Source organism: Sparus aurata, chromosome 11 (assembly GCF_900880675.1).
Source record: "Sparus aurata chromosome 11, fSpaAur1.1, whole genome shotgun sequence".
Taxonomy (NCBI): domain Eukaryota; kingdom Metazoa; phylum Chordata; class Actinopteri; order Spariformes; family Sparidae; genus Sparus; species Sparus aurata.
In genome coordinates this window covers 33,746,216-33,818,133 of record NC_044197.1, presented here as the reverse complement: position 1 = coordinate 33,818,133, position 71,918 = coordinate 33,746,216, and the positions used below count along the sequence as shown (strand labels likewise).

Here is a 71,918-nt window from a genome sequence, read left to right as displayed (position 1 = left end):
TCCATCCTAGGGGAAACACTGATATTCAATCACAAATAAAGCCTTGGTTGCTCTTTGCCGAGAATTTCACTTTAACCCTTAGGAGTCTGGGGTATAATTGGCTGTTTTTGAATACTTTTGATTTTGCCATAATATTTCCCCTTTAAAACTATTTACCTTGCCTTGTTTGGTGTCATTACTTCAGCACAACCTCGCATGTGTGATTGAACAGTCTATTTTTTCATTTTGACACACTGTATTTACATGATGGACCTAAAATAACAAAAAAATTAAAATCCAAGTAGGAAAAAGTTGTATTTTTTCACCGTAAAAAAAACAAAAATATGTTTAACAAACCGATTTCATTACTTAGAATGCAAATACAAATTGTTGTTTGCTAAAATTTTGCATACGTTTTTGAAATTTACAAAGTTATATGTAACTATTTACATTTAAATGCAGGAAATGCCTGAGGCTCAGGTCTCCCTCAGCTCTCCTTCCTGCTCCACATTCAGAAGTTTCCCCATTGTTTTGACTCACAAAACAATAAAATGACTCCACTACACACTACACCAAAAACTACATAGCACATCAACTATACACTCTAAACATGCCAAATGTCACAAATCTCTCAACTCTCAAAACTCGCCATCTCTATCACCCTCACTGCCGCTGTCCCTCTGCCATCCTCACTGCCATCCCACTCAAAACTACCCACTTCCCCCTGTTCCTCAGCAACCAAATCACGTGTTTTGCCATATAATTTTTTGATTGGTTGGTGTGGTGCCTTTTTCCACCAATAGGAACATGTTTTTTAGCTTGCAAACACTTCCTGCTTGCGGACACTTGTGAGAAAAGCCTGTTTTTACCGTTTCTTCCTGCACCAAATGCACAGCAAACGCGACAATAATGTTTGCGAAAAAGCATGGCAGACATTATTTATCTTACCTCCAGTTTTAATTGGCCTATCAACACAATTTAAAAACTGGTATATAGTTTGAAAGGCTGCTCCAACACAAAAAGATGGAACCGAGGCTCACTGAGACTCAGTCTCGCTGGAACATCATCTTAAATCAGTCACGTGATTTGATCACGCTGGCGTGATTGTCAAGTCCTATGGTTAATAACTTGAGTATTCTTTGGAATATAAAAGTTGTTTTAATAACTTTTTGTCTGGAGGGTTCACAGATGCTGTGTGCAAAGTTTCGTGCAAATCAGTTCATCAGAACGCGGCGAACACGTGGATATAAGGGTTTTGAATGTGCAACAAAGTATATGGGAGTTGTAAGCCAAAACGCACTTTCCTTGATTATAGTGCCACCCTAGTGGTGGAAATTCAGGATGACAATAGAGTTTCGGGGTATGTTCTGGCAGTGAAAAATGCGATCATTTTGGCCTAAGAATAAAAACAATCATTTGAAAAACAATAGGGACCTTGCAGGTTCCCTGCTCGGGCCCTAATTAAAGCAGCAAGCAGCGATGAATGGGCCCCCGCTGTCCATGCGCATCGGGGCATGCTGCCGTCAGGGCATGCTGCTGTCGGGGTTTGTTCACGCAACACCTTTCGTTGAGAAAGTCGTTCCTTTATAATTTTGTGGCCTGCTCCTGCTGGTATTAAATACTGTAGGCTGAAGTCAGAAAAACTCCCTTCAATCTACATAAAGAATTAATAATGACAGGACTTCACTGTTGACTGTTGAACAGAGGTTTGTATCCATTAGCAAGGCAGCACTGCCCTCTGGTGGAGAAAGCCTGTCCACTCAAAAGTGAAGGAATTTTAGCTGTTCTTTCGTCATTTAGCCATAAATGTGCCACCTACCGATTTACACAGAATTTTGCAAAAAGGGCCGTGGAACACAATTAGCAATAATATTCCGGTAATCGGATTGTATTTGATAAAGACATGCAAGAGTGTCTGTTTTGAACAGAATGTGCAGGAATTTATTCTTTCATATTTTGGCCGTGTTTTGGACCATCACAAATTTTTTGACAACTTTTTGTCAGGAGGGTCCACAGACGCTAGCAATTTGGCGAATGGAAAGTTACAGCACAAGTGGGCGTGGCCTAGATCATACAATTCAGGTGAATTCAGTGAACGTAGATATAAGGTTAAATGTTTGACATCATGTGGGAGTTATGGGCCAAAAACGCTTTTGCATTGAAAATAGCGGCATCTGCTGGTCATTTCTGATGTGTGAGTTGCAGGGGCCATTCTATAGCACCCCTATGAATTTCATTTCCATAAGTGTTATGGTGTGGGCACAGTGCCAAATATGAAATTAGACTGGCACCAGAGCGCCACCTAGCGGTGGATCGGTAAGTCCTTCGTCAGATATCCTCAGGAGGGAACTGACCATAATTGTACCAAGTTTCGTGAAAATCCGACGAACCAATGTGAGGATTTAAAATACTTCAATTTAAAGAGCACCACCTAGGGCTTATTGCCATTTCGCACAGACTCTCAGGGGCCATTTGTGTTGATGGTGTAGTGATTACAAAGTCAGTAAGATCATTCCCCAACCAGAAGGCCTGGATGAATGGAGAGATGAGGGCTTTATCTAGAGTCAAAAAAAAGGAGTTATGGTCAGGTGACAAGGAAGCCAGAGCAAGAATGTGGTCGTGTTGATGTTCCTGGCTGGAATATTTATCAGGGTATAATGCTGCAGTAACAATAACAACCAGCTGGCGGTCATAGATCCATAGATAGTCTAACGTGCTAAATGTTTGACCTAAAGCTTCAACAGCTCCAAGAGACAAGCACCGTTTCACGTTATTGTCAACATTTTCCACCTGCATGACCTGCATGACACTGACTCCTCACAAAAAAACTTGAAGTGAATCCTACAACATCATTGTTTGGTCTCATCGGCCGGTCTTGGACAGGACTTTGACTTTTGGCCAAAAATCATATTCAAATAAATATTCGAATATTTACTCATAATATTTTGACCTTTAAATGCCTTCAGTAAGACCTATATTGGTATCAAACTTAAGCTGTAAGACATTTGTTCAGAGCCAGAAGGGCGTAAGTGTAGTTGGTGCCCTTAAACAGCATTCAAAATGGCCGACACAACTGCAGACATGAAACTGTCTGAGGCAGAAAAGATTTTGATGAATATTATGAAACAAACTGATGAATCCTATATTGAAGAAGTTGAAGATGAGTCAGAGTTGTTTTTGAATGTATTTCCTCAGAAGAGCGATGACAGTAAGACATTATCATGCCTTGAGAGCCTTACCTTGTTAGCCTAGCATGGCAAACGTTAATTACATTGTTTTGTTCTGATCTGGCTAACTGTGCCTGCTAACTAGCCTTGTGTTCTGACATAGAATATTCTTTTGAAGTTTCTCATAAACTACTTAACCCTAGCTTTGAATTAATAGATTCAGGGCACTCATGTAGGATATTATATAAATAAATATTAATGTGTTAATCATTAAGGGACACAGCCACATGAGGTGAGGAAGAGAGATCAACCTGAGGGACACATAGAGACAGCACATGATGGAGGAAGTGAGTTCTGACTTGCACAGAAAATAAGTTTGAACATTCACCTTATCTAATCCTTACCCTGAATTATTAGTATCACTGCATTCATGTAGGATATTAATACATTTTAATGATATCATTTAGGGACACACCATGAGATGAGGGAGAGAGATGAGGAGATGGAAGATAGAGAGGGACACATGGAGACAGCAGAAGGTGGAGGAAGAGAGACAGGCAGGGAGACAGATCATGCGATTGATGAGGGACACATGGAAACAGAAAAGGATCGAGGGACTGAGACAGCAGACGTTATGCTAGAATTTGTTCAGGAGGAAGGGGCTAACAGTGGCCAGGAAGAGGAGACAGAAGAAGATCGAGGGAGTGAGACAGTAGACATTGAGCCTGTTCAGGAGGGAGGGGTTGAAAGTGGCATGGAAGAGGATGCCAAAACACCACAAGAGGAAGAAAAAGACAGAGAGATGTTGATAATTGGAAAAGAAACCGACGTAAAAGGTTAAGAAATTCTGGCCAAAGCTACATTAATTCACATAGCATTCATGTTCCACGAAGGAAGGTGAGGGAGAGGAACTGTGCCTCTTGTCGTTACAAATGCAATCAGAACTTCCCAGAGCCAGTGAGGGAAAGTATATTTCAACATTATTGGGAGATGGGAGATGCAGCAAGGCAGAAAGACTTCATTGTCAATCTCGTAATCAAAAGAGGGAAAAGAAACAGTGAACAAATCTCAAGAAGAACTCATTCGTTTGAGTATTATCTAACCTTTGAGGGAAGACAGATAAGGGTATGCAAAGACTTCTTTTTGAAGACCCTTGATATGTCTGAGAAATTTGCGAGGTCTGCAGGTGGCCATCCATCTAGTGAATTGGGAATTTCCCCTCCAAGCAAGAAAGGGCGGCATGCACCGCAAAACAAAGTGCCTGAGATTAGCAAAGACCAAATACGAGAACATATCAAGTCTTTCCCAAAACTTGAATCCCACTACTCCAGGAAAGATGCAAACAAGCTCTACTTGGAAGGATCTCTGAATGTGCCAAGAATGTATGCGAACAGGAGTGGAAGATTAAACCAGAAAAACAAAGTCTTTATAGAATGGTGTTTGACACCGAGTTCAATCTAGCTTTCCACACTCCAAAGAAAGATGCGTGCAAATACTGTGAATGGTACCAAGGTTTGGAAGACAGTGAGAAGGAAAGTCGTAAGGATGACTTTGATGCCCACCAGCTAAGAAAAAAACAGGCCAGAGAACATAAAGATAATGACAAAAAGTAAGCAAAGGAACAGGAGTCATACAAGGCTGTCACTTTTGACTTGGAGCAAGTGTTAACCACCCCCGGGAGCAACACTAGTAGCCTGTTATACTCACGCAAGTTGAGTACCTACAACCTCCCTGTATATGAAATGGACAGTAAAGATGTTGAGTGTTACATGTGGCATGAGGGGGAAGGCGGCCGAGGATCATCAGAGATCAGCACTTGTGTTTACTCCTACCTTTCACAACTTAATCCTGAAGTCAAACATGCAGTCCTGTATTCAGATACATGTGGTGGACAGAATAGAAATTCTGCCTTTAGCACAATGTGCTGTGGAAACTGTGAGGAGAAAGGTTCCAATCTACTCCCCTGATGGCTACTACACGCTTGTGAGAGTGGCAAGAAAGACCAACCCATACACCGTACATGAACTTGGTCACAAGGATTTCCTGGACTTCAAGTCTTTCTCCAATCACGTACTCAAATACAAAACCAAAGATGAGGAGGGACAAGCAGTGCATTGGCAGAAGATTAAATGGTTTCGCTACACAAAAGAAGAACCCAGAACAATCTTCTTCAAGTATGATTTCACTGACCCAACCTTTGTGAACTGAAGGTGGCAAAGCAGGCAACCAGGGGCACCAGAAGCACCCATTCCGTGACCAAACCAAGCTCAATGTATGAAAGTCCTCCTGGGATCAGTGCATTAAAGAAGAACGATCTCCTCACCCTGTGCAGCAATGGGAGTATTCCTCACACATACACAGAGTTCTACAATGCTCTGACAGTGGACAGCGAGTAGAACTAAACAGACTAGTGATCAGAAAAGCAAATAAGACGCGACATGATTCTTTGGATGTAGTCAATGAATAGACTCACAGAGTAATTGAAATGGTTGAACAAAAAAGAAAAGTGAAATGAGTAAAAAGAACATCAGAGAACTGTCTATTATTGTATACAATATTTGAAAAAATTAAATGAATGAATGTAATGAAATAAATTGAATAACTCATGAATTGCCAATTAGAAGTGTGTTTAGCAAGTTCAGTGACTTTTATTACAGTCTGTACTGTTCAGCAGATGCCCAGAATGGAAAAGTTAAATGACTTTAAAGAAAAAGAAAAATTAATTAATGAGTTAAATGAAAATGAATTACTTATTCAAATGTTATTCAAGTGTTAATTATTCAATCAATTCCCCTTTTGACCAATTATTTTCTGCATTGTTCAGCAGATACGCCCAATATGTCCATAGAAGACTTGGAAATGTTTGGTGCCAAAAAGGCGTATCTGACGTTTTTGCCATATTTTTTTTATTTTAAAATGTTTTAGAACATGTTCATTGTGTTAATATGCCATAAGTTTATCAATTAAATACTCATTCATGTTTGTATGCCTGTGGTTGCAATGTTGTGGTTTAAATGTTAATAATACAGTTGATTGAAGTGTGGTCAAAATGTTATTTTGTCTCTCCTGTAAAGTTTGTCAAAAGCCACTTACGCCCCTCTGGCTCCAAGCCCTGTCCACCAGAGAGCAGTGTATCAGTCAATGTCAATAGGCAGGCAATGATGTTTTCAGAAGAAAAACACTGTTTGTTTTTTTTTATTATTGAATTTCAGACCCCTCCTCCTCTTCCAGCTTACCGGGATATAGTGTTGACAGGTGGGCTCTCAAGTTGGTGGTCGTCGCGTGGTATGTGAGTTTGGTCATACATATTTTACATATCACTCTGTCCTTCGTAGTGATTTTTCCCAGTTCCTTTGGGAGCTCAAAATAGCGCCACACATTGCTTTTCGGATGGTCTGGAGTGTAGATTTCGAACTCCTCAGGTGTAGTTGTTGTAGGCGTTAGCGCGGCCATTGTTCTGGTATACTAAATAGGCGCTAACCAGGACGCTAACGTCACCTAACGTTACGCGAGCTCATCTGCCTTGCTTATGAGCTCGCGATTCACAACTTCACCAGGCGTGAAAAAGCCTCGGAATCTGAATTGAAAACAACGTTTACAAGCAAACACATTTACAAAAAATAATGCCTGTATAACAGGTTCGATTATTAAGGGCTGCCAAATATTCGTTCGTATATCTTTATTTTTGTAAATATTCGAATAACGAAGTTCGGAGTCAAAGCCCTAGTCTTGGAGGCTGTAACGATCGCACACAACAGACTGCAGTCAGTTATCGACGTCAGGAGTAACCTAGGGGAGCTTAAAGCCTCCATTTGCATCCTGCAGACCAGAGACGAACAATTGTACTTACAGCTGCTGGGTTCTTTCCACTGCTACTTCCTTGTTGATCACGAGTGTTTCTACTTTTTCTTTTTCTTCTATTGGCTTTTATTGGCGGTTGGCAACCAGCTTTTAGGTGCATTTACCGCCACCTACTGGACTGGAGTGTGGAACGTGAGATGGTCAGAACTAGAAAATAATGAAGAAAGAGATAAAACAAACAAACAAACAAAACAAAACAAAAAAATAGTAATTAACTATTATTCACTATAGCCTATATCCTATACCTGTGTCCTTTAGGTACTTCTTTAAAACACTCAACCCCTTTTTTGATGTACTCCCTAATAAATTCCTTAAAGTCAATTCCAGCTTTTCTTTTGTAAGCATTTGGATAACTTCCTGTCGTTCATCCCTGTACTTACTACACTCCAGCAATACATGTTGGACTGTTTCCAGATCCGATGTTCTGTTTTTGATGCCTATTTTAAATTTTGGAATTAAAACTGCTGTTCCTGTACGTCCTGTTTGTGGGTCTTTTGATCCATTTGTGAAGATGAATAATTCATCAGGGTATTGTTGATTTATATAGTTTTGTACTATTGTCCATCACGAGGGTTCCTTCTTCTTCTTCTTCTTTTTCTTCTTCTTTTCTTCTTAAGTTCGCTTAAAGTGTATACTGCCACCTATTGGACTGGAGTGTGGAGGCAGGAAAAAAAGGGGAAAAAAGAACACTAAGGCTGTGTCCAAAATCACTCACTACTACCTATAAAGTGCACCACATGTCTAGTGGGGAATTTTATCCCCTACATAGTGCACTCAGCGATCGTGAAAAGTAGTTTTCAACCGATGGTCACTAACCAAGCAATATTTATCATCATGCATTGCGCTGCGGATGAACACATGGAGGTTTCAATTCACGTTTCAACTGCGCGACAGTTGTGACATCATTAACGGCACCGGAGTAGTGTCCGAAAGTCCCTTTTTCTTTCTGCTGTTGAGCTCACTATATAGTGCATTATGTTGGACTCACTATAGAGTGACCAGGGAGTAGGGAATGAGTGGGTGATTTTGGACACAGTATAAATCGTTGCAGAGTGTCCGTTTCTTCTTCTTCTTCTATGATGTTAAACATACCGTCACCTAAATGGTTATGCACTACTACATACCAAAAAGTTTGCTTCACTAAATGTTTTGCGCTGATGCAGTAGACAGGTAGTGGTGTTGATCTGGCCCCTGCACTGTGCACTTCTCGCACCGTGTGCGATAGGGCTGCACAAAAAATCGTTAAAAAATCGCAATCTCGATTCACACATACACGTGATCTCATATCTACTACACACAGCGATTCTGAAGCATTTTATATCTCGAGCCGAATCACAAACAAATGCTCCTATTTCCTCCCGGATCTTTTGAAGCGCCCCCAAACGTAGCACTGCCGCTGCCTCCGCCCTCAACCTGTAGTAAAGCATCTTTACAACACGTGATTCAGTGAAGGAAGCCCGCCTGCAGTTGAGTGTTTGGAAGGAGTGGGTGAGAAGCCGTTTTTAGACAGGGCAGCAAGCAGCCAATCTGCCCGTCCATTTGGCGGCTAGGTCCGCGGTTTTAGACAGAGGGCAGCAAATTGGGGGTCTGTTGTGGTCCGCCGATTTGCTGCCTCGGAGGGTATACTTATTTCCACCTCACCTGCTAGATGAGCAACTGGACAGCCGCTGAGATCAGGAGATGCTAGCGTCTCCTGGATCTCTAGCTGTATGGTTGTGTTAGCTTGTTGTTGTAGCCACAATCTAGGAACGGTCGCTACTTTCAAATTAAAAGCCCCCCGCTAAGAACCCAGCTCTAAACTCCAATGGGGTGTAATGTAAAGCTCTTATTTTGAAGACAAATTCGTTGTCAACTGCTCACAGCCCAACGTCGGGCTTCACGTCACATGTTTACCTCTACCTCTGAGGCGGCTTTTGGAAAAGGAAGAAAATTATGCCTCCATTTTAGAAAGCCGATCACAGCAGCTATCACATATCACCTAGCTTAAGATACGGCCCCAATAAACACTGTACAACATGAGGTATAAAAGGATGCCCTCTCATCTTCGGAGACTAATTTTTTTTATTTTTTTTTGTGTAAAAATAATTTCTCATCCAATGATAGAACTTGAAATGAAAAAAAAAAACATTGCTTTGGCAGAGGCATAGTAGTATCTGCCATACTATCATGTTTTTTGTTTTGTTTTGTTCCAAGTTCATCAGTGCAATAAACATTTTGTGAAAAAAATCGTGCCAGAGAATCGTGATCTCAATTCTAAGCAAAAAAATCATGATTCACATTTTTTCCAGAATCGTGCAGCCCTAGTGTGCGATATTTTTTTTAGTAGGATAAGTCTGGGAATCTCATAAATATTCATCCATCATCTGAAGGTGTTACGTGATTGGCCAATGACGTCGTTGACTAGCTTGACGACGTTGCTTAACGAAGTTGATGATTGGCCAGTGATTACGTTGACTTAATTTGAATATGCACATGAGCTCCCCTCTTATTGAATATGTCCCAATTTGCATAGGCAGAAACACTGTTCATATGTATGACACATGCATCCGCCCAATTTTCATCCAATCATCCTCATGCCAATGGGTGATGGCAATGCTGCTTTTTGCATGTGCATCTCTTTAAGCTGCAGTCTTTCTTGCAACTACAGCGGACTACATCTAGTATTTCTGGTGGTGCCGCAGGATGATGGTCATTATTGGCATAAATCTCCCACCCAAAACATGCCACCCCCAGTCTTTTGGGTCCATGTCATGTTTATGCGTAGGTTAACTTACTGAATGGACATGAATGCGTTAGCCCCTCTCTTTTATACTTGTGACTTCATGGCTTCTTGGCCATAAGTCGATTAGGCCTAGTGTTGAGCTCATTTGCATATTTAGAGGGGCAAGCCCGAGGGGCCTAGGAACGCGTTTCCTAGGACCAGCGGTGCTATAGTAGGGTCATTTCGGACCGTGACCGCGGTGAGTGAAGGTCCGTTTCTTCGTTTCTCAATGGATTTGTCATCTAAAAAACTAATTTAGCCGGGGTGTATTTTTCAAAATGGCGGGGGAAATTCTTTAGAGGCCAAAATCCAAAATGGCTGTCATGGAAATGATCTTTTTAATGGTTTGCTCTACAATGATGCACAATACATGGTTTCAGACCTTATTTTTGTCAAGGAATAATTTCTGGTTAACATAATAATTTGACCTTTTTTTGACCTTCAAATTCAAGATGGCTGCCAATTTTGGTGATTTTTAGGGATTTTGGGGAATATATATAAATATAACAGGACAAATGCAGGTAGTGACTGGCGGGCCCATCCTCCCAGGAGGTGGTGGCGTAAACATCACCAAATTTATCAAGTCCTGAGCAGGAAAGCAACTCGCGTAGCCGCTGATGGTACTGTTTCTAACACATTAGGAGTGAATGAGATATATATAAAATTAAATTAGGCTTACGTTTTGAGCATTGCAGAGTAAGTAACGTTAGGTTATTAGGGTTAGAGTTAATAAAACATTTTACTGTTTGTTAAGAATTGATCTTTAAATTCAGCTCAAGCAACAAACCTTTCTACCTTTGCATACCTACTTTTATGTTAAGCTATAGTGCAAAATTATTTTTGGTTCATTATGAATGTGATGGGATGAACTAGACACTATATTGTTCGTAGGCTATCCTATTTAATGGGAAACAGCAAATCAACAACTGTTGTTTACACATAAACATCTTCTTTATTGACCTCAAATATTATTTATGTGTACTTACACTGTATATTATTCAATTCACCATGAGCAGAGCCTCCATTAGAACCTAATATGAAGACTCTGTGACGATTTTGAAAAAAATCCCCAAAAAGGGAAAAATCCCCCCCAAAATCCCTAAAAATCACCAAAATTGGCAGCCATCTTGAATTTGAAGGTCAAAAAAAGGTCAAATTATTATGTTAACCAGAAATGTGTATTCCTTGACAAAAATAAGGTCTGAAACCATGTATTGTGCACCATTGTAGGTCAAACCATTATCCACGACATTTCCACGACAGCCATTCTGGATTTTGGCCTCTAAAAAATGTTCCCCGCCATTTTGAAAAAAACACCTCGGCTAAAATTGTTTTTTAGCCCTCCTAGATGACAAATCCATTGAGAAACAGACCTTCGCTCACCGCGGTCACGTTTCGGTCCAAAATGACCCTACTACTAGGAACCCTATTGTAAAGATGTTTAGGGCCCAAACACGTAGACCTGCAAGGTCCCTATTGTAATTGGAAGGAAATACATTTTCTTCTCCAAGTTTGACTGCAGTTTTGGATGCCTGAAAATACCCAAAAACTCACCAAATTTGGAATATACGTCACATCCGGTGAAAATTACGATCCTGCATTGTCACTGGGCGTGGTCATGACCTGCAGGCTCTGTAGCGCCCCCTAATGTTCTTCCCTGCCTTCCACATGCGCGTAGACAAACGTAATTCGGTACGCAGATTCCTTATGACCAGATGCACAAAAAAGTCTGGGGGGCCCATATTGTCACTCCAACAGGAAGTCAGCCATTTTGATGTGTGGCGGCATTTTTGTCCAATTCATGCCTACTTTGAAAACTATCTTGTCCTAGAGCTTAGTATGATCCTCTGACCTTGAAGATGAAAAGTTATGGAAATCTTTATCCTACGTCATACCTGCTGGCTGTGGCGGTGCCCGCTATAAAAATCCTTCGTCATGAAGCATCGAGTCCTAATAACTTCTTCATACAATTTCCTATCTCGGCCAAATCTCTCAGGAATCTAGAGGGAGTCGCCATGAATAGATCTGTGCATCAATACTGTGTCATATCCATAGCGCCACCCACTGGACACAGGAAATCAAACAAACATCATCTGATTGACATGACGTTCATTGCTTGTTTCTCCCCGTCATGACATGCTTGTAACAGGTGAGCGCGCAGTCCGACAACGCCGCAGCCCGACACGCACGGACTGCGAGGGCCCGTTCATCACTGCTTGCAGTTTTAATTAGGGGGCCAAGCCCGAGGGGCCGAGGGGTCTCCTAGGACCAGCGGTGCTAGGAACCCTATTGTAATCGTTAAGATTTTTATTTCTATTTTTCTCCAGCTAAAAGTGGTGCTGCAGATGCATTTTGGTGCAAATTGGAATATAGGTGGCGCTATAATGGATGCAATCGCATTTTTGCCTGTAACTTCCACATTTTAAATAAAACATTCGCAAACCTTATATCCATATGTTCCCTAAATAGAGCTGGGTTTTCTGACATAGGACACGCCCACTTCTGCTGCACATTTCGTTCGCTGAATCGACACATATGCAAAACCTACTTTTTCAAACTCCGATTCTGACCAACTTTTCCACGATGAACACAGTGGCTTCCCCTGCCATTTTAAACAACTGAGTGATTTCTTTGGTTAAAAGTCCCATATTATACTGTTTTTCATCAATTTCACACAGCTGTCAGAGGTCCAACAACTCTGTATTCGATATGTATTACTCCAAACACATCCGTGGTCCTGCATTCCAGCTGTCTAAAAGTAGCTCTGCTGAGCTGTATTCAGAGCACTCTGTTTCTGTGCCTGCACCTTTTATGCTAATGAGCTCCGTCTGTCAACGCGTACTTGGGGAGCTTTGCCTACTACGTCACTCTCAGGGAGAGGAAGGCCCTTATGCTAACGGTAGCATGCGCTAATGTTTACGGTGGATGTAACACTATGGCTCGCGGAGATTTTTTCGTTCAACCAAACCAGTTTGACCCAGAATCGGACCCAGAAGGAGAGGCTTCTGAAGAAGTACAGACTCTGCGGCTGCAGCAGGACGTTTCAGAATGGTTAGTGTGGCTAAATAATGTTACTTTGTTTGTATGTGTTGTTACAGTTAATATCGTGTAGCTAATGGCTAACAGCTAGCGAAAGCTGTGTTTGTCTCAAACACAGTCTCCAAACTCTTGGACACTGTTCGCATAGTTTCTGTCTCCAGTCTGCACATGTTTCCAGACTTTCTACTGTGACAACCAAGCTCCATCGTAATATCATTAACATCACACTCGCTTCAAACGCCATTGTATAGCGGACCGAAGTGGAGCTAACTAGTTAGCCAGTTTCCAGCTGACTTCACCATACTCGTCGGCAACTGTAAATACTTTCAAATCGCAGCGACAATTAAAGGTAGCTCTGGTGCAGTTGCTGCGTCCGGTATGGTTGAGACTGATCCTTTTACGAGGATCAGTGTCGAGGCAAAGACAGCGTTGTACTGACACTCGTTACTGAAGCAGTCCGATGTAAAGTGGTTAGCACACACACACAAGCTAACACGAACCGCAGCCGGTGTTGTGCCAGAAAACGACTGCTTGCCAAAAAACGACTGACCCCAACGGGAACGCCCATCGGGGGTGTTACTGGTCTCTCCACAGCAAATGACTGCTCCCGACGGGAACGCCCACTCCTGAGTTACAGGGGCAGTCATTTTTCGGCAAGGCCTTGCCAAAAAGTGACTGCCCCGTGTAACTCAGGAGTGCAAAGGGTGACACTGACTAAATTCAGTGTACATACACCTGTTACCCTCTATTATCACTCCAGAAAATTCTGTGAATATTGCCCTTTGCACTCCTGAGTTACAGGGGGCAGTCTCTTTTTGGCAAGGCCTTGCCAAAAAATGACTGCCCCTGTAACTCAGGAGTGCAAAGGGTGACACTGACCAAATTCACTGTACATACACCTGTTACCCTCTACTATAACTCCAGAAAATTCTGTGAATATTGCCCTTTGCGCTCCTGAGTTACAGGGGCAGTCACTTTTTGGCAAGGCTTTGCCAAAAAGTGACTGCCCCCTGTAACCTTGTCAGGCAGCCTCATGCTTCCTTATCTTACAACAGCAGCAGCAGCATAAACAACAACGACAATAAAAGTATACCACCAAAACTCATCTCATGATTGTTAATTTAAAGACAAGTTGTAGCGTATGACAGAATGACAGCCTACTTCTCAATACAACATATCCTCGCAGTTATGCTGTGGACTGCAGTAACACCCCCGATGGGCGTCCCCGTTGGGGTCAGTCGTTTTTTGGCAAGCAGTCGTTTTCTGGCACAACACCGGCACGTTGTCATTAAAAAGGAAACACAACCACGGTCTCTTCTGTTGTTCTGTAGCTGGGACAGAATATAGGCACCTATGTTGATTATTACAACCAACAACAGAGCAATTGCGTGTCTAGCTCTGAGCGACGACGTTGTGAAACACTGCTGTCTCTCCGCTGGACACACCGAACTTCACTGCGGGGATGAAGGCGCCCCTCTCTGATATCTCCTATCACCGCGCAGAGGAGGCTGGCCTATGATAATGACTCCTTTCGTTACATAACGAAAGGAGCAGAATCTGAACAGCTTGTAGGAGCGCCTTGTTACCAGTTAGTGGGCTGCAGAGACCATGCAGGAATCACTGGTTTTCCTCATTCTGGGAGTTGGCAGGCTCAGGGAGGACCAGCTTATATATGTTGAGAGCTGAGAAAACGTGTTTTTTATGATATGGGATCTTTAAATAACACAAAACACAGCTGTGGTTAACAGTCAGTATGTCAAGCCATCATGCTGTTTGGCATGCTTGCTAATGTTATGTTGGACATTGTACTGCGTATTCCAACGCTAATATATTGCATTCAGCTTTTCAGCCTTTTCAGACATTCTTTAATACCGACAGGAGGAACAGCCCACCAAATCATAGGAAAAACAGCCCACCAAATCACAGGAAAAACTGAAACGGAAGGTTTTGTGCGGGTAAGCCCGACGGCGGCGTGCATCGAAGGCAGCATGCCCCGATGCGTGCGGACTGCATTTTTATTTAATTATTTTTATTTTTCTCCACCTAAAAGTGGTGCTGCAGGCTAAACCATGCAAGGGAGGCCGGTCCAATTTGGAGGGTTGGTCCAGACGCGAATATCTCAGACACAAAAAACTACATATATCCGCCTGCAGGGGGCACTATAACCTAGGCCAACGCGTTTTTGCCTGTAGCTCCTAAACCGTATGTCATACATTCAAAAACCTTGTATCCCCAGATTCCCTGAATGGAGCTGAATCACATTGCGATGGCCACGCCCACTTCCGGTTAGAAAGTCTTTTTGCAAAATCGCAAAAACTGGAAAACCTACTTTTTCGAACTACTCCTTGGGATTTTGTCCGATCTGCGTGAAACTTGGCACGTACACTCTTCAGCTGGACCTGATCTAAAGTTATCAAAAGAATTTTGCTCGGTCAAAAAATGCGCAAGCTATTAACGAACACATTTCTGTAGCTAGCTATAAAAATGTTAACTGTTTGATATCTCGGTCAAACTAAATGCTATTAACACTAAATTTGAGATCATTGGTTGCCATGACACTGGGAAGGGATGAGCCGAATTTGGCGAATTTTGGCCGCTAAGGGGCGCTAAAAATATGGGAATTTTATATCTCTTGAACGGCTACACCAATTTTTACGAAATTTGGTCATATGATGTAGGGCCAATCCTGAGGCCATATCTTGAAGGTGGTCATGACTGGTCAATGTGGGGGGGGGGGCTTGGCCCCCGTTCATAACTGCTTGCAGTTCTAGTTAAATTTGATTTTTCCAAGAAACTTGAAAATGTTACTTTTCATGTAGACTTTCACTGTGTGAGGTTTGATTGTGATAGGACTAAAGGAAAAAATAAGCCCATTAGGGTGTATTTTGGGCATATTCAATTGGTATATTGCTCATTTTACATACTCAAATTCATTTAAAAAAAAAAAAAAAACTTCTAATACAAAATGTTTTACTTTTCGTGTACACTTTCATTGTGTAAAGTTTTATTGTGGTAGGAGTAGGGCTGAGCGATATGGCCTTAAAAAAAAAAATCTGATTTTTTTTTTTACAAAAAATCCGATTCACGATTTAAAATGATTTTTTCCCCCCTCCACTTAAAACCAATTTGCAGATGACAGAGAAGTTGTTGAAAACAAGTTTTGATTTAATTTTATTTAGATTTTCCCTTCTGGGGTTAAAGGGAAAAATTGAAAAAAAAAAAATGGCAAGCCCTGCCTGCCATTGTAAACAGTGACAATGTAACTTTCAGTAAGCTTGATCTGTTTCAGACTGACTCAACACCCCCTCAAACTAACTTAGATAAATAAGTAACACATAAAATTATAAGACCTTTTTTAGGTTGATAAAGTGCAAACAAAACATTTACCTGAACATGTTTTGCATAGTAAAAAGGTGCCTGAGGTATACAAAAGTATTTGGTCACTATTTTGATTCCCTGAATCATGTAAATATCAAATGAAATTAAACATAAAATTAAATGGCATTAAATATTAGCCTTCCATTGTAAACAACTGTGAAAATGTAACTTTTCACAGTAAGCTTTTCTAACTGAAAATGATACAAACATAGCATGAAATAAAATGTATGTGACCCTTTTTCATAAAACATTTACAAAAGTTTAAGTACTTGTAGCTGGGACCGAGAGGTATTTCTTTGCTAAAGTACTTAGCCTTGGAAAGTTAGGCTGGTGGCGCTTCCACCAGTCAAGTGGATCGGTGTCTGGGTCAACCTCAGGGGTCAATATGTAAGTTGTCAGCTCAGTCTGTATTTTAACTGCCTCTGACTGGTTGGGAGATGACACAGGTGCATTCTTCTTGAAGAAGGCAGCTAAAGTAATTTTTTTCTTCGGTGGAGGCTGTTGTTTTTCGCACACCTGCATAGCTGGACCAGGCTGCTGTGGTGTATTCTTGTCAGCAGGAGCAGGTAGAGACATGAGTTCATCGACTGCCCTTTTTTTGACTTGTTCCACCTTGTCTGGGTCCATGTATGTTATACGGAACCTTGGGTCCACCAGTGAGGACATGTCCAAAAGTTCATCCTGCACAGCGTTGCTGTATTTGTCATCAAGGTACTGCATTATGTTTCTTTTTATTGTTGCAGTGAGCTCTGTGTCTTTTTCCTCTGGCTGTAGGAGACTGGTTCTGAACAAATGGAGCACCGGTTTAATACATGAAACGCTCACGTATGACTCCCCAGAGAGTGCGTCGGTAAAGTCTTGAAGGGGTTTTACAGCTTGATTAATGGATTCTAAGACCTGAGGATCTTGCCAAGTGGGCACAAGATGGCGACTTTTTTTGTCCGCACCCAGGACATGGACTATTGCCCTCTCCTGTTCGAGAAACCTCTCGATCATCTTCTGGCGGGAGCCCCATCTCGTCGGGGACTCTGTAACAAGTTGATGTGTGGGTAGCCCCAGCTCAACCTGAATGTCAGCCATCTCTTTTCTTTTCTTCCAGCTGTTACTAAAGGCAGACACAGCCTTTTTGCAAACCCCAACAGCACGATCGACCCGTGGGTCCTTCACACCATTCTCTGTGATAGATAAAAAATACACAAGAAAAAAAAAATTTGTGTAACATGACCTACAATCACCAACATGTCTTTCTTCACATATCTGCATTTTATTAATGTACACAAAGAGTATGCACACAAGAGTTATTATAGTTTTGTATTTTTCCATTAGGTTTCATTATTAGGCTATTTATTTTTTATTTCAATTCAGTTTAGTTTGTTAGTTTCCAGAGTCTCTTTCCTTGTTTCAGTTTAGTTTTTTTATTGTTTAAAAATGTGTTTTATTATGCACGCACACAGACAGACACAGACACACACACACACACAGAGTATGGAGCATGTACTGTATAAGATTATGATTAATCATGTAGATTTTGTGGAAATATTGGTTTAGTTCGTTCGTTCGTTTTCTTTTCCGCTTTTCCATCAGGGTTGCGGGATGTTGCCGCTTTTTATCCCCCCGTGGGGGGTTGCGGGGCTTACTGGGGCCAAATCCAGTTTGGCTTATGGGCGAAGGCCAGGGTACAGGTTTCATCTCATTAATCCACAACAGTCAGTTTAGATGCACAGAACAGAACAGAACGGGACCAAACCGCCGGCAAAATCCCGGTCCAGCTTGCGCCGCTGCAGGTATAAATCCGCTTGTTTCTTCAGGTATGTCGTGGGCTTGAGCTCTGCAGTGATTGGCTCTGGTGCGCACGTGGACACGGTGTGCAATGATTGGCCCTGGTGCGCACGTGACTGTGGTGGCTCCGGTGGACAATGTTTGCGGAATTTGTAAAGCATTTATGAAATAATTTATTCACGGTATCATTGCAGTCCAAGCAAATGCTTAGTTGCGCACCATTGAACCACGCAGCAGCCATGTTGAAACTCTCAGGTCAGTCTGATCCTGATCCGCAGAGATATTTGAGGCACAGACACACACACACACAGACAGACAGAGATTCCTTGCTTTTATAGAGAGATGTGTTTTTCTCCTTGTTTAATTGTGTGAAAAATAAAACAAATGCACACCTCTCAAATGGTTTATGAAAAATGGCTTTGAATCAGATTGGCCTGTGTCTGCAATCCCGCAGCATTTAGTTGTCCCACATGTGGCCGGTGTGGATTCTCCTCCGCGTCCAAGGCATCATGCTCCAGTCCGTGGCGTTTTGCAATATTATGCAGAATGCAACAGACCACTGTGATCTCGGCCACCTTTTCTGGACTGTAGAGAAGGGCTCCTCCAGTGCGGTCCAAACAAAGGAACCTACTCTTTAGCATGCCAAAGGTGCGCTCCACGATGTTTCTTGTTCGAATATGGGCGACATTGTAGCGGTGTTCGCCTAGAGTGGTTGGGTTGAGTACAGGCGTCATGAGGAAGAGGTGTAAGGGGTATGCACTGTCACCTTAAAAATAGAATATAAACTGCTATCACATATTAGTCATTAAAGAGTGCGTGTGTTTGCGATTTCTATAAATGTGCTCTCTGTCTGATGGGGGGACAAGTTGCACATGCATGCAGTCTATCGCTGCAATCATTTTGGGGAAGCCAGCAACCGCACAAAAGCCCCATTTTGTGGCATCTAATGTGTCTGGAGTGCTTGGGAATTTTATGTACCTTCCCATTCTGCGTGACATGGCATTTAATACGTGAGACAGCACACCGGAAAAACTGCTCTGGGAGATGCTAGCACTGGTAGCCACAGTGCGCTGGAATGATCCAGATGCAAGGAAATGCAAAGGTGACAGAAGTTTTGCCATACAGGAGATTGCATGACTCCTCCTTGTGACTGGCTCCAAATCAGCCCTTAGCTCCTCCAGAATATGTGTCTATTATTTTTTCTTCAGTCATTCCAAAAATGTTGACGCGAGCAGAAAAGACTTGCTCTCTCCGTCGCCTTTCGTTGTGTCTATGCCTCCTCCTTGCTACAACGACCGCAGCCATGTGTGTGTAAAGCTGTGCCAGTTAATACATGACTTTCAAACGTGCTAAATAAAGACGCAAAATCAGTGAACGCAATTAGTTCCAGGTTTGGTAAATCACATTGCGTGCGCTAAATTAATCCATTTGAATCTACTCCTCCCATTATTTTGCGTGTTCTGGCAGAGACGCCCCTTTTTACATATTCATTAAGACAAACACGCTAAATGGATTGCGCGTGCTATTTTGCCCGTTTGAGGGACGCAATCCTTGTGGCCATCTGCCCCCACTATCTTCTACAGGTGCTAATAATTATGGACCTCACTAACCTATTCAAGTCATTGGGCCATGTTTTAACAGGACCTATTACCAGAGGACTATCGACACCATACGACTCCTATGAGCCTTTAGGAGGAACAAATTTCAGGGCAAACCTATGCGTACAGCTGGCTAGGGAGGAAGAGGTTCAGAGGTGGTTAAAAGACTTTGAGAAATCCTCAGGCTTGACCTGGAGGAAGTCCAAAACCTACCCTGATGCAGGGCGAGGCTCAAACAAGTATATGGTTTGTAGTACTTGTATCACTTTTGCTTTTGTGTTATACTCATAAAATGACACTATTTGTCTAATTTTACTTTTACATCATCTGCAGGTGGACTTAAAATGTCAGCACAACACCTGGGGGGGAAGTGCTGGCAAGGTGACAAAAAACAACTCCTGTGCTGCCACCATGTATTTAGTCCTGATAAGGCAGTGCTTCACTAAAGGAAGAAAGTCAAGGTAAATACTTGTCTTTGCTCCAATGGTTGTTGGACTGTGGTTGCTGAATATGGTGTGTGCTGGAGTGGACTAATTAATATACATCCATTTCATGGTAGGTCAGAAGATCCACATATCATGGAGGGATTCTTTTTCAAAATAAGTCTTCGAAATGAGCACAACCATCGGGTGTCATGAACTATGTATATACTGCGGCAGATAGCTCTGTCTGCCCCGATCTCCAGTTCTGCTACAGGTGGGGGGTGAGCAGGGGGTAATAGGCATAAAAATAACTAAAGAGCCCCATTCAAAACTCCCATTGAGACTTCTGCCTCCTATAACTCAGCCCCCGAACCACGTATAATCACAGGACTGGTCTGGCACTGACACGTATGCATTGTTGCCCTAAACACAGAAACATGCTGGTGAGTGGTTCCTGGGCCAGGTTAAAGGAGATGAAATTCTCCCCATTTAAAAGCCCCATAGTTTTTGGTGAACAGTGGGGGGATTTTTGGGATACAAAGTTGGTTTTGGCGTAAAAGTTATTGTCTTGTTTATGTTATGTTTATCAATTCCCAACTGTGCCCTACAGGCTTTATTACAAGCTTTTTAAAAAAGTGTATGGAGCAGCAGCAGGGGAGGAGATGCTAGCAGATCTGGAGAAACAGCTGCACTTGTACAATGGGAAGCATGGAGAGGTCAGTGCTAAGATGGCTAGGACTGATGATAACCAGCTGGTCATAGCCATATGCACCACACTAATGAAGAGGGGCCACAGCCAGATCCAGCAGAGTGGAGAGATGGTGTTTACTTCTCGGGCAACTGCCCAATGAGAAAAAAGTGGTCCAAAATACGTCAAAAAGACGTGTTCTCTGTACATCCAGAAGATGTCCTCAGATTAGCCAGAATGAAAGCTTTTATTACGTCTTTTCTGGACGTTGGATATACACTTTATTTTGGATGTTATATAGACGTCATTAAAAGACGTTGTCAAGACAAAATTATTGAACATCCAAAAGACGTCCTCAGAAGAGCCAGAATGAAAGTTTTTATTACGTCTTTTCTAGACGTTGGATAGACGTCTTGTTTTGGATGTTATATGGACGTCATTAAAAGACGTTGTTAAGACATAATTATTGAACATCCAAAAGACGTCATTCAAGGAGGAAAAATGAACATTATGAATACACCAGTCCATCGCAGGATCCTTACTGATGGCAGACGCCGCCACACAAGGTGCCAACTGCACATCAGGAGCAATTTTGGGGTTCAGTATCTTGCCCAAGGATACTTCCACATGTAGCTCAGTTCTGCCCCAGAGGAGCTGGGATTCGAGTCAATGACCTTCTGCTCACTAGTCAACCAGCTGTACCCCCTGAGCTACAGCCATCTCGACAACAGTACGTTCCCATGACAGATGATTTTAGACACGACAAGCAGTTATAGCTGAAACAAACAAAGGACAACAGGATGGCATCACTCTTACGAACACATTCTCTCACACACACACACACTACTTGTACCCCCCCCCCCAATGATCACTCATGGTTATCAATTAAGCCACTTTAGGAAACTAAGCATTTTGTGGCTCCAGAGCTAGAAAAAAAAAACAATTTGGCAGCTGGTTTGTAATCAAATGTGTGATCTGTTTTCTTTAGGTTTCACTCTGACTTTCTCTGTGACTGCCAGGAAGACAGGGAGACACCCAATTATCCTTGAGTCGATTGTTACTGGAAAATTAGGCTTTTTGACCAAGTATATACTCATATTTAGACATTTATACTCTAGTTGTTTAAATAAAAGAATCAAAGAAATTACTTATACTGTTGGGAAAGAGCAAATGTCTTCATGGTTATGCCCCTCCTTTATTTGATTAATATGCATTTTTTGGTTGTCCTTTTTTTTCAGCATGTTGTCGAGGTCAAACTGTATAAGGACACGGCATGTTCACCTGAGAGGGACATCATAAATTCTCACCCGGGCCAACCTTGACCCATTAACACATAAGGCAAGTTAAGCCTGTATGTTTATAATGTCACAAGATTAAAAGAGGAGGAAGGGTTAAAGGAGACCATCAGCTCACACACTCACTGATTGTCCCATTGGTTTACTCATGAAGACACCCCCTGTGCAAAGCACATTCTGAAAGAGAGGGTCTTCTACCGACAAAAGGCCTTCAACGTTACAGAGATGGTTAGCTTTGTGACCACCCGACTGGAGGAATATTACATCCGCCGTCTGACTGATGTTGCCAACAACAGATGGAAATGGATAAAACACATCCAACAAGAAGATGTTGACTGTGAGGCGATTGTTCAGGTATCACTGCATGAAAAGTGGGATTTTCGTCCCCGTAAACGCCCGGAAATCTCCCTAATTTTCAGCAGTTAACGACAATTTACAGGCTGTGAACGTGGCGTTCGTCTGTGCCGAAAATTGTCGGAAACGAACCATGACGTATGTGGAGTTCCCGGAGGTGCGAACGGCTCCAATTTCCATATGAATAGCAGCAAAACCAGGGGTGGAAAGTAACGAGTTACATTTACTCTCGTTACTGTAATTGAGTAGTTTTTTTGTGTACTTGTACTTTTTTGAGTAATTTTTTAAATCAGTAATTTTACTTTTACTCAAGTACATATTGTTGGAAGTAATTTACTTCACTACATTTTAAATAGCTTCTGTTACAAAGTAAAACAAATAAAAATAAAAATAGATGAACTTGCACTGCATCTGGGTGCCAACTGTCCATCTGATTGGCTCTGGACAACTGCAGCGCCAGAGGGTCAGAAACGTAGAGACGTTGGTGGTGGCGCCACAGAGGAGCTAGCTACACAATGATGGAGACGGATGGAGACGAGTGTGTGGATGGAGAAGGGTCGGATTTGGGAGACAGAGACCAGCAAGGAGAACGCGAGGCCAATCCATGGCCATACTTGAAGGACTTGTTTGAGTTCAAGTCCGCAAATGAGAACAACTTCATCATGTTATGTAAACTTTGTATGCCGAAACAAAAGCAGCTATCCACCTACAAAAACTCTGCTTCCAACCTGCGCAAGCATATACAGGTAAGATAACCTCACATGAAGCTAAATAACGTTACATGCTATTAATCATGGATCCATGCACTTAAAGGAGTCATCACCCGGAAATCACAATTTCTCTCGTTAAATCATGCATATTGGTGTTGGACCTCTGTTGAAACTTGCCTGAAAAGCTGGAGTTTGAAAGTGGCTTATTTTTTTCGCTTTGGCTCTTTTTCTGAAGAAGAATAGCGCACAGCAGTGCGCGTTCCTAAAGCACGAGGTTTTGACTCTGCTCCTGTGGTGACGTTACCACAGGAGGCTACTTGCATATGCATCGGCTCACAGACGTCCTCAGCCAGAGTGAGCACGCCGAATCTGCTTATTTCTCTGTCATTTTCACGCCATACATCGTCACCACCAGCATTAAAACTCAGGTCTTACATGTAAAACACGAGTGTGAAAAGTAAGACGGAAAAAAAAAGAATTTACCATTCAGAGACGTCCTGCTGTAAACGTGTCTCTTCCACCGTCTCTGCCTCTTCACTCTCCTGTTCGGTTTGGGACTCCGGCTCGTACATAAATGCCTGAATTCCGTAAGGTTCGTCATTTAGTGTGTGCGCCATGACAGGGGGCTGTTTATGTTTTGGAGTCTGTGTGCATGCCCCCCATTCCGGCTCTGTCCTTCCTGCGGCCAATCAATGCGCGCCTCATTACATATTAATACAATGCACATCCAGACCGGTCAAAACCTCGCGCATAATCTCGCGTGAGAAAGTCGCGGTATGAAAAAGTGTCAGATCAAGCTCTGTTTGATTTTTTTTTATTTTTTTTTTTTCTAATAAGTTTTAAGAATTGCTCCAAAGCGATCCAAGAGGGACTGGATATGTAAAAAACCAGGTGATGACTCCTTTAATAACTTTAACGTTACTCAATCATGGTATGCTAACGTCAGTGTTAGCAGCCAGCTTTATAGTGCTAGTTAACGTTAGCTAACTTGGTAGTAAGCTAGCAAGCTTCATTTTAAACAATCACATTTGACACATTACTTAATTTCACACAAAATTATGCTAATATTGCTATGATATGCATTGAAAATTGCTTATGAGTGTAGATCTGAATTTTAATTTATAATAGTTTTTATATAAATTCCACAAAAGATGGAATCTTTTGTGGAATATTTCGGCAATAAGCGGTCGCAGTTTGCTGCTTTCTTTGTCTCTCTTGTCTCTAACTTTGTTAGCGGTCTCCACCCTGCTGGAAAAACCAGACCAGCACTCGCGATCCTTCTGCCAAAATTCACGACCACATGGACTGACAAAGCCAACATCATGGAAGCAGGTATGATTTTCATCACTTATTATTATTATTATTATTATTATTATTATTATTATTAAAGGTATCATTTGGATTATTGGTGGGGGATGTATAAACTACATATAGTCAGTGTATCACCTGCTGTAGAAGCTGGTCACCTCACACACAGTTTGAAGAAAAGGAGTCTCCACTTCTTCAGCATAGAAGCAAAGCAGTGTACTGCTGTGCACAGGGTCAGCAGCAAAACATTTCTGCCACCTTTAAGAAGGCTTAGTCCAATATCATACATGCAACAAAATAATTAGCTTGTCTACATGAGTGTAGACAATGTTTTGGTTTTTGTAATGGCAACATTATGATGAATTAAGTTGCCACCTAAATGAAAGCCTAAATGTCTGATATATTCTATGTGTTTTGTGTGTATTTGTCACTTATCACAGGTTTGGCCTATGTGAAGCATCACATTGAGCACATGACAGCGGATGAGATGGAGCATGTCGGCTACTCATCAGATGAGGACGATTTCTTCTCATCACTGAAGTCTAAAAAGTCAAAAGGCACAAGTGAGCTAGATGGGTTCCTTGCCTGTGTCTCAGACAAAATGGACCTACTGAACTCTTTTCCTCTAATCAAAAAGCTCTCCCTCAAACTCAACACTGGCCTGCCTGCTTCTGCTGCTTGTGAGCGCCTCTTCAGCTGTGCTGGACTGCTGTTCACTGCAAACCGAGTTAGAATGAACTCTACTACCTTTGAAAATCAGCTCCTGCTCAAACTTCATAGAAAGTTCTTAAGTATTTAAAATGAGCAACTGAAGCAAAGCAGGAGGAGAAAGAAACGGAGTAAAAAGTGCTTTAAAAAAATCTGTCAAATCTAAGCTTGGGCATGAATAAAGTAATATTTTGTCCAATTTGGATTTATTTGTGCAGTTTTTGTCATGTCATTTTCTTCCGCTTATCTGTGAGGGTTGTGTATGTTTTTGTACTTTTTATGCATGGGGAGAGATTGCCCCCCCCCCCAATAAGTAACTAGGTAACTTTTACTCTGAGTACATTTTAAATTAGCTACTTTTTACTTGAGTAAAATTTCATCAAGGTAACAGTACTTTTACTTAAGTAGATTTTTTTGGTACTCTTTCCACCCCTGAGCAAAACCACACCTGTCCAGAGAATGTGTGTTCTGGCTTGAATATCCTCACTCGGTAGAAAATGTAATACCTCGTCAGATGACGTTTATTACTTATTGATACTTTTTAATGGCCTTAATTTTTGTTAATTTCATTTACTACCTTTTACAACCCCGCGGACCCCCCGTGGAATAGTGATGATAACAGTACCGTACCTATTGTCGATGAAGGTGTTCACGGTAGATGCATTCGGTTTGCACAAAAAAAGGGTTTGCCATATAGTGATGGTGATGTCGACACGATGTCTAGATGGGCTAAGGTTCGGACTAAATGGGTCGAGGCCTTGACAAGACGGGTAGAGTGTTGCTGTCGCCCGAGGTCATACTGCTTGTGCTGTTGCTAGCACTGCTGGTCGTGCTGATGATGCCAGTGGTGTGACTGCTGTTGTCAGGCTCGGCAAAAAGAGAGGACTCAGATGCAGATAGGCAGCGGTAATGACAGGTTTTATTTTCTGCTTTGTATCTCTTCAGACAGAATGACAAATCAGTTGGCTATGAAAATCTAAGTGTCCAGAGGACACAGCAAAACCAAAGAACACAAGAACAAAAACACTCCCGTAGGAGGACAAAGGAAGACTACACTATTCTTAAAATTAGACTTTCTATGAAAACTTTAATAAACAAAAATCACTCTCAGAGGAAAAGCACACAGGCTATGAAAATTAACTGCTCTCTCTTAGCTGACAAAATTACAATAGAAAACGCTCCAATTGGAGGAAAAACAAAACGCTACAAAAATTATTTAACTAGACCAAACAAAAGACTGACCAAGAAACTATTAACAAAAAATCACTCTTCTTCAGAGGCATACAAAAACAGGAAACAAAAAGTGGCAATACTTAACTGTGAACAAGACAAGGCTGAGAATCAGGGCTGGATGTATCGACAGGAACGAACTAAATACTCTGGCAACGCGTACAGGGGAAGACAAAGACTATATACACATGAGGGGAGGGAGCACAGGTGGAAACAATCAGGGATCAGGGGAGACGCCAGACCGGTGACACAAGAGGAAGGGCAAGTGACCTGAAACGAGAGGAGAGTTACCTTTCAAAATAAAACATGAAATTCACAAGACAAAAAACCCAAGACAGGACATCCCTCACCGCAGAGTGACAGCTGTTTTTGCTGCTGCTGCTGCTGATGATATTCACAATTTTGGTGATGGTGATACTGCAGCTACAGCTGGAACTGATGTTAATACTAACCATGTGGTGATAGTTGATGATGACACCGATGATGTTATCGAGATAGTTAGTGAAGATGATGATTTTGATGCTGCTGTTGTTTTATTTTTGTTTTTTTTTCAATATTCTTATTATTGCCTAATGCACATTGGATAGAATACATGTCTCTCACAAAGCAATCATAGTTTTATATGTTTTTTGTGATATACAAAAAAGAAAGAATGTAAAATGCAAAACACCAAAAAAAACCCAAAACAAAACAAACAAATATAGCCGCAAGCGGCAATCCGCGGGTTCTAACCTCTTTTGCCCCAAACCGGCCACCCTGATCCTCATCCACCGCAGTCGATAACATCGACCGCCGTGTTTCTCAAAGCTCTGTGCAGCACATAGCCATGATAAGCCCCAGATTTCTCCAAATTGGGCTTTCAGCTACATGCTAATGGCATTTATAGTGCTCTCTATAGGTTGAGCTCAACATGCTTTGGTAGGTAGATCACCAGTCCTGTTGTGAAACTACCCACCACGTTTTGTGATGATAGGACAAAGGGTGTCGGAGTTATGGCCAATAATTTCTAAGCCCCGCCCATTGCAAAGATACATTGGTCCGTTACGGCCATGTTTTTTGACCAATCTGGCTCATTTATAATAGAAATTAGTCTTTTCATCCCCCAAAGCTGTATAGCAAATTTGGTGTTGATAGAGTCAATCTTTCAAAAGTTCTATTCATTTTACTGTTTTTAACGTCATGCAAATTAGCAAAAAATCTGTAATAGCGACTTTTTTGGTGCAAGAGGCTTTTTTGTAGAGGACTATCAGGAGGACGTGTATTTAATTTCAAGTCAATAGCTCTAATGGATTTGCGGGGAAAGCCTTTCGAAGTTTACACCCTAGGTTATAGCGCCCCCATCTGATGTATTGAGATCAAATTTTTGGAGCAGCACTTGGACATCATTTATACTCAATGTACCAAGTTTCGTGTCTCTGGGTCCTTCCAGCTCACCATGAATTGAAAAGATGCAAACAATGATGGTTAATGACGAATAGGCCATGCCTACTTTCACACATCAACATGGCACTCAAGATATTAGTTAATACTTGTCCCTAGGGCATGCATACCAAATTTGGTGAAATTCCGTCCAATGGTCTTTGAGATAAGCATGTGTAGCATTTATAGCGCCCCCTATAGGTTGAGAATTGTGTGGGAGTTATGGCCAATCATGTCTAAGCCCCGCCCATTGCGAAGATACATTGGTCCGTGGCGGCCATGTTTTTTGACCAATCTGGCTCATTTATTATAGAAATTTGTCTTTTCGTCTCCCAAAGCCGTATACCCAATTTGGTGTTGATAGAGTCAATCTTTCAAAAGTTCTATTCATTTTACTGTTTTTCACATCATGCTAATTGGCAAAAAATCTAAGAAGGCGGAGCTTCATGGTCCAATTGGCTTTTTTGTAGAGCACGTGGAGCTGGACTTGTGTGTCAAATTTCAAGTCAATCAGACTTACGGTGTGAGGGGCGTGGCCTTCCCAAAAACGCATTTTAAATCCTTAATTACAGCGCCACCATCTGCCTGACTGGGCTCATATTTTAATAAAAGTTGATGCACATCATTTCCAATCATTGGGCCAAGTTTCAAGTTTCTGGCCCATTCCAGCTCATGGGAATTTGAGCTCAAGCGGCAGACAACAAAAAATAATAAACCGGCAGAATTCCAGAAGGGTTCTAACCCCGAAGGGGTAGAACCCTTCTGGAATTGTGCAGATTGTGCAAGCGGCAATCCGCGGGTTCTGACCTCTTTAGCCCCAAACCGGCCACTCTGACCCTCATCCCCCGCAGTGGATGACTTCGGCCGCCGTGTTCCTCAAAGCTCTGTGCAACGCATAGCTATGATAAGCCCCAGATTTCTCCAAATCGGGTTTTCAGCTACATGCTAATGGCATTTAAAGCGCCCCCTATGGGTTGAGCTCAACATGCTTTGTTAGGCAGATTCCCAGTCCTGTTTTGAACCTACTTACCAAGTTTTGTGATTATAGGACAACGGGTGTGGGAGTTATGACCAATCATATCTAAGCCTCGCCGATTGCAAAGATACATTGGTCTGTGGCAGTTAGTTTTTTGACCAATCTGGCTCATTTATAATTTAATAAATTTGTCTCTTCATCCCCCAAAGCTGTATACCAAATTTAGTGTTGATAGAGTCAGTCTTTCAAAGGTTCTATTCATTTAACTGTTTTTAATGTTATGCAAATTAGCAAAGAATCTGTAATAGAGAATTTTGTGGTGCAAGAAGCTTTTTTGTAGAGGACTATCAGGAGGATGTGTATGAAAAATTTCAGGTCAACAGCTCTAATGGCTTTGCGGGGAAGGCCTTTTGAAGTTTTCACCATAGGTTATAGCGCCCCCGTCTGACGGATCGGGATCAAATTTTTGGAGCAGCACTTGGACATCATTTATACTCAATGTACCAAGTTTCGTGTCTCTGGGTCCTTCCAGCTCGCCATAAATTAATAAAATTTCGTGAAATTCCGTCCAATGGTCTTTGAGATACGCATGTGTAGCATGTTGAGCTCAACATGCTTTGGTAGGCAGATTCCCAGTACAGTTGTGAACCTACCCACCAAGTTTTGTGATGATAGGACAAAGGGTGTGGGAGTTATGGCCAGTCATTCATAAACCCCGCCCATTGCAAAAATATATTGGTCCATGGCGGCCATGTTTTTTCACCAATCTGGCTCATTTATAGTAGAAATGTGTCTGCCCGTCCCCCGAAGCCTAATACCAAATTTGGTGTTGATAGAGTCAATCTTTCAAACGTTCTATTCATTTTACTGTTTTTCACATTATGCTAATTAGCAAAAAATCTAAGTAGGCAGAGCTTCATGGTCCAATTGGCTTTTTTGTAAAGCACATGGAGCTGGACTTGTGTGTCAAATTTCAAGTCAGTCAGACTTACGGTGTGAGGGACGTGGCCTTCCCAAAAACGCATTTTAAATCTCCTTAATTACAGCTCCACCATCTGGCTGACTGTGCTCATATTTTAACAAAAGTTGATACACATAATTTCCAATCATTGGGCCAAGTTTCAAGTTTCTGGCCCATTCCAGCTCACGGGAATTTGAGCTCAAGCTGCAGACAACAAATAATAACCAAGCCCCGCCCATTGCAGAGATACATTGGTCTGTGGCGGCCATGTTTTTTGACCAATCTGGCTCATTTATAATAGCAATTTGTCTTTTCATCCCCCAAAGCTGTACAGCAAATTTGGTGTTGATAGAGTCAATCTTTCAAAAGTTCTATTCATTTTACTGTTTTTAACATCATGCAAATTAGCAAAAAATCTGTAATAGCGACTTTTGTGCTGCAAGAGGTTTTTTGTAGTGGACTATCAGGGGGACATGTATGACAAATTTCAAGTCAATAGCTCTAATGGCTTTGCAGGGAAAGCATTTTGAAGTTTACACCCTAGGTTATAGTGCCCCCATCTGATGGATTGGGATCACATTTTTGGAGCAGCATTTGGACGTCATTTATACTCAACGTACGAAGTTTCGTGTCTCTGGGTCCTTCCAGCTCGCCATAAATTAATCAAATGTAAACGATGATGGTTAATGACGAGAAGGCCACGCCTACTTTTACATATGCTAATTTGCAAAAAATCTAATATATCAGAGCTTCATGTTCCAATTGCGTCTTGTCATGACACACATGCGTGCCACATTTCATTCATGTACATGCATGTAGGACGCCCAAATTGCCTGAAATAAAACTTGCTTCATGTTTCCAGTGGGTGGCGCTATGGATATGACACAGTATTGATGCACAGATCTATTCAGGGCCACTCCCTCTAGATTCCCTCTAGATTTGACCAAGCTAGGAAATAGTATAAAGGAGATATCAGCACTTGATGCTTCATGACGAAGGATTGTTATGGCAGGTTCCACAACTGCCAGCAGGTATGACATGGGATAAAGATTTTAATAACTTTTCATCTTCAAGGTCAGAGGATGCTACTGAGTGACTTTGAAGTCGCTGGTGTTACATCTGTAGGAGGAGATAATTTACGTACAAAGATTGGCATAATTCAAAATGGCGGCCAAAGCAAAATGGCAGACTAAGTATTGATGCTGAAATTCGTTCAGGGAGACAGCCTCTACAGTTACAAGCAGTTTGGTGTGGATAGGAAATTGTATGTTGAAGTTATGAAGCCTCGATGCTTGACGGCATGAGGACAAAATGGTTTCCACCGCACCGCCCACTAAACCTTGTCGCAGCTGAATGATTTTAATAACTTTTGTTCTTCAAGGCATGAAGAAAATTAATGAGTTAATTTGAAGACTGTGGTGTTTAAGCTCTAGGACAAGATAATTTTCAAATTAGGCATGAATTTGTCAAAAATGCGGCCAATTTTCAAAATAACTGACTTCCTGTTGGACTGAGAATATGCATCCAAATGGGTTTTCCGTGCGTCTGGTCATTATGAATATGCATACCAATTTTCGTCCTTCTATGTTACAAGTAGGAGGCGGGGCATCACAATAGGGGGCGCTACAGAGCCCACGTGCCACGGCCACGCCCCATGACTACACAGATCTTATTAGGGCGACTCCCTCTGCATTCCTGAGAGATTTGGCTGAGATAGGACATTGTATGAAGAAATTATGAGGACACAATGCTTCACGGCAAAGGATTCGAATTGCCCGCTCCACTGTGGCCAGCAGGTATGACGTAGGATAAAGATTTTAATAACTTTTCATCTTCAAGGTCAGAGGATGCTACTGAGTGACTTTGAAGTCGGTGGAGGAGATAATTTAAGTACGAAGATTGGCAATATTTTAACATTTTAACATACAAAAGTAAAACGGCAGACTAAGTATTGATGCTGAGATTTGTTCGGGGAGACAGCCTCTACAGTTACAAGCAGTTTGGTGTGGATAGGAAATTGTATGTTGAAGTTATAAAGCCTCGATGCTTGACGGCGTGAGGAAAAAATGGTTTCCACCGCACCGCCCACTAAAGTTTGGCACAGTTGAATGATTTCAATAACTTTTGTTCTTCAAGGCATGAAGAAAATTACTGAGTTAATTTGAAGACTGTTGTGTTTAAGCTCTAGGACAAGATAATTTTCAAAGTAGGCATGAATTGGACAAAAACGCCGCCACACATCTAATTGGCTGCCTTCCTGTTGGACTGACACTAGTGGTCCAAATGGGTTGTTTGTGCGTCTGGTCATGAGGAATCTGCGTATTGAATTTCGTTCTTCTACGCACTTGTGGGAGGCGGGGCTGAACATTAGGGGGCGCTACAGAGCCCGCAGGTCACGACCTCACCCAACGACATTAAATTATCAAATTTTTCGCCAGATGTGATGTATATTCCAAATTTGATGAGTTTTTGGATATGTTCAGGCATCCAAAACTGCAGTCAAAGCGCAGAAGAATAATAAAAAGAAGAATCTTTCCAATTTCAATAGGGACCTCACAGGTCGATGACCTGCTCGGGCCCTAATGAATGGGATCACAGGAGGACAGCAGTTGTTGCAGATGCAGATGTTTATTAACAATCATTAAAACTGTAACCAAATGAACCTGCACCGTCCAACTAACTCTCTATCATTTAGCTAAGTTGGGAACTGGAACCCCCTCAAAGACCAATGTTGTCCCCAGACCACTGGTTGAGAATCGCTGCTTTACAAAAAACTACATCTCTGCTTTCAATAACTCAATGTTGAAGTCACTTGACTTTACAGGAAGGACATGTACCAGTACAATATAGGAGCACAACAAACTCTGTCTCCCCATGTCTGTCTTGTCTCCCCATGTCCCCATATCTGTCTTCCTGTTTCTGTCCGTGTGTAGTATGGAAAGACGTTAACACCAGAGAGGAAAAACATTGACACTGTATGTACTGTCCATCATATTTGAACTACAAATGCTCTGCATGGATTAATCTACCTTTACAACAATACTGCTTTCAGCAAGACAAACTCAATGAATGAAATAAAACCACAACACACACATACAGACGCACACACACACACGCACACACAGTGCCACTTCCTACAAAATGTAGCTTTTGTGATCAACACACGCTCACATTCTCACAACATGATGACATTGACCAAGACAAATAGAAAATAACATGGTGAAAGTCTGGTTAACTTACGTCAACGTGTTTCTTTAAGTTGGACGTGGAGTTGTTGAAAGCAGAGAGGTAGTTTTTCTTCGGCAAACACAATAAACATTTGAAAATATATGTCTGTTTGTCTGTGTCCACGTTTTTTACTCTGTCAAACTCAAACATGGAGTCCAGATAAGGCCAAGGATTTTCTGAAAGTTCCTGCTCCGGATCATTATCAGACTCAGACTGAGACTCTGCGGATTGTCTTTCTTCTCCTGATGCAGCCATTGTCGCGGTTTTGTGTTGACAAACGCAGTCGAGAGCGTGGCAACTTTGGTGGTATCCTTATGGGGAGGGATGACGTATTTCCGCTTTTACGTAGATCCCAGTGGAGAGCGTGCACTGTGATAGGTACTTCTTTGACAAACACAGCTTGTGTCCAATAGTATTTTAGATTAAAAAAAAAAAAAAAAGAGCAGACCTGAAAGTAACGGGTACTTTTCAGCCTTCCTAGAAATTAACTCGAGTAAAAGTAAAAATATTTGTCTTGGAAATGTATTCAAGTAAGAGTAATAAGTACCAAAGAAATCTAATACTCAAGTAAAGTACAAATCCTCTGGATATGTACTTAAGTACAGTACTCAAGTAAATTTACTCCGTTACTGTCCACCACTGGACCTGGGACAGCGGCATGTTTACCACTGTGTTACATCACCTTTCCTTTTAACAACACTCAATAAACGTTTGGGAACTGAGGACACTAATTGTTTAAGTGTTGTATGTGAAATGTTTCTCATTCTTGCTTGGTATATGACTTCAGCTGCTCAACAGTGGGGCATCTGCTGTCATATTTTGCCCTTCATAATGCGCCACACATTTATAATGGGAGACAGGTCTGGACTGCAGGCAGGCCAGTCTAGTACCCGCACTCTTTTACTACAAAGCCACGCTGTTGTAACATGTGTAGAATGTGGCTCTGCATTATCTTGCATAAATAAGCAGGGACGTCTCTGAAAAAGACGTTGCTTGGATGGCAGCATATGTTGCTCCAAAACCTGTACTTTCAGCATTTATGGTGCCTTCACAGATGTGCAAGTTACCTGTGCCATTGGCACGAACACCAGAGCAGGCCCTGGCATAGGCAGTATAGGCAAATGCTAGGGGCACCGTCATCCACGGGGGGCGCCGAAAGGGGGGGAGAAAATAATAATAATAATAAAAAATAAAAATTTAAAGAATATATATTTTTTTTATCAGTGCCATTACTACTATTATTCGAAATATTATATAAGCCCACAGCAATATAACGTAATGGCAAGGACTATTAAATAACGGAGAAGCCTTTTTTCTGGGTTCTGGCTCGTTGCACTGTACCTGTCCTCTGTGAGGGGGGCGGGTCGAGAGGCGCGCTGCCTGAATCTGGCCGGACCGAGACTCCAAGACCCAGGGAGAGATTGACTGATGCTGTAGCGGAATTACAAGGTCCAAAAGACTGAAACCATCCGGCACTCAGTGAAGGAAAAGACGGAAAGAAGAGGAAGAAAAACGTGAAGGAGATAGAGGTACTGTAACGTCAATGTGATGAAGTGAATGAAATTAATAGTTTGATGATCGTAGTTACCGTAGTTGGAGCAGAGTGTTTGCTAGCTTACTTCGGCAGCATCGTTTAATAATCAATTAATAGCTGAGTCGACGTGTGTTAATATTACTCCACTTAAATTCATAAGGGACGTTTGGAAAGTTAACATTAGGCCTGTTCAGGTGTTATTACAGGTGTCTTTCCTGCTTGTATGTTAAAATGTCGCAGTTTATGTTTGTTAAAGTTTACATCAGCTTTGAAGTGCAGTTAAAGTATACTGTTAATACTCCACACCTGCACTTGTACTCTGGTTAGATTGAATTGATTTTCAATGACAAAGTTGAATGAATCTCATCACATTTTCATTATTACTCTATATTAGTCTTATGTATAGCACACATCAAGCATCTGTTTTTTTATTAAAACATAACGTCCAGTGGTCACATATACTTCTCTTCTCTCTTCAGATGCACTTTTAACATATTTCACCACCACCAGCCCAGTGACACAACATTAGGTGCTCCTGTTCCTCTACCTCAGCACAGCAGAGTGACACAGCATCAGGACTAAAGGCTGCAGCAACAGACCTGCTGACTGGACATCTCTTCTGACTAGTTCACAGAGGACCAGTTAAAAAAAAAAGCAGTTACACATTTCCCAAAAACAAAGATGGAGAGTGTCAACATGACTTTTGTAACAGAGTCTTAGTCAATGGTGAAAAAATCCAAAGAAGCTGGCTGATGTACTCAAACAGAAATGATAGCTTGCACTGCTTCTGCTGCTAAATGTTTTCTCCAAAAGAATACAGACTTAATAAGGAAGGACTAAAGGACTTGACAAATGGAAGTCACTTGCTGAAGGTTCATGAGGATAGCCAGGAGCACAATACCCACATGGCAACAAGGAAGGAGGAGGAGGTCATCATTGTTGGGAAAGTTCACTTCCTACATGAACTAGTTCAAAGTTCAGTTCACTCATTTTAAAATGAATAAGTCCATAGTTCATAATTCAAAATTTTGAACTAAGTTCACAATTCCAAAAATGAACTAGTTCATAGTTCTTTTTTTTTTAATATGTTGCTGCGAGCTATTATTTTTCTAAATGATTGCCACAGCCCATATAGAACCACAGACAGCTATTTATCAGTATTAACACTGCGGCTAGGAGATGAAGACAGCGGAGCCCCTACTGTACGCCATTAATGTGATTTGGGTGGTAAAGGATCTGCTTTGGCTGCCGTGTCTTTTGATTTTTTATTTACTCGCACATACCTTGAAAGGCTGGCCTGGTGCTTTAGTTCAATGTGCCGTTTCAGGCTTGCTGTTGACGTTGTTGATGTACGGAGTTGCTTCTTGAAACCCGGTGGGCAAAGTTTACACAAAATGGTCAGATTTTTCCCACCTGGATCATCACTGACCTTCTCATTAAATTGTTTTAAGTAATCATACAAAGATGCTGTATTAATGGTTGCGGCAGAGTCTGAGGTAGTGCTGCTGCCTTCATTTGTTTTTGCCCCCATGCTTCACATGTTGATGATGTATGCTGCGGTGCGACTCTGGTGGTTGGTATTGCCAGTGTTATGTCTGTTCAGGCCGAATTAATCTGTGTTCGTTTGGTAATGCCTCACTTCATGTTTGGTATGCAGCTGTTTCTGTCTGAAATAGTTAAGTTTAATTTTGATCGAAAGTAAAAAGAGTTGCACAAACCTCTCGTCCAGCGTCCTTTTTATACACAAAAGCCAGACTGGGTGTTTTTTCACTACATATTAAGGCTGTTCACGGTGTGTTTTAGCTGGTTTTCGCCCGGAAGGCTCGATGGAAATCTGCCACTGTCTTGAACGAAGTTAAACTGTAAGAACGCGTCGTTCACAAAGGCCAGAATGACCTCGTTCACAATAACGTTCATCAGGCAGAAATGTGTGCGTTCATTTCACGTTCGCCCAAAATATGAACGAGATCATGAACGATCGTTCATTGAACGCGTTCATGCACGACACTGGAGGTCGTTTTGCAAAGCGGCAAATACATAAGCGAGAGACAGCACTCTGAGGCTGAGAAATAATATGTTTGTACAGTGCCTTATTTATATTGTATTTTTATCACTTGTTTCTTTCCTCAGTTTTTATTTGGTGTGATATTTTTGACTTAAAAGAAATAAAATCTTGAATATATACATGCAGTTTCTTAGTGAGTGTATGAAAATTGATTGTGAAATTCACTGCGATGCAAGGGGGCGCCACCTAAGATTTTGCCTAGGGCACCAAATTACTCACTGTCACTGGGTTTCAAGAAGCAACTCCGTACATCAACAACGTCAACAGCAAGCCTGAAACGGCACATTGAACTAAAGCACCAGGCCAGCCTTTCAAGATATGTGCTAGTGAATAAAAAATCAAAAGACATGGCAGCCAAAGCAGATCCTTTACCACCCAAATCACATTAACGGCGTACAGTAGGGGCTCCGCTGTCTTCTTCTCCCAGCTGCAGTTAGACAACCTGGTTTTGCAGTATATTGTCGGAGAGCTGCAGTTTCAGTGTTAAAACTGATAAATAGCTGTCTGTGGTCCTATATGGGCTGTGGCAATCATTTAGAAAAATAATAGCTTGCAGCAACATATAAAAAAAAAGAAAAAAAAAGAACTATGAACTAGTTCATTTTTGGAACTGTGAACTTAGTTCAAAATTTTTAATTGGGCCGGCACTGACTAACATCCCCCCCTTCCATCACAGATGCTAGCTTCTGAACTTTGCGCTGGTAACAGTCTGGATGGTCCTTTTCCTCATTGGCCCGGAGGACACAACGTCCATGATTTCCTAAAACAATTTGAAATGTGGACTTGTAGGACCACAGCACACTTTTCCACTTTGCTTCAGTCCATCTCAGATGAGCTCGTGCCCAGAGAAGCCGGAGACATTTCTGGATGTTGTTAATAATAAAGTTGTTCACTTTGCATTGTAGAGTTTTAACTTGCACTTGTAGATGTAGCGACAAACTTTGTTAACTGACGGTGGTTTTCTGATGTGTTCCTGAGCCAATGTGGTAATATCCTTGACAGAATGATGGGATCAAAGGTCACAGGCAGTTAATGTTGTTTTTTGGCCTTGCCGCTTACATGCAGAGATTTCTCCAGGATCTCTGAATTTTTTGATGATATCATTGACTGCAGATGAAGAAATCCCTCAATTTCTTGCAATTGTACTTTGAGAAACGTTGCTCTTAAACAGTAAGACTATTTGCAAACGCAGTTGTTCACAAAGTGGTGAACCTCACCCCATCCTTGCTTGTGAATGACTGAGCCTTTCGGGGATTCTCCTTCTATACCCAATCATGGCACTAACCTGTTTCCAATTAACCGGTTTCCAATTAACCGGTTCACCTGTGGAATGTTCCAAACAGGTGTTTTTAAAGCATTCCTCAACTTTCTCAGTCTTTTGTTGCCCCCGTCCCAGATATTTTGGAACGTGTTGCAGACATCCAATTCAAAATGAGTGTATATCTGCACAAAAGCAATAAAGTTTATCAGTTTGAACATTAAATATCTTGTCTTTGTAGTGTATTCAATTGAATTTAAGTTGGAAAGGATTTGCAAATCATTGTATTCTGTTGTTATTTACGTTTTACAAAATGTACCAACTTCATTGGAATTTGGGTTTGTACTTTCTTCATGAGCCAATGTCTGGAAATCTTACAAAGCCTAAACATGAATGTCTGATGGCAGTCCAGTTGCTATTAGCTGAAATCTTTGTACCTTAGAATGTCCATTACCCACACGTTGCTTTCTGGGTAGCTGTCATAACTAACTGCAACTCCAGGTAACATCCACATGTATGAGCAACTGGTCTTCTCTGTAATCCCAGAAATTGTGTGAAACTGACAGTAATGGTCTTTCCTGTGAACAAGTCCCACCCAGTGCAAAATCTGAGGAAAAAGGAGAGGTACTGGATGTCTGACTCTGAATTATGTACTTACATACTTGAAAATGTGTTTCTCCTGGACAGTCTGGGTACTAGGATAAGTAATTGATCTTAGTTTTTGGTGAGCAAGCTCCCTCCAGATTTGCTCAATGTTATCTGCTGCTGAAAGCCTCCAGCAGTTGTGGATATCCATGATTTCCAATAATCCCTCATGGTCAACAATTTCAAAATCTGGACAAAAAGATTAAAAGATCACTTGCTCAGACTCTGAGATATACTTCAGAAAGTTGTCCTTAAGATCACTCTCCACACAGCCCAAAACAGCTTGCTCCAGAAGTACGGGTGCAAATTTTCACAGGAAGGTACTTCTCTTTCTGTCAGCCAGATGTAATAATTCAACCTATTCTTTCCTATTCTTGTTTACCAAAATCATGACGCAGGTATGACACTTTAAAGCCATTTCCCATGGTGTACTGCTCATGAAAGTCCAAAATTCTGACATTACATTCCTCGAAATGCCTCCATCATCCACAGCCTTTTCAAGCTTTCCATCTGAAAGTCATCCTCCATGATACTTTGCTCAGAAAACACTTGAATAAGTTCTCTAAGAATCTGACCACGATTTATACACTCTCTCTCTTTGACTGGCTTGTTCCTGCAACATATTCATGAAAGGAGGCAAGAGTTCCCGAGAGAGAGGCAAGGTATAATCAAGACTGGAGGACTCCATCCTAGAGACACTTTCTGTGTGAAAAGTCACAATTCCACTATCCTCTAATACACCAACATGAAATAACGTTTCATGTTCTGGCAAACTAGATGCATCAGTTTGGTCAACTGTGGTGTATAGAAGGGCAACACTTTATGTTGTACATGAAACCGGTCTGTAGTGCAAAAAAGGTTGGGGACCACTGATCTAATGAATGCTGCTGAAAGTCAGTTAGATTAATGTCAAAATCATTTAGGCTCCCTTTTGCATTTTTCCCATCTGGAAAAAATAACTTCACAGCCTTTTCAATCAAGTTGTTTTTTACTGTCCTTCGTGACACCCTCAATTCTGGTTCCCTCACTCTTTTTGGTGCACACCTGCACAAATTCCCCTTTCTTCCCCGTTCTTTGGAGTTTGATGCCGTCTCTCAGACATGTGATCACCTTTGTTTCTTGAGAGATTTCCTCTGAGCCACTCAAAGATCTTTGACTTGCAACTGCTGGGTTCTTTTTCCTTTGGGCTGCAGTATTAAAAAACAGCCAGCCGATCACCATAGGATGGCAGATACTCTATTAGCTGGTCATCTGTCATAACGTGTATGACCACTGGAATCAATCTAAAATGAAGAAACATTCTGAATTTTTTGCAGTCAATTATAACAATGAACAACCTGATTATCTATCACCCGATATTATTTACAAAGCTCTTCCAAGACTTTTTTAATGTTTATATGTGATTTGCCAAAACTAAGCATTTCCTATATTAACTACCTTCTCCTGTTCCATTCGCTGTATGTCTTCCTCTGGCACTTGCTGTGACCTAAAGTAGTCACTTAGCTCATCCATATTTTGCCCGTTTAACAATCCCCTACCTGCATCCCTGTTCAATGAAATTAAACTAAATTATTCACCTAAGAAGAAAGGTGGTACTATTTTCATTTTTTTATCTTTATATTACTTTTAAAATAAAGCTCTTGGTTTTCTGATTTTCTAAAGCTGCCCTATGATATTATGACAAATTCACACTCTGAACCCCAGGCGATTGGCACATGCGCTCTTCCCATCTCATCTCATTTTCAACTATTTATATCAAAATTGTGACTTTTTATCTCATAATTATGACTTACCACTTGGATAATTTTTTTTATTGGTGGCAGAAACGGGCTTCCATTATAGCTACTTTTTCAACTAAACACATGAATTAAAGTGAACTGACAGAGTTTATTTTCTCACAAGAAATTTATTATTACATTAACTCTTTGTACAATATATGGTTAATCACACAGCCATCTTCCTCCTCATAGTTTGGGTGGTCCAACTAGCTTCCAGCCCTCCATTTTGCTGATTTTTGTAAAGAAGGCCAGTGTACCCAGACCAAGACACGCTGATGTACCGGTCATAGCACTGTGGGCTAGGGAAGGAGACAGAGACAAACACAAACACACACATATTGCTTCAGTTAGGCAATCTCAACTTAATTCTTATACTTTCTCTGCCATAAAATAGACAAAATGACAAAAACAATTATTACATTATTCAAACAATTTACCTACATTTTTTAAAATTTGTATCTTACTTTTTTACCTCAATATTTTAATATTTTTATTTGCTTTCTATTTCATAATACCGTGAGCATTTTATTGTACATGGTATTCTATTGTTTTTATTGTATATTGTACTTTATTGTTTCTTATTGCCTCTATATTTGCCCTTATATTTTTATGGCATTTGTACTGAATGTACCTGCTGCTACGATGACCGAATTTCTCCTCGGGGATTAATAAAGTCATCTATTGATCTATATAACAAACCCCTGTATTAGTCACCAAAGGGGAGTTGGTTACCACAAGTGCTAGGACCCTGTTTTCTCAAATCAAAGTAACAGCAATGCTTAGATATACACAGAACCACACAGCTAAAAATACAGAGGAACAGCCTTTAGTGGCCTTTAATGATGCACGATAAAGCATTAAATGTCTATCACCATATCTCAGGAGAATATGCGACAAAGATATTTATCATAATCGATGACTGCAGGTAGCAGCACATATTAATGCAAACAAAATGTAAGTGTATTCATCCTTTTTCAATGAGCTACTGTCATAGATAGATAGAGAGATAGATAGATAGAATTACTTTAATGATCCCAGACTGGGAAATTATTTTGTTACAGCAGTAGTGGGTCCGCAAATAAAACACTTTGTACATAACATAAGTAGAATCCAATATATACATAGTGTATATATACAGTTCACAGTGTGCTATAAACAATAAACAATAATAATATATACAACAAAACAAAATATGCAAAATATACTATAACAATAATAATTTATACAACAAAACAGTAGGAGAGACCAGAGTTCTCTGTCAGGCAGAGGTGAGAGAGTTATTGTATAAAGTGATTGCTTGTGGCAGGAAAGATTTCCTGTATCTGTTGCTACGACAGCGAAGCTGTAGCAGCCTTCCGGAGAAGGTGCTCCGCTGTCTGACCAGTGTGAGTTGGAGAGGGTGGAGAGGATTATCCATGATGGATAACAGTTTTTTCAGTGTCCTCCTCTCCACCACAGCCTCCAGAGTGTCCTGTTTGCAGCCAATCACAGAGCCAGCCTTCCTGATCAGTTTGTTGAGTCTGTTGCTGTCGCTGGCTCTGATGCTGCTTCCCCAACAAACTACAGCAAAGAAAAGTACACTGGCCACGACAGACTGATAAAAGATCTCCAACATCTTGCTGCACACGTTGAAGGATCTCAGCTTCCTCAGGAAGTAAAGTCTGCTCATCCCCTTCTTGTACACAGCTTCAGTGTTAGATCTCCAGTCCAGTCTGTGGTTGATGGTAACACCCAGGTACTTGTAATTCTCCACCGCCTCCACATCCTTTCCCAGAATGCACAGAGGTTGGAAAGCCGTCTTCCTCTTCTTCCTGAAATCTATCACCATCTCTCTGGTCTTGCTGATGTTCAGCCGCAGGTGATTCTGTCCAGTCCACTCCACAAAGTTGTCTACCAGTGCCCTGTACTCTTCCTCCTGTCCCTCACTTATACACCCAACAACAGCCGAGTCGTCAGAAAACTTTTGCAGGTGACACGACCCGGTGTTGTACTGAAAGTCAGTGGTGTGTAAGGTGAACAGGAAAGGAGACAGTACAGTCCCCTGTGGAGCTCCTGTATCACTAACCACCGCATCAGACAGAACACTGCCCATACGGACAAACTGTGGCCTGCCTGTCAGGTAGTCAGTAATCCAGGAGATCATTGTGTCGTCTACACCCATAACCCGCAGCTTCTCCCCCAGTAGCAGTGGCTGAATGATGTAAAAGCACTAGAGAAATCAAAGAATGTGATTCTCACAGTGCCTCCTCCACCATCCAGGTGCGAATGGGCTCGTTGCAGCAGGTAGATGACAGCGTCATCAACTCCCAAGTGGGGCTGGTAAGCAAATTGCAGAGGGTCTAGCAGGGTTCTCACCTGCGGCCTCAGGTTGGCCAAAACCAGTCTCTCCAGCACCTTCATGACGTAAGATGTGAGGGCCACTGGTCGATAGTCATTGAGGTCTGACGGTGTCAACTTCTTTGGAACAGGAACCAGGCAAGAAGTCTTCCAAAGCACCGGTATGCTCTCCTGACCCAGGCTCAGGTTGTAGAGGTGTTGTAGGACAGGAGACAGCTGGCTGGCACATGTCTTCAGGATCCTGGGGCTGATACTGTCAGGGCCTGCAGCCTTCTGCTGGTGGAGTCTCTCCAGCTGTCTCCTAACCTGGCCTGCAGTCACAGTCATGCGGGGGAGGCTGCCGGTGTCTTCAGTGGAGGACGAGGAGGAAGAGGAGGAGGAGGAGGAGGAGGAGAAGGTGGAGGAGGAAGAGGAGGAGGAGGAGGAGGTGGAGGTGGAGGAGGAAGAGGAGGAGGAGGAGGAGGTGGAGGTGGAGGAGGAAGAGGAGGAGGAGGAGGAGGTGGAGGAGGAAGAGGAGGAGGAGGAGGTGGAGGAGGAAGAGGAGGAGGAGGAAGAGGAAGAGGTAGAGGAAGAGGAGGAGGAGGAGGAGAGGTGCTGCACAGGAGAGCTCACAGCAGGGGAGTGAGGGAGGAGGGGAGGAAGCATTTGGGGCAGTGAGGGTGTGTGGGGGTCTGGAGGTGTCATGGAGACGACAGAAGGCTGTGAGCTGAACCTATTGAAGAATCTGTTCAGCTCGTTTGCCCTCTCCAGGCTGCCCGATGACTGTCTGCCGCTCACCTTACACCCAGTGATCTGCTTCATACCAGTCCACACATCCCTCACATTGTTCTGCTGGAGTTTGGCCCCCAGCTTCCTCCTGTAGGCATCTTTACAGGCCCTCAGCATATCCCTGAGTTCATGCTGCACTCTCCTCAGTTCTTCCCTGTCTCCGGACCTGAACGCCCTCTTCTTCTTGTTAAGAAGGGCTTTCAGGTCATTGGTGATCCACGGCTTATTATTAGGGAAGCAGCAAACAGTCCGGGTTGGCATGGTGGTGTGTTCACAGAACCTGATGTATTCTGTGATGCAGTCGGTCATGCTGTCGAGATCCTCTCCATGTGGCTCAACAAGTGCATCCCTGTCTGTCGACTCAAAGCAGTCCTGTAGTGCGTCAGCAGCCTCCTGAGTCCACCTCCTCACGCTCCTAGTGTGGACAGGCTGCCGCTGAGCAAGAGGGATATACTTAGGGGTCAGCAGGACCAGGTTGTGGTCAGATCTTCCAAGAGGGGGGAGGGCTGTGGGACTGTATGCATCCTTAGCATTTGCATACAACAGATCCAGTGTGTTACAGTTTCTGGTGGGGCAGTCAACATACTGGTGAGATGTTGGGAGGGTTTTGTCCAGTGAGACATGATTAAAATCCCCAGTGATGACAATAAATGCGTTAGGATGCTGCGTCTGTATCTGGGCAACAGCGGAGTGGATGACGGCACAGGCCAGCGCTGCATCAGCTGAAGGAGGAACGTACACACCGATAATGACGGCGGACGTGAACTCCCGGGGCAAATAATAAGACCTCATCCCCACAGTCAACAGTTCAATGTCCGGGGTACAGAGATGTTTCTTCACGTGAACATGTCCGGGATTACACCACCTCTCACTCACGTACAGTGCAATCCCTCCTCCTTTCTTCTTTCCGCTGCTTGTCACGTCCCTGTCCGCCCGAACAGTGCTGAAGCCGGGAATCGCCACGCGATCATATAGATGACTGCACTATAAGTATTGTGTGCATCCATTACCACAACAAGGAGGCAGTCTACAAGAAGGGCCTGAGCCAGCTGTACTTCCTGAGGAGGTTCAGGTCCTTTAATGTCTGCAACCAGATGCTCCAGTTGTTTTATCAGTCTGTTTTTGCGGGCACCATCTTCATTGCTGTGGTCTCCAGGCATGAGGGCATCAAAGCGAATGACGCAAACAGACTGAATAAACTCATAATAGAAGGCATAGTCTGTTGTTAGCTCGAAACTTGTCACCCTGGTGGAGGACAGGGTGCTGGCGAAACTGCTGGCCATCATGGACATTGTGTCTCACCCGCTCCACAAAACTCTGGACAAGCTTAAGAGCAGCTTCGGCAACAGACCAATTAAACTCCGCTGCCTAAAGGAAGAGCACAGGAAATCACTCCTACCTGGTGCCATCAGACTTTACTAAGCTCACATAACCAAACACAAACATAACTACTTGCTTTATATTATTTCTGTACATAAACCTGCACCTTTTTCTCTTGCGCCTTATGTTGCACTTACCTCAACATTCAATTTTATTTACCTCGATATTTTTATTTGTATTTTATTTCATAATTACCCAGGGTTTCTCACAGAAAACTTGCTACGCCTGATGGTAGGTTTGGCAGCCAACAAGCGGCGAAGCATGTTTTTTTTTGTGACACGGGCCTGACACAGGCCAGCAACTGACTGATGGCAGTGCTCTATAGGTAACAGATTCAAGATGTAGTAGAGTTTAGAGTGATTCCATACTACCTTTCATTAAATCAGAGTTAAAAGTTAATTGGTGGGCAATTGCATGCCTTAGGAGCCAGTAAAGGCATTTAAAACCACCAATTATGGCTTCATGCTCCATATCAATCACTGGCTCGAAAGCTGCAGTGATTGACAAGCCTACAACATGAAACAGTGCAAGCTAACTATTGGATATTTCATAATAGATATTTCATTATAATCGGTGACATATATTTACATCTCTCTATAAAAGCAAGGAATCTCTGTCTGTCAGTGTTTGCCTCAAATATCTCTGCGGATCAGGATCAGACTGACCTATGAGTTTCCACGTGGCTGCTATGTGGTTTAAGGGTGTGCAACGTTGCATTTGTTTGGACTACTACTAATTTATTTAAGAAATGTTTTACGAATTCCGCTAGCATTGCTAACCGTAGCCACCACAGTCACGTGCGCACCAGAGCCAATCACTGCAGAGCCCACCGCCACCCCCCACCTTAAGAAACAAGCGGATTTATACCTGCAGCGGCACGAGCTGGGCTGGGATTTTGCCGGTGGTTCGGTCCCGTTCTGTGCATCTAAACTGACTGTTGTGGATTAAAGCCCCTGTACGGAGTTTTTAACTGGATATAGAAAAGTCTCTGGTTTCTGCTGATGTCTCTCTGTTACCTACAACAGCAAATGAGCCCATCAGCGTGAAGATACGCTTTTTCTAAGTAGTCTAATTCTATACCTCTGAAAGGCATTGGTTCGGGTCGGACCACTGACGAAATGATTTACGGCAGTCAGACCGGAACTGACGACATTCAGGATACGGCATAGCTGTTTTGTTGCTACGCTAGCCAGTGCTAACCGAGCTAAAACTTTTGTCATGGCTGATAATGAGACAAAGAAAAGAAAAAGAATTCGAACCGAAGACCAACGAAAGGCCAAGAGGGAATCCGATCGAGCTAGGGCTAAACACGGATAAACATTGGCGATTCCTTCCAGAGATGGAGAGAGTTGCGGGGCTTGAAGGGAGGGTCGGATCCAGAATTCGCCTGATTCCTCCTAGACAGGTTTGTAAATTTTATTTCATTTATGAAATGTAATGCGGGACGTAGTTTACAGCAATACATGAATTTATGTTGTTACAACAAAGCTGGCTAACGTTACCACTAGATTAGCTCTTGATACTACACTCGTGAAAACGACAACAAACCTCTTAGATCACGCATCCATTTCAGCTGTGTGTATGCTTCAGCCCAGCCGACCTGCAACGATGCATCGGTAATATCCTCTGTCATTATAAATGATTCAGTTTCTTACTTAGAACAAAACATCCATCACAATCACTGTGACTTTGCTGTAACGCTAGCTCTGTAGCACCGTGGGTACTATATATAAGCTGGGAAATTGCAGCGCAACAGCAGCATTACTTTGTTTCACCGGCGGCATATTATATTAAGTAGAAATACAAATAGACACATTACCTCGTCCATATGCACGCTGCAGATAGCTGCTAAAAAAAAAAAAAAAAAGTTTTCAAAGCAAGTCCCGTCGTCTTCCCGACGTTTCCAAAACAAATCTACACGCGCCGGCCAGACAAACGTCTTCACGACAGTGGGCGCTAGAGCTCATGGGAAATGCAGTCTTCATTCCGGCAAAACACTACCGCTTTCGTCCAGCGGGGCTGCCAAAATCAACACTAAATGAAAAGTCTGTACAGGGGCTTTAATTAGACTAAACGAGTTCGGACCGAGTCTGTTCGGGTCTGAGGAGATCCGGAGACGCGCAGACAACAAAGTGGAATCGGAATCAGTGGATGTTCGTGTGTATCATTTACCTCAAATTTTAAGTACAAGTGTAAACAGACAGCAGCAATCCAAACAGACTCTCAAAATATAAACACTCAACAAGCCCTCATAGTCTGCTTGTACTCAATGGTCTGTTTTTTTGCTTGAGGTGGTGAAAAAAGTTTGTCATGTTCCCACCTTTGGCCATCAACCTTTTCTTGCATAACTTACAATTTTTGGGTGCTTTGTTGAAGATCTGACCTCTTGCAGCCAAATCACTGACGCGCTGCTCTGGCTTTGTGCCATGCTTTTGCTCATGCTGTTGTGATATGGCCTTTGTTTAATCACTTAAAATGTATACCGTTAATAAGGAAACATTTTGTATTGCACAGTCCTAGTGGCTGTGCACACTTCAAGATTTTTGCCAGGATTTGCTTAACAAAAATCTATTATATGAGTGATCAGCAACAGGAGTTCGCACACTAAAAGATCTCTCTCTCACACACACACACACACACACACACACACACACACACACACACACACGTGTTTCCCCTAGGATGGAGTTGTAGCAGTGGAGGTGAGTGTTCGCCCGCGTGCAAAAGCAAAGCACAAAGTGCACCCTGCCAGGAGGTTTTTCTGTGTCTGTCTCCACCAGAGGCTTAAGGGGCGTTCAGACCGAACGCGATAAACGCGAATGGAGCGGCAACTCTACATTGAAAATCAATGTAAATGGCGCGATGACACGCGATTCAGGCGACGGCGGCGCGAATGGAGCGTCAGGCACGGCGCGAATGACGCGTCTGAAGCGTCTGGCGCGGTGCGAATGAAGCGTCTGGCGTGGCGCGAATAAATTTGAAAATATCCAACTTTTCAGGCGGCATCGCGCCGCGACATCAAATCAACGACGAGTTCAAGCCGATGACGTCACTTCCCTCACGTACAGTTGTTTACGGTTGCTCAGAGCAACGACGGAGGAGAAGCTAATTGTAGCTGTGTGTGGGCACCCGGTTCTGTACGACACCGCAACTCACCTCAGACAGATGGACAGGCGCTCCGCAGCTGAGATGAGTGCCTGTCGTTGGTGTCCAGGCGGGAGATCCTGGCACCGACCCAAGCTAACAGGTCCTCGAACTGGGCTCCGGTCAGCCTGAGGTACCGCTGGAACTGGTCGTCATCCAGACGGAGCTCCTGGAGGAGACAGTGAAATTCCCCCAGCTCCGTGCGTCTCCGGAGGACTTCATGAATCCAGACACGATGGTGGGAGGTTTTCCGGCGTTTCTGGGACTTGTACAGCAGGTACAGTGCAGCAACGGTGGTGATATCAGCCATGATAGACGTGGAAAGACAGCGGGTTGAGAAATACCGGTTCAAAAATGAGCGAGCAAGCGCGAATGACGCGAATGAAGCAATTGACGCGAATGAAGCGAATAGTCCAAAATGATCACGCGGCGCGAATGAAGCGTCTGAAGCGATTGTATTCGCGTCTGTCGCGTTCGGTCTGAACACCCCATTAGGCTTAAAGCTAGGGTCTGCAATGTTGTTCAGAAACACATTTTGTTATACTTGGTGAAATGATCCTGCTATCCTGAGAGTAGTCAATACATTATGTATTCAGAAAAAGAAATGAAAATAATCGGACCTCTGTGGCAGCTGCAGGACTGAGAAAAAGCTGACCAATCCATGCTATCCGGCCCGAATAGCACCGATTGGTCAGATGCATGGATTGGTCAGATGCCTTCATGTCTCGTTCAGGTAATTATTTGTATTGTTTCAGGGGGATTTGTTATTTTCATGAAATATAAGTTTGCCAACTTGGCTATGTTTGTAGCTCGTATTAGCCCAATGCTAACGTTAGCTTCTTTGTGTGTTGATTTTAGCCATGAGAATGGCTAATGAGTCGGCCGATTTCCACTGGATAGGGGTCCGCTGCGTTGCGGCCTCGATCCGGTTTTGCTCTGCATTCCGGCAGTCCCCACCGGTTAAGGTTCGAGTCCGCCACGGCGCAGTACGGTAGACAGCTGGCCTCACAATGTGTGCTGGTGTCAACACGGAGTGTTTTATTTTGAAAAGTAACCGGATGTAGTTTGTTATTTCAGCGCTTGACTTCCTGTCTGCTCTGTGCTAAATTCAGCTGAATTGCTGGGTCTTGCTCCGGCATCTCCTTCTCCCTGTTGAGTCCCACTAAAAGATGCGCGTTCAAGTTTGTGGGGGAGTGCCACACATTCAGAGTGTCACCAAAATATTGCCTGCTGTTGAAGTCTGCCATGAGACCAACATTAAATTGTTGTGTTGCTGCAGTCAAACCTATAGAAGAATATAAAAGTGTATGCTATTCGAATCTAAATACACAAAATAGTTTGATCAGTGAGCAGTTCTACTGAGAGGTCCTTCAGGGTCTGCTTAGTCTATCAAACTATCGACAGACGTTAAAAAAACCAGACAGACATTAATCCAGGAAAAGGTTAATTCCCCCACACTTTGGATCTCTAGCATCTAACATCTCTCCAAAATGGTATCCTGTCCTGAAACTCAGTCACCGTTGTTTAGCCAGGGTTGATGCTGCTTCATTGGCAGTAGGAGGTTCACATTGCTGTGCCACCATAACAGATGCCTCAGTAAATTAGCTGTTGTAATTTTTACGGTTCCAAGTGCTTTTCTGCTCGCACAAAGTTTGCAACTGACAGCATTCTTTTCATCTTTGAGAGAAACTCAAAATAATGATGCTGCTTCTAGCTGTTGACATTAAACCTCTCTCCATAATTTATCATCCTATGTTCAGCTTTTTGGCTAGTAGCCAATGTGACCTGGCAAAGCCTTTTGAGGATGCTCAATTCATACCAAATCATGACACCATCACCTGTTACTAATGAACTTGTTTACCTGTGTAATGTTCCACACAGATGTATTGGAGAATTACCCAACTTTCACAGCCTTTACTGCCCCTGTCCTGAATTGTTTGAAAACTGTTCCTGGTATACAATTGCAGAACTGAAAAGTATTAGCTACTCTGTTTATATAATTATCTGTTTGTTCTACATTCATTCAAAATTGTGAATATAACAGGGTTCCTATTCTCACAGCAGTGACTATCCCAACAGGTCCGATGGCCATGCAAACACCTCTTAACAAAAGAAGAAGAAGAAAATGAAGCACAGAATACACCTGGGGTTCCTCTCCTGGGAGCCTTTACTGCTTATTTCCTCTGAGACACATTCAAGAGATGTTTAATGATGTTGGATGTGAATCAATCTCCTGGGTCACATGCTGGGGGTGTGAGGTCTCGAGGTAGTAGGATTAAGTGAATAAATAGAGAGCACACAGAGCTACCTTCCAGGATTGATACTTACTTTTGGCTCCCAGGAAGATACCTGATGCACAGCCCCCGATGAAGTAATTCAGTGGGTCGTCTGGGGCTTCACGAGCCTGAGCACTGAGACATGTTGCCATGCCAAAGATGGCACCCATGGTGGCTAGTAGAACACAAAGACAGCACAACAAAAATGTTATGCAAATTTTGGAATCCAAAGATCAGTACTTTGGACAGTGACACACCATAATACTGCAACACTTTGTTAAGAAAACAAGTTAAGTGAATACTTTCAGCTTTAAAGGGATATTCCGGTGTAAGTTTAATCCATGGTCTAACACACCGTGAAACTGTGTTAGACTCCCTCTCGAGAGATAAAGTTTGCAGGTCATCACCCAAGAAGCCTTCCTTGTTGTGTGGAAGCCCTGTGAGTTGATTACCGAGTGCAGTAGAGTTCCGCAGCTCAAAGATGATCATTACTGCAGTACTCTACTGCACTCGGTAATCGACTCACAGGGGTTCCCCACAACTAGGGAGGCTTCTCGGGTGGTGAGTTTCATTTATATTTTCTGACAAATACGGCAGCTATATCAAATGTTTGATGCCTTGAAATATGTGCTAGAACCCTATTTCTAATGTTGCTGAAGTTTGGTGCTTTTCTGAGCATCATTTGTGGCTTTTTGATGCCGGTATTATATTTGGACCCATTTACTGCAATGTATTGTTGTCGTGCGGTCGTTTCTGAAGATGCTAAAACTACGTTAGCTAGCAGTCTGCAAACTTTATCTCTCGAGAGGGAGTCTAACACAGTTTCACGGTGTGTTAGACCATGGATTAAACTTACACCGGAATATCCCTTTAAGTTCAGGATAATGCAGCAGGTAGATATCAATTAAATGCAACCTCCAATCTTGTGTTTCTATTACTGGTCGTGGAGTGTCCCCCTTCTTACATCTGAATGGTGGACCATCACATAAAACATAAATTCTAAATCTGTCTCTTGTTTTAGTAGTTTTAACATCACATTATTCAGTTACCCATAATAATAATAATAATAATTAGGGCCGGGACTTTAACGCGTTAATTACGATTAATTAATTACACCAAAAATAACGCGTTAAAAAAATTAACGCATTTTAACCGCACTAATTTTTGCACCGCGGAACGTTTCTCACTGGATGAGTTTCAGGGGTACCGATTATACTGGAGCACCAACTAACGTTCATGCATAGCGTTCATGACTTCAGACAACAACAATGAACGAAGAAGCAGATGAAACCGCTTTGGTTGGCCCCGTGGATGGGAAATTTTGTTTTAAAAAGCGGACGGATGGCAGCGTAGATAAGAGCACGGTTGTGTGCAAATTATGCAAGAAGGAGTTCACGTATCACCGCAGCATATCAAGCCTCAGATATCACCTAAATGCTAAGCAACTATTTATTATGTTGTTGTTGCAACTGGCACTTAATGTTGAACTGTTTATTGTTTTGGCCAAGGTTATTTACAGAGAGTTGGACTGAAATTGATTTGTTTAGATCAACTGTTGATAAAGTCTGTTATGGCCTCTGAAGATAGATGTTTTCTAATAGTCAGGGTTTCCAATGTTCTGAATGTACTTGAAAGTATTGTGTTTTACTTAAAAAGTGTTATAGTTTACAGAAGGTCTACCTACCTATAGGCTACCTGAATCTCTGAAATGTATTCCTAAATAAGCTATTGCTACACTTTATGGCAAAAAATTGCACTGGTCTGTTGGTCTTGAAAAAAAAACCAAAACAATGTTTTGTTGCTTAAGCTTATGTATTCAGTCATTATTCAATGGTATACTAAAATCCATGTGAAAAAAATTGCTTCTCACTGTTCTCAGGTCAAATATTTATATGCGATTAAAATGCAATTAATTTTGATCAATTAATTACAAAGCCAACGATTAATTCGATTAATTTTTTTAATCGAGTCCCAGCCCTAATAATAATATCTGATATCTGTTACATTTAGGCTTTCTTAGGAGGCAGAGATAGCTTGTGTTCTGTACGCCTGCCAGGGGATGCATCTGCAGTAGGACTGAAAAACCTCACACATGAATGGTTTCTGAGGATAAAATACTAACCTTCTCTATGGGGTATATCAGGGACTATCGGTCTTTATTTCAGTTATGATGAAAGAATCAAGTGCATTTTAAGACCTGCCGAAAAACATTTCCTTGGAATAATTCCATAGATTTGAAGTTTCTTATTGCCTGTAGACCAGATAACTGTATTTTTAAAAAAGATGACATCAATATTTACCCATGGTTACAGTTGTATTTGTAGCCCGTTGTACTGCTGCCAATGCAGAGTCAGGCTGGAATACCACAATTTGGTATGCTGAGCCAACCAGGCCTGAAAACACATGCAAACACACAAACATGAAATCAACAAAACCAAACCACAATTCTCTTGACTACTTTCTTATCAGAAATATAATTTAGCAAATTATATTCTGTATTTAATTCAAGCAAACCTGTGTTTTCAACAAAATCAAGTGATGCTTCATTTTAAACCTTTGGCTTATTTTACTGAATTACATCAATGTATTTGCAGTAAAAGTTAGTTTTTATTGAGTTTGTACTCTGGATGATTTTCCATGCAGAACAATGAACTCAGAATCTGACCTTCTGATAAAGGCAAAGCCATATTAAGGACTGTCTCATCAAATGTTTCTCTTACCAAAAGGAAAAAAACGCTGTTTCACTGTTCGAAACGGTAACTAGGTAATTACCAAAACAAAAAAAAAGGGACAGTTTTTTTCTTTTTTTTTTTTTAAAACAACAGAAGCCGAGAACGGACATGGATTTTTCTTTTTTAAATGCACCGCTATCTCGTGATAACGACTTATTATCTCGTTATTTCGATATAACAAAGGTTGTTTTCTCGTGATAACGATTTATTATCTCGTTATCTCGATGTAACAAAGGTTGTTTTCTCGTGATAACAATCTAATTAAATGTGTGTGTGTGTGTGTGTGAGAGAATGAGTCAGTCAGTAAGTGTAACAACTGTAAATGACCTTTAATGCGATAATTGTTTATAAGAACATCTTGTTTTTATTTAGTTTGCTGATATCCTTTGAAGCCACGTTATTATATTAGACGCTAAATGCAGGACTTTTACTTTCAAAGCGTCTCGCTGTGAACCGAGAACACCCATGTTCTTGTGAATCGTGTGTCTGCATGTTGGAAGTGTGCCTGCATGGTTTTTGCTGAACGTGATGAAAATGATTTACTTGGCACCTGGCTGATAAAGGTACAAGCTCTTATGGTGTGCCCGAAGGTGTGTTCCAGTGCACAAGGTTCCTGTAATAAACACTTTGGACCATCAGTTAGAGAGTCTGACCATCATCCAGCCGGGGATGCTGCAACGACATCAGGCTCACTTAGACTGCGCCGCTGATATAGCTGAAATCTTGCTAACCGTCTTCTTACATTACACACATTAATGTGTATATTATCTGTAATAGCAAGGCATAATGCTATTTTAGCCTGTGTCAGGCCTTGATTGAAAAGATATGTGACGCGGTGATCAATATGCTCCTGCTCCTCTGACATTGCTACAGTGAATGATGTTTCCTGCAATGATTTAATACACAGTGGGGCAAAAAAGTATTTAGTCAGCCACCAATTGTGCAAAATCCCAGAACCACACGGGGGGACCTAGTGAATGACCTGCAGAGAGCTGGGACCAAAAAACAAAGGCTACCATCAGTAACACACTACGCCGCCAGGGACTCTAATCCTGCAGTGCCAGACGTGTCCCCCTGCTTAAGCCAGTACATGTCCAGGCCCGTCTGAAGTTTGCTAGAGAGCATTTGGATGATCCAGAAGAGGATTGGGAGAATGTCATATGGTCAGATGAAACCAAAATAGAACTTTTTGGTAAAAACTCAACTTGTAGTGTTTGGAGGAGAAAGAAAATAGAAAATCTTTGGAGGGAGTTGAAAGTCCGTGTTGCCCAGCGACAGCCCCAAAACATCACTGCTCTAGAGGAGATCTGCATGGAGGAATGGGCCAAAATACCCGCAACAGTGTGTGAAAACCTTGTGAAGACTTACAGAAAATGTTTGACCTCTGTCATTGCCAACAAAGGGTATATAACAAAGTATTTAGATGAACTTTTGTTATTGACGAAATACTTATTTTCCACCATAATTTGCAAATAAATTCTTTAAAAATCAGACAATGTGATTTTCTGGATTTTTTTTTTTTTTTTTCTCATTTTGTCTCTCATAGTTGAGGTATACCTATGATGAAAATTACAGGCCTCTCTCATCTTTTTAAGTGGGAGAACTTGCACAATTTTTTGCCCCACTGTACTACACTACTGTTTTGATTTCTCGAAATCACAAATTAATTATCCCGTTATCTCGGGAAAACAGAGTAAATAAAATATATGAATGCATGGCCGTTCTCGGCTTCCGTAAAAAAACTACAACAATAAAATTAAACAAAAAAAAAACATTTACAGTTTTTTCCTTGTTACATAACACATTACTTACGGATTATCCAATAATAACCAGACCTCTGAGGGCCGAACAGAAACAAATCTGAACATATAAAGTGTTCCGTGTGTGTTCAGTGTGTGACTCTTTTGGCTCCCATGGTCATTACGGATTTAAATCATCGTTTACAGATGGGCTTTGTGGTGTCCGTGGGCTTGCTCTTACTGTGGGCAACGTGCTCCGTGCGTCTGATTTTTCAACAAGCCTAGGACGGTCTGCAGGAACACTCATGCCGCTCTCAGCTGACAGACATGCGGACTTGTTCAAAGAGTAGATAGATAATATTAAATATCCCCTGGATGGAAGTCAAGCAGGGTTTTTTTTATGACAAATGAACTATTTTCACCATCTGAGTTGCACGAGGCAGTCAGGGGTAAAGCTAACTGTTTAACAGTCCGATGTGGTTCCACACATCTCTGTATGTACTCGGAGTGCTGTGGTCGGGATACGCTCTGACATCTCAACAATCCGCGACTTCGTGATACAGATGCGAGTTGATGTAGCCACCAATCGGGAGGACATGGCGAAGCTAGCAGCCATAAAAGCTGCAGAGGAGACTGATGAATAACATGAAAATGCATTAAAGGGCTCTTACACCATCCCAACACCATCTCAACAAATAATAAATACACTGGACTTTTGCTCTCTCTCAATTGGATATTCTGACTTTGTGGCAAGCCTGGCTATAAGATGAGGCCATAAGATGAGACTGTTGTTCACTCATGATGGACTAATATGGACACATGTGCAGACACACATGTAATCTGTATGTACTGTCTAGAGCTTGAATTCAGCTCTATATGCTACTGCTGTAATATGTTTGTCAAAGGTCATAACAAAAGAAAAAAAGAGAAGAAAAGAAAAAAGTAATTTGCAAAAGACAAGAAAAGATCAGAATGAAGATTTTATACTGTGGGTAATGCAAACACAACATTCACACTGGTAACATGAACTTTACTATAACATGCGCTGGTGTTCACAAGTATGCTGATCAACAACACCACCTAATTATCTATTTTAAGTCAATCAGTACTAGTAATATAATCATTGCATGTACATTTTTGTCAATAATTTATAATACTTATTGTAATTTATATTATCAGAAAATGTTCTGATTAGAGCACAGACCTCCATCAGGTCTGGGCCATTTGTGTTGTACTTTAGTGCACTAATGTAGTTTGCAGGTTAATAATCCAACATTTTTTTTTACTACTGGCACTGAGCTTTTAAGGAAAAATCAGGTTGCTCTACAAAAGCAAACAAGACAAATGCACAAAACAAGAAGACACTGTGTTTCCCCCAGTATTTTCTGGGACTGTGGCCCTGGGGGGGCCTATGACTAGAGATGCACCGATCGATCGGCAACCGATCGCAATCGGCCGATAATCGGTTTTGATCGGAGTTCTCAAAATAGATCACATCAGGCCAATCAGATGACGTTTAAGTATAAAGACAGTGCATTAACTGCATGCAGGGAGGGAATTTCATGGCCGCCGTTGCCCCGCACTTTGGCCTTGATGCCCCGTGAAAAAAAAACTCATCGTACGGCCACAGTGGCCTCTGTGCCCCTGGCCCGGTCAGCGTAGCGAGCTTGCCCTGAATTACAGCCACCTGAGTGCAGTAACTTCAGTGAGTCCGCGGTTCGCGCAGGTGGAGTCTTACGATGACGATGATCTCACGTGAAAGCCTCTCTGTTTGAGAGCAACGTCTCAAAACAGAAGAACAAAACTTACAGCACAGGTGCGAAAGCGAGCGCAGCCGGTTTTGACATGATACGTAACTGACTTATGTGGTAGGATTTAGTCCGGTAAAGTTGGAAATATATTCACAGATTCGAACTTCCCGGATCAATAACTCATAAGTGAAACCTTGTTAAAACACAAACGACGGCTCTTTTCTACCGTAGTAAGGAAGACAATGAGCTACAACCGTATTTTCATCAAAACGAGTGTCTGGACATTAACTCTGGTCTGTATGGTCAGCCAGCTGTGAGACGAGGGCGCAGGGACCGTCTACAAAGTGCAACACCGAAAAGAGAAACTAGAAAAAATTCAATAACTTCCCTATTATTCAGAGTGTAGTGTCACCAAAATCACTCCACACATCAGTGGTCTCCTGCTGGTTATTCTACATTTTTTTGTTTGGAAAAAATGTGCTTTGCCATAATTTTGGGGAATTTCTATTGGGAGAAATATTCAATAACACTAATATTCAGTGAGGTGTCACAAAAATCACCTCACCCTAACCCTACTTAAGAAAAACTACTTTCCAATGTAACTTTAACTTGATTTTGGTATAAAAAAAATGTTTTAATACACAATCCATTTATTATTATTAATTATGATGTTATGGTATCAGTCTGAAAGGTAAATCAACACATTTTACTCAGTGGCCTTTGTGCCCTGTCATGTGGCCTTGGTGCCCCTAAAAAAAAAGTGAAGGCCAAATGGACTTGCCCCTAAAATGAAAAAATTCCCACCCTGACTGCATGCATTCCCACTAGTAAGCTACAGTTACTCTATGTAAGCTGAGTCCAAGTTGTCTCTAAGAGAGTCTCTAGAGTGTGAAATATTGCACATTGCCTCGGCCTGCAATAAAACGGTGGTCAATTCATGATACTTTCTCATCTCCTAATTTTTATACTTAATAATACAATGTCAATGTTGTGTAAGAAGAATCATTAATTAAATATATGAAAGTTACACAAGACAACAATATAGAAAAATGTATGGATTTGACGCTGTGATCGGTGATCGGCAATATCGGGATCGGCAGATACTGCTTTCGGTGATCGGTGATCTGCCCCAAAAATCCTGATCGGTGCATCTCTACCTATGACATATACTTATGTCATAGGCTACTTAGGGAATTAATTTTTTTTTTCTCTGGTTATAATGCTCTCACACAGCCATCAGGAACTCTTATATTGTAAAGAAATACAATTTTTATTATTTGTTTCAAGAGAGGAGTTATCCAAGTCAGAGTACTGCACGGGTGAAAAATAATGTACTGTGTCGGACACAGATGCGGATCGGGTTGGACGCGGGTCGGGTGTTACGATTGCCATTTTCAAGGTGTCACTTATCATCAGTCATTAATAGCGACACAAATGATCAGCATTTATATTTCATATGAGCTCATTCATGCGTGCTTACGCCCTCCCAGAACTCCCATTCCCCACGCTGTCTTACTTTCACTTTTAAAAATTGCATCCGTCCAATTTTCCTTCGGGCGTCGGTATCAATTTATAGCGGGTCGGCTCGGGACGAAATGTAACTTGTGCTGCTGTCGGAAAAACGGGTTGGATGCGGTGACCGTGCAGGACTCTGCTCTTATTTTGAATTGGATTTATTTATGCCTGATTTTTTAAGGTGCGGCAGCTTTTATTTTGCCATGGCGGTGCGCCACAGTCAATTACATGTAGGGTAAACCCTGTACAGAAGCTATAAAGCTCAGCAGCTTTTACAAAAAAATATATATAATAAAAAGAAATAAATCTTTTTTTTTTTTTGGCCTTTTATGGCTTTATTGATAGAACAGCTGAAGATATGACAGGAAACAGGGAGAGAGAGAGGGGGGGTGACACGCAGCAAAGGGACCCAGGTCGAGTTGAACCCAGGTCCGCTGCAGAGCCTCGGCACATGGGACGCGCGCTCTACCAACTGAGCTAAACAGTGCCCCAAATAAATCATTTTAAGTTCCGCATTCTGTCATCTAAAATTTATGCCATTACTTTTGATGATGTTTTAGTTTTCCGCCGTGTTATCGTTTCAGTATCGGTATCGAGATATTTTAGGCAGGTATCGTACAAAAATGTACATGCTATGATTATATTACTAGTACTGATTGACTTAAAATAGATAATTAAGTGGTGTTGTTGATCAGCATACTTGTGAACACCAGCGCATGTTATGGTAAAGTTCATGTTACCAGTGTGAACGTTGTGTTTGCATACAGAGATGTGTGGAACCACATCAGACTGTTAAACAGTTAGCTTTACCCCTGACTGCCTCGTGCAACTCTGATGGTGAAAATAGTTCACTTGTCATAAAAAAAACCTCGCTTGACTTCAATCCGGGGGATATTTAACGTTATGTTATCTATCGCTAACCTGCAGCTCTTTGAACTCTTTGAACAAGTCCGTATGTCTGTCAGCTGAGAGCGGCTTGAGTGTTCCTGCCGACCGTCCTAGGCTTGTTGAAGAAGCAGACGCACGGAGCGAAATATGGACATATTTAAAATGATTCCTTCTTTTTATTATTTATATTTTCACGCTGCCGACAGTAAGAGCAAGCCCACTGAAACCACAAAGCCCGTCTGTAAACGATTATTTATATCCGTAATGTCCAAGGGAGCCAACATGTCTGTCTCGCTCTGCTCTGTGACTGTCACCGTGAAACCACGCCCACTGTGGCTGCAGGCAGTGAAGAAGAAGAGAGAAGCTGCACACACAGACACTCTGCCCCGCTGTCACACAAGGTTCATGAAGTACCGATACTAATAAAACATGAAAAAGTATTGTTCTTAACGGCTGGGTATCGCGGTACCTTTTCTACTATCGGTTTACCGTGCAACACTAGTGACATCCTTATTTGGGACAACAATACTGATGTTTCTGTAACGTTAGCATGCATCCTTATGTTAGCTAGTTAAAGCGCTGCAAGTTACTGTCCGTTGATGATGGAGGAACTGTTTGAGGCTTTACAAGAACACTAACTGCAACAACACCTCCGTTGTCAAATTGGCTATAAAATTAAAGTAAAAGTCGTTTAGTTTAGCGTTGTGTAAGAACATGGTCGTAGCTTGCTTTGCATCAGTCCTGGGCTAACCTGCTAGCTCAAAATCCTTCGCCTTAGCTAAAACATTGATGCTTAAACAATACAGTTTATTGGCTGGCACGAACCAGCGCAGCAACATGCGACCGTATACTTTTGTTATACTTGCTGATAGTTACCCAAAGCCGTAGCCAGTTTGGTAGTGATCCATGTTTTCTCGACACAGGCTGTGCCCTCTGGTAGGTCCCAATACCCCATTTCGGTCGTAGGAAGGACAGGCTCTGAGGAGCGGAATTGTCGCGAGAGTCGTTTTCTTCGTGGGTTTTTGCGGCCCAAGTTTATGGAACATTACCACCAACTACTGGGTGGAGTTTGAAGCAATGATACCAGCACTGAACAGCGAACATGCACTTAACACCATGAGATATGTAGGACTAAACCTGACATAAGTATAAATAAATAAATAAATAGATAGATAGATAGATAGATAGATAGATAGATAGATAGATGCTGAAATAAATGAATGAATAAATAAATGCATGAATAAATATATAAATAAATACAGGAATATATCCCTCTGGCCTTGTTCGTTTTTACTACCCTCTCAGCTTGTTCGTGGCCAAAAATGGCCACCAACAGATTGAGTCTGTAATTTTTGGGATTTTGTATGTTTTTTGATGCTTTTACTGCATAAAATGTTTAATTAATATCAGTTCTTGTCATAAGTACAAAAAATTTATTCATTTTTAATTTTTTAACCCCTCAAATGCCAATTTGTTTCCACAATGCGCTTGTTGGAAAACTACCACAAAAATGATCACTGCCTATCTTCTCAGTGCTACCGGTTTATCTTGTATTATCAATAACACAGTCTGAGATATGTAACTGATTAACACCAACATTGATTATTATGCATTGTTATTTTTGTGCAGGGAAGGCAAAGTAGAAAAAACTCCCTCTCAGCTTGTTCGTGGCCAAAAGTGTCCACCTCCTGTTTACATTTTCAAAATGATATAAAACTAACATATATATTGAAAAAATTCCATTTTTTTTACCAGTTTTTTAAATTTGCATCAGTCCTTGTCATGAAAACTAAAATTTCATTCAAATTCTGAATTTTAACCCTTTAAATGCCTGTTAGATAACATAATGCTGATGATTTGTAAGGGAGAATAGCATTAAATCACCATGTTTTTACAAAATAATACATGCTACCTAAATTATTCTTTAACTATCATTGCAGCTTAATGTGTGTCAATAATAAGCAGTATCAATGATTTTTATGCTTCATTTGTTTTTTGTGCAGTGACAGAAAAACATAAAAACTCCCTCTCAGCTTGTTTGTGGCCAAAAGTGTCCACCTCATGTTTACATTTCTAAAATGCTATAAAACTAATACATATATAAAAATAAATCCACTTTTTTTCCCCAGTTTTTTAAATTTGCATCAGTCCTGGTCATGAAAACTAAAATTTCATTCAAATTCTGAATTTTAACCGTTTAAATGCCTATAAGATAACATAATGCTGATGATTTATAAGGGAGAATAGCATTAAATCAGCATGTTTTTGCAAAATAATACATGCTACATGAATTTTTCTTCAACCATCATTGCAGCTTAATGTGTGTCAATAATAAGCAGTATCAATGATTTTTATGCTTTATTAGTTTTTTGTGCAGTGACAGAAAAACATAAAAACTCCCTCTCAGCTTGTTCGTGGCCAAAAGTGTCCACCTCCTGTTTACATTTCTAAAATGCTATAAAACTAATACATATATAAAAATAATTCCACTTTTTTTTCCCAGTTTTTTAAATTTGCATCAGTCCTGGTCATGAAAACTAAAATTTCATATAAATTCTGAATTTTAACCCTTTAAATGCCTATTAGATAACATAATGCTGATGATTTATAAGGGAGAATAGCATTAAATCACCATGTTTTTACAAAATAATACATGCTACCTGAATTATTCTTCAACCATCATTGCAGCTAAATGGTTGTCAATAATAAGCAGTATCAATGATTTTTATGCTTCATTAGTTGTTTGTGCAGTGGCAGAAAAAACATAAAAACTCCCTCTTAGCTTATGCATGGCCAAAAGTGTCCACCTCCTGTTTGCTTACAAAATGCTATATACAAACACTATATACTGAAAATATTTGCTCCTTTTTTCAAATTTGACATCAGTCCTGATCATGGAATCCAAAATTTTAATCAATTCCAGAATTAACTGGGTCGTTTTCCCATGTAAATCCTCCATGCTCCAGGCATATGAGGTTGCCACATCACAGGTGAACCAGATTTTAATGCCGTACTGTGCAGGCTTGTTGGGAATATATTGTAGATGTCAGTGGTGTGCATGGGGGGGTGGGCAGTGGCCTAATTGTTGGAAAATGCACACTAAAGTGCCCTCTTGGGTGCCAAAATGCGTGCTAAAGTGCTCTCTTGGGAGCCAAAATGCGCGCTGAAGCACCATCTTGGAAGCCAAAACGCGCGTTAAAGTGCCCTCTTGATTGGTAAAACACAACAAACTGCCCCCTTGGCTGGTTAAAACATGATAAACTGCCCTCTTGGGTGACAAAATCAGGCACTAAAGTGCCCTCCTCGGAGCCAAAACGCGCGCTACTGTGCCCTCTTCAGTCGCAAGAACTTGCTGTATGTGCCCTTTTTTTGCCTTTCGCCCCTGCCTTTCAAAAGGTCTGTGAACGCCACTGGTCGAAGTCCACAATGACCTATGAATGCAACATGCTGCTCGTCAACACACACACATCAACCCCTGGATTAAATAAGAGGGGGAGGCAAGCAACCCACTTTTCCCACAGGATGCAAAATGCAGCGAGTTTATCATTCCTGAAGCGTCCTAGGTGGGAGAGCCTGTCATCAAAGCAGATGTTAGCGCTGATCTGAGTGAAGCTGTAGAGGGGCATCTTGGCACAAAACGTGGCCCGTCCTGTCTTGGCATCCCACATGCCACGTGTTGCTTCATGTCTTGAGCAGTAGACGCCAGCCAGAATCAGAATCCCAATGTAGACTCTCATCTCCACTTCTTCCACATTCTTCCAATCCTCACACCTTCGCCTCCCATGCAGGTTCGTGTTGGTGCACAGCAGCTGAATGATCTCCTCTGTAATAAAATGGTCAAAGGCAGACCTCAGGTTGCTGATATGGGCAACTGCATACAGGGTGGGCCCTGGGGTGAAACCAGTGGATACTGGATTGTGGTGCAGGGTCTCTTCAGCAGTGGGAAACCACATTATTTTCCCATGACGAGAAATCCACTCACCCGCCAGCCCCTCTGTCTCTGCCATCAGCTGATCGGCCTCCATCGCTGTGTCTGTACCGTCCTCTTCCCCTGAGGAAGAGGAATCAGGCACTGGCTGGAAGTCGTCATCAGTGGTGTTGCTGTCATCCACTGAGGAAGGTGTCCCATCATCTTCAGGAGAGGACGTGTCCTCATCTTGGGTAGAAGATTTCTCCTCCTCAACCGCAGAGGATTTCTCTCCATCTTTACTCTCTGAGCCAATCACATACTCAAGTGCTTCAGTCAGGGCATATGGCCTTCTCGCCATCCTGCAGATAAAGAAGGATCTGGGAGCTGATAGGCTCACTTATAGCATTAGTACTGACTGCACCTGCAAAAACTCCAGGACAGATCTATAAACAGTGTCAGACTTTGTTTTTGTTTCCCCAGAAGCCAGAGGTCAAGATGACCTGTGATCCTTTTTTTTGGAGAGCAGCTATTTGAGAATGTAAAGGCTATTGTGTAGTTGTGTGTGGCATTTCTTTATGAAAAGATCAAAGTTACAGGTGTTTTCAACCTGTGCATCACAGCCAGGTTTGCCTTGGAAACTCAAAGCTCAATAACCTGTACCAAGAGTAATTCACCAAAACTTGTATGGTCTGATACACTGTAATTTATGTCACTTTATCTTGCTAATACTAAATTTTTTTTTTTCATGCACAAACACACATCATTACCTGACATCCTTAGGATCACACCTATGTCAAAATTGTGTCATTCATTTGCTCCATTGGAGTGCAGGAAGCCATCATACGCCCCTAGTGGAAACTAAGAATATTAACTGAAATTGCTCCCTTGCCCAAAAATGGACAAATGACACAATCTGGTAAAAAACATTAAAAACTAAAATTTTCAAGTGTTGAGTTTAGAATGAAAGCCATTTTACCTAAATTATATGATTTTATACTGTAAATCACAAGGAATTAAAACATGTGGTTTTAATGGGTTTCAATTGGCCAAAAGTGTCCACGATAGAGCCATAAGGTACAATTGTAGATACACAGTATAATATTGACATATTTAAAGAGCAGGTTTTGAAAATTGAAAGATCAGCCAAAAATCCAGACCCTTGGGAAATATCATTCCATATGCATTAACACAGCTAAAATGATCAACAAAAAGGAAGTGAGGTGGACACAAATGGCCAGCATAGAGTCCAGAGGGATATAAATAAATGCATAAATAAATAAATAAATGTATAAATGAATAAATGCATAAATAAATAAATGCATAAATACATGAATAAATAAATAAATGCTGAATTAAATGTATAAATAAATAAATACAAGTATAAATAAAAGAATAAATGCTTTTTATTTATTTATACATTTCTGTTCACCTACATTTATTTATTTCTGTATTTCTGTGTCCATATGTTAATAAAGTAGGAGGTCCTAACCTCAGTCAAGAGCATGATTGGTTACAGGAGTGTGCTCGAGGAGAGGGCATTAAGCTTACGCGCTGTAAACAAACAGACAGTAGGCCGGAAGGAGGAAGAAGAACAGTTGGCGAGTGGATTGTAGAAGAGTGGTAAAATATAAAAACGGAGAGGAAAACTGATTTGAGAGAAGTGCATAGCATTGACATTTGGAAATAGAAAGTAGAGTACTTACAGGGAGTAGATTGTGGGGGTATCGGCCGACGGCCTGTATAGGTCCAGTAACGGTACCCTAGCGCTGCTTTCTGTAAGCGGGTGCAAAAGAAAGAGAAAAGAGATGGAAGGAGCGAGCTGTATGGAAATGAGTGAAGAGGAGGAGTGTGAGATTGGTGAAGGGGCAGTAAATGGGAGCAAGTAAGGAGAGGAGAAAAGGGAAGAAAGGCAAGCGAGAGAAAGAGAAAGAAGAACGATAAAGAAAGCTTAGAAGGCACGGAGAATGAGGGGCAGGGAGAAGAGGTAAAGAGTGGAAAAAAAAGAATCCCTTAAGAGATTTGACGGAGAAGGGGGAGTAAAGAAAATGGACCCACAAACAATTACAAAAATAATTAGAACACAAGTAGGGGAAGTAAAAAACGCTTAAGTGTTAGGTGATAGGAACTTGCTAATTGGGTGTAATACAGAAACACAGGTAGAAAAAGCTCAGAAAATGGTGAGTGTAGGAAAGATGAAGGTCACAAAAACTGTGAAAGTTGGCGAACAAAGCATTGGGTGTAAGGGAGTGATAACAGGGGTACCCCTTGGCATCAGCATGAAAACGCAAGTGGGAAGCCTGAAAATGAGAAATGTCACAGTTAAAGATGTTAAAAGAATGACAAGAGGACCTGAGAAAAAAGAATCAGAAACAGTAGTGGTAGAGTTTGACACAAAAACTATCCCAAGAGAACTGTACTTTAGATTTGTAAAATATAATGTGAGAGAATTTGTCCCAAAACCAATGAGGTGTTTTCAATTGCCAGGAATATGGACATATTGCAAAACTGTGTAAAGGCAAAAGAAGGTGTGCAAGATGTGGAGGGGACCATGAATATGGGAAATGTGGGACAGGTGTGAGGCCAAAATGCTGTAACTGTGGAGAACATAGTGTAGCATACTGGGGATGTGAGGCTATGAAGAGAGAAATAACAGTGCAAAGGATAAAAATGAGTGGAAAGGTATCTTATGCCAAAGCTGTCAAGAGAGCGGGGCAGGAGAATGTCATTGGCAATCAACAGAATAGAGAGAAACAAATGATGACAAGTATTGTGCGAGACATTGAAAAGAAAATATTAGAGGAGAAAAAGAGATTAGTGACATTCATTGCAGGAGTCATAAATGCGATTGCAGATGTTAAATCTAAAACAGAAAGAATACAGATTATAGTCATAGCAGCAGTCCATCCCCTGGATATGAAAGGGATAAGATGGGAAGAGGTAAGAGATGAGCTGAGTGTCCAGGCCAGTCAAGAAACAACATGTATTGGGTAGTATTAATAATAATGATAATCCTTCAATGGAACGCAAGAAGCTTAATTGCTAATGGTCAGGAATTTAAACATTTCATATATAGCCAACAGGAAAAACCAGATATATTGTGCATCCAGGAATCCTGGTTAAAACCAAACTTAGAGTTTATTATTAAAGGGTACATGGCAATCAGAAGAGACAGGAAAGAAGGGATAGGAGGTGGATGTATCACGTTTATAAAAGAGGGTATTCCCTACAGGGTTATGGATATCGGAGATGAGATGGAGAGTATTGTTATAGAAGTATGGATAGGAAAATACATTTTTATAACCCATGCTGAAAATTGGAGATAAAGAAACTGGAAGAAATGGAAGGTATAAGTAATGGAAACACAGTGTGGTGTGGAGACTTTAATGCTCATAATACACCATGGGGAAGTGAGAAGAATGCCGCAATGGAGAGATAGTGGAGGAATTGTTAGATGGACAAAATCTGGTTTGTGTGAATGATGGAAGAGGGACAAGGATAGATGTAAATAATGGGAGGGAGTCGGCCTTAGACCTGACAATAGTGGCCAATGCAATAGCACCATTATGTGAATGGAACGTGCACCAAAAGGAGACATTAGGAAGTGATCATTATCCTATAACTAATAAAATAAATATAGAGACAGTACAGGCTACGGAAAGAAGTGGGAGAAGATGGAGCCTAGGAAAAGCTAAGTGGGAAGAATTTACAATGGAATGTAATAAAAATCTTTCACAGATTAGTGATAATATGGAAGTGGAAAGGATAGATAGGGAAATAAAACAGGGGATCATATCAGCAGCAACCAGCTCTATACCTAAAAGTACAGGCAGGAAGAAAAATAAGTTGGTACCATGGTGGGATGAAAAATGCAAACAAGCAGTAAAGAGTAGAAACAAAGCATTTAAATTAGTTAAAAGATATCATAACTTTCAACATTTGATTCAATATAAACAAGCACAAGCAATAGTAAGGAAACCAATAAGACAAGCAAAGAGGCTGTATTGGAGGAAGTTCTGTGGATCAATTGGGAGCACTACCAAGATAGGAGAAGTTTGGGGAATGTTGAAAAAAATGGATGGAGATAGGAAGGATTGGAATTATCCAGTTTTGAGTAATGGAAATGAAATGACGGTAACCAATAAAGAAAAGGCAGAGTTAATGGTTAACACGTTTGTTGCAGTACACAGCTCAAATAATTTAACTGAGGAGGGAAGACATGGAAGGGAGAAAACCAGAGATGAAAACAGGGAGGTATTAAAAAGAAAGGATAGTAGGGAAAGTGAAGTAGATGTCCCATTTACCATTGGAGAAATGAAAAGAGCCATAGCCAAAACAAGAAAGAGTGCACCAGGTAAAGATACAATATGTTATAGAATGATTAAACATCTAAGTGAGGGGGGACTAATGAAAATATTGACATTATTCAACAAAGTCTGGAAAGAGGGTAAAGTCCCACGAAGCTGGAAAGAGGCAATAATCATACCGATTAGGAAGCCTTGGAAAGATCCTAGTAAGCCAATAAATTACAGACCCATAGCTCTTACGTCACATATAGGTAAAATAATGGAGAGAATGATTAATGAAAGGCTCATGCACTATATTGAAAAGAGGGGACTGGTGACTTAGTATCAAAGTGGATTTAGAAGAGGTAGGAGCACAATGGATCCAGTATTGTGTTTAGAAGATGACATCAGGAAAGCACAGGTAAATAAAGAAACGGTGGCTGCAGTGTTCTTTGACGCTGAAAAAGCATATGACATGTTATGGAGAGAAGGATTGCTGATCAAGATGCATCGAATGGGAATTGAGGGAAACTTATTTAACTGGTTTATGGATTTTCTAAGGGAGAGGGTTTTCCAGGTTAAAATTGGGTTGGAGGTGTCAGAAAGTCATGAGGTAGAGAATGGTACACCACAGGGGAGTGTTATAAGTCCTACACTATTCACAATAATGATAAATGATATATTTGAAAATATACCGATAGGAATGGGAAGATCTCTGTTAGCAGATGATGGGGCATTTTGGAAGAAGGGAGGCAACATAGACCATTTAGTTAAGAAGCTGCAGGAAGGGATAGACCAAGTTGAAAAATGGGGAGCAGAATGGGGTTTTAAATTCTCAGTGGAAAAAAGTAAAGTAATGTTCTTCTCAAAAAAGAAAATCTGTGAAAATAAAAAGTTAAACTTATACGGAAAGAACTTAGACAGAGTAAACAGCTTTCGATTCTTGGGGTTGATTTTGTCATGACTGTAAATCTGTCTGTTGTGTTCTTGTCTGGTTTTGTCTTGTGGCTTCTTGTATTTGATTTCCATGTCTATGTATCTTGTCTTGTGTCTTGTTTTTCCCATGCCCTCATGTGTCCTTTAAGTTCTCCTGTGTTTTTTCCTATGTTCCCTCTGGCTCCCTCTGTCCATTGCCCTGGTCCCTTCATGTTCACATGTGCTCCTCCCCTTCGTTACCTCACCTGTTGGTCCACCTCACCTGTTCCTCGTCTCGTCATCAGTGTCTGTGTACTTAGTCTGTGTGTTTCCCTTCACTCCTTGTCTGGTCATTGTTCTTGTCAGCCCCTGTTTACGTCCGTGCTCTCGTCCATGTTCTTCGAGTCCCGTCTTGGTATGTTTTGGTTTTGAGTTTTCCATGTTTGATTTGTACTTTGCCTTTTTCTTTGCACTTTGTGGAACTGTTTTATTTTGCTACTTTGTCTTGCTGTTGTGTTGCTACTTTGCCTCTTGCCCCTGTTTTGTCTGCTTTTGGTTTTTTGATATCAGCTTTGGTAAAATAAAGCTCGCTTTTGTTTCCCAATATCCTTGCCTCCCGTGCTTGACTGCATTTGGGTCCACCTTCCCCTTATCCATAGTCTTCCCTTAAAACCCCGACCTGACAGAATGACCAGACCACGTAAAATGGACCCAGCAGATTTCAGCAAACAGATCATGGTCATTGAGGAGAAACTATGGGGAAATCTTGACACTAAAACAAATGTAAAAGAAATGCTACAGGTTTTAGCTGAGTTCAACAGGGATATATTTGACAGGCCTTGGTTGTGGGCGGTTCCATACGCTGTGGAGCTAATAACTGAAGTGGCTGACCTCAGAAGAACTCTGGTTGCCCAACTAAACAGCCGCAACTCCCAGTTAGCTCCCAGCTTTCCAGCCCAAACTGGCGCCTCAGTCTCAGCCCCAGCCTATGCCTCAGCTCCATCCCCAGCCCATGCCTTGGCCTCAGCCCATGCCTCAGCCCATGCCTCAACTTCAGTCTCAGCTGAAGTGTCTCCTTTTTGTGGAACCCGGCTGGCCTACAAGGCCCCACCGAGAAAGCGACGAGCCCGTCCACGTCCTGGCTCCCTGAAGTCAGGCTCTGGGGTCCCAGCCCAAAATCACGCCTCGGCTCCGGCCACAGACCACGCCTCGGCTCCGGCCACAGACCACGCCTCGGCTCCGGCCACAGACCACGCCTCGGCTCCGGCCACAGACCACGCCTCGGCTCCGGCCACAGACCACGCCTCGGCTCCGGCCACAGACCACGCCTCGGCTCCGGCCACAGACCACGCCTCGGCTCCGGCCACAGACCACGCCTCGGCTCCGGCCACAGACCACGCCTCAGCCACAGCACAGCTACCAGCCCATGCCTCAGCTCGATACCCAGCTCCTATGTTGGCTGCCCAGCCGATGCCAGTTGGGTCATCCCCTTTGACGGCATGGCTGACAATGGTTCCCGCTGGCCTTCAGTCGGCGGCCCGGTCGACACCTGCCAGTGGCCTTCAGTCGGCGGCCCGGTCGACACCTGCCAGTGGCCTTCAGTCGGCGGCCCGGTCGACACCTGCCAGTGGCCTTCAGTCGGCGGCCCAGTCGACACCTGCCAGTGGCCTCCAGTCGGCGGATCTGATGGCGCCTGTTCCTGCCTGTGGCCTTCAGTCGGCGGCCCGGTCGACACCTGCCAGTGGCCTTCAGTCGGCGGCCCGGTCGACACCTGCCAGTGGCCTTCAGTCGGCGGCCCGGTCGACACCTGCCAGTGGCCTTCAGTCGGCGGCCCGGTCGACACCTGCCAGTGGCCTTCAGTCGGCGGACCTGATGGTGCCTGTTCCTGCCTGTGGCCTCCAGTCGGCGGACCTGATGGCGCCTGTTCCTGCCTGTGGCTGTCAGTCGGCGGACCTGATGGCGCCTGTCCCTGCTCCTCGGTCGGAGGCCCGGCCAAGGCCAGACCCTGCACCTCGGTTGGAGGCCCGGCCGAGGCCCATGCCAAGTCCCGTCCCAGCACCTCTGTCGGAGGACCGTCCGAGGCCCGTCCCTGCTCCTCGGTCGGAGGACCGTCCGAGGCCCGTCCCTGCTCCTCGGTCGGAGGACCGTCCGAGGCCCATGTCAAGTCCTGTCCCAGCACCTCGGTCGGAGGACCGGCCGAGGCCCGTCCCTGCTCCTCGGTCGGAGGACCGGCCGAGGCCCGTCCCTGCTCCTCGGTCGGAGGACCGGCCGAGGCCCATGTCAAGTCCTGTCCCTGCTCCTCGGTCGGAGGACCGGCCGAGGCCCATGTCAAGTCCTGTCCCTGCTCCTCGGTCGGAGGACCGGCCGAGGCCCATGCCAAGTCCCGTCCCTGCTCCTCGGTCGGAGGACCGGCCGAGGCCCATGCCCAGCCCCGTCCCTGCTCCTCGGTCGGAGGACCGGCCGAGGCCCATGCCCAGCCCCGTCCCTGCTCCTCGGTCGGAGGACCGGCCGAGGCCCATGCCCAGTCCCGTCCCAGCGCCTCGGTCGGAGGACCGGCCGAGGCCCATGCCAAGTTCAGACCCTGCACCTTGGTCGGAGGACCGGCCGAGGCCCGTTCCTGCACCTCGGTCGGAGGCCCGGCCGAGGCCCATGCCAAGTTCAGACCCTGCACCTCGGTCGGAGGCCCGGCCGAGGCCCATGCCAAGTTCAGACCCTGCACCTCGGTCGGAGGCCCGGCCGAGGCCCGTTCCTGCACCTCGGTCGGAGGCCCGGCCGAGGCCCATGCCAAGTTCAGACCCTGCACCTCGGTCGGAGGCCCGGCCGAGGCCCGTTCCTGCACCTCGGTCGGAGGACCGGCCGAGGCCTGTCCCTGCTCCTCGGTCAGCGGCCCGGCCGAGTCCCATGCCAAGGCCAGACCCTGCACCTCGGTCGGAGGCCCGGCCGAGTCCCACGCCAAGTCCAGCGCCTACACCTCGGTCGGAGGCCCGGCCAAGTCCCACGCCAAGTCCAGCGCCTGCTCCTCGGTCGGAGGCCCGGCCGAGGCCAGTACCAAGTCCCGTGCCAAGTCCAGTGCCAGCTCCTTGGTCGGAGGCCAGGCCTAGGTCGTCTGCTGCCAGCGACCCTTTATTGGCTCACAGGCCACCAGCTCCCTGCGAACCTCTGTTGGTGGTCCGGCCAAGGCCCAGGAGGGTTTCCCAGTCAGCGATCCGGCCTCAAGAGGGCTTCAGCCTTCCCCTCCGCCGCCGGCCTCCAGTGGGTCCCAGCCCACGTCTTCGCCGCCGGCCTCCAGTGGGTCCCAGCCCACGCCTTTGCCTTCGCCGCCGGCCTCCAGTGGGTGCCAGCCCACGCCTTCGCCTTCGCCGCCGGCCTCCAGTGGGTGCCAGCCCACGCCTTCGCCTTCGCCTTCGTCGCCGGCCTCCAGAGCGCCTTCGCCTTCGTCGCCGGCCTCCAGAGCGCCTTCGCCTTCGTCGCCGGCCTCCAGAGCGCCTTCGCCTTCGTCGCCGGCCTCCAGAGCGCCTTCGCCTTCGTCGCCGGCCTCCAGAGCGCCTTCGCCTTCGACTTCGTCGCCGGCCTCCAGAGCGCCTTCGCCTTCGACTTCGTCGCCGGCCTCCAGAGCGCCTTCGCCTTCGACTTCGTCGCCGGCCTCCAGAGCGCCTTCGCCTTCGACTTCGTCGCCGGCCTCCAGAGCGCCTTCGCCTTCGACTTCGTCGCCGGCCTCCAGAACGCATACGCCTTCGTCGCCGGCCTCTAGGGGGTCCCAGTCCACGTCCCCGGCCTCTAGGGGGTCCCAGTCCACGTCCCCGGCCTCTAGGGGGTCCCAGTCCACGTCCCCGGCCTCTAGGGGGTCCCAGTCCACGTCCCCGGCCTCTAGGGGGTCCCAGTCCACGTCCCCGGCCTCTAGGGGGTCCCAGTCCACGTCCCCGGCCTCTAGGGGGTCCCAGTCCACGTCCCCGGCCTCCAGAGGGTTCCAGTCCTTGCCTCCATCCTCCTGTTTGTATGGACCTTGGCCCTCCTCCAGACCCCCTCCACCCTCCCAGGCTCACTTGGACTTATGTTTTGAGGGACATCTTGAAGCTGTCCCTTGAGGGGGGGGTACTGTCATGACTGTAAATCTGTCTGTTGTGTTCTTGTCTGGTTTT

The 71,918-nt window shown here is 42.9% G+C and overlaps 3 protein-coding genes and 1 long non-coding RNA gene across 13 annotated transcripts in view; 1 reads left to right on the top strand and 3 right to left on the bottom strand.

Annotated features, from left to right (window-relative positions):
* Positions 1 to 7,135, bottom strand: part of ctns (cystinosin, lysosomal cystine transporter) — a 69,624-nt gene extending 62,489 nt beyond the window's left edge. For 3 of the 4 annotated variants that reach the window (XM_030433588.1, XM_030433589.1, XM_030433590.1), the window contains exon 1: positions 6,997 to 7,135. In XM_030433588.1, coding sequence (XP_030289448.1) covers positions 6,997 to 7,107 — 111 coding nt within the window. In that variant the 5' untranslated portion in view covers positions 7,108 to 7,135. The other variant, XM_030433591.1, reaches the window with a different exon arrangement.
* On the top strand, positions 6,304 to 25,252 carry LOC115591522 (uncharacterized). 7 transcript variants are annotated; one of them, XR_003985979.1, is made up of 6 exons: positions 12,759 to 12,819; positions 19,896 to 20,023; positions 20,595 to 20,700; positions 21,911 to 23,067; positions 24,266 to 24,363; positions 24,780 to 25,252. XR_003985979.1 is itself a non-coding variant. In XM_030433592.1 (5 exons), exons 3-5 carry the CDS (start codon positions 22,837 to 22,839, stop codon positions 25,136 to 25,138), a joined length of 729 nt encoding a protein of 242 aa, XP_030289452.1. In that variant the 5' UTR covers positions 12,759 to 12,819; positions 19,896 to 20,023; positions 21,911 to 22,836; the 3' UTR covers positions 25,139 to 25,252. The 7 variants fall into 7 exon arrangements, 2 of the variants coding, with proteins under 2 accessions (XP_030289452.1, XP_030289453.1); XR_003985976.1 differs by having other exon boundaries at positions 20,122 to 23,067; XR_003985978.1 differs by having other exon boundaries at positions 19,896 to 20,700.
* A 692-nt stretch (positions 25,253 to 25,944) lies between these two features.
* On the bottom strand, positions 25,945 to 33,182 carry LOC115591523 (uncharacterized). The gene is made up of 2 exons (XR_003985980.1): positions 32,874 to 33,182; positions 25,945 to 26,547 (listed from the first exon to the last, which is right to left on the bottom strand). It is a non-coding gene; the product is annotated as an uncharacterized LOC115591523 (long non-coding RNA).
* A 7,067-nt stretch (positions 33,183 to 40,249) lies between these two features.
* Positions 40,250 to 59,704, bottom strand: ndufa11 (NADH:ubiquinone oxidoreductase subunit A11). The gene is made up of 4 exons (XM_030433587.1): positions 59,548 to 59,704; positions 52,347 to 52,439; positions 50,099 to 50,221; positions 40,250 to 40,440 (listed from the first exon to the last, which is right to left on the bottom strand). Exons 1-4 carry the CDS (start codon positions 59,624 to 59,626, stop codon positions 40,328 to 40,330), a joined length of 408 nt encoding a protein of 135 aa, XP_030289447.1. The 5' UTR covers positions 59,627 to 59,704; the 3' UTR covers positions 40,250 to 40,327.
* Positions 59,705 to 71,918: the final 12,214 nt, after the last annotated feature.

Coding starts and splice junctions, on each gene's coding strand:
- LOC115591522 (XM_030433592.1), top strand. CDS start 22,837: ATGATGGAGACGGATGGAGACGAGTGTGTGGATGGAGAAGGGTCGGAT. Junction 23,068..24,224: donor ACCTGCGCAAGCATATACAG/GTAAGATAACCT, acceptor AAGCGGTCGCAG/TTTGCTGCTTTCTTTGTCTC. Junction 24,364..24,779: donor AGCCAACATCATGGAAGCAG/GTATGATTTTCA, acceptor CACTTATCACAG/GTTTGGCCTATGTGAAGCAT.
- ndufa11 (XM_030433587.1), bottom strand. CDS start 59,626: ATGGGGTATTGGGACCTACCAGAGGGCACAGCCTGTGTCGAGAAAACA. Junction 52,440..59,547: donor CAAACTGGCTACGGCTTTGG/GTAACTATCAGC, acceptor ATGTGTTTTCAG/GCCTGGTTGGCTCAGCATAC. Junction 40,441..50,098: donor TATCTTCCTGGGAGCCAAAA/GTAAGTATCAAT, acceptor CTCCTTCCCTAG/CCCACAGTGCTATGACCGGT.